Raw genomic sequence first — 64,996 nt, 5'->3', positions numbered from 1 at the left:
AAAATATTAAAAAATATCGAAATGCAGTATACAAAACTAAGTAAAGTTGAAAAAAAACAACAACCTTAAATAGAATAACAGTTTTATAATAATAATTTAGCGTACTTTAAAAAACAAATTAAATAATTTAAAATCACCGTGGTCATTCCTATACTTAAAATTTGCATTATAATTCAGTTCATCAGACAGGTTAACATAAAAAACGAACTAACAAATTGCTATAATTACTACTATATTAATCCTTTTTACTCGAAAAACGACCTTACTAAAAATAAAAGAAAATAGATTAAAACCCTTTTCAAAAAATAAAAAAATAATAAAAAATGCTAATAAGTTTGTCTTAGTAAAACAAAACTTAAGAATCACCTTATAAAACTAAAACTTATTTCTAGAGCTGAAACTAATTTTGTGTTTTAAATTAAATTATTTTCTGAAAAAATGCTAAATAAAATTTTAATTTTATTATCACTTTTTATATATTTAAATATTAATTTTTATTGATATTTGAAAAAATATTATAACAAAACTTAAACTATCTAAAAAAAATAAAAGTTAGATGGGCGTAAATTTTTGAACATTTTGAATTATATAAATACAAACCTTTTTTATTGAATTAACAATGATACCTATAATCTTTTCTTTTACAGTTGTAATAGTTATTCTTATTTTTTTCAATGGACAAAGTTTGCAGAATTAAAGTATAATACTTCTAATTTATAGTTGTTTTTTTTTAAACTCATTCTGTTTACTTATTTTTGGATATATTTTACTAAACTAAAGTGGATTTAAAAACTTTGTTTTGAAATAGATATATTTTACTTACTGTTTAGTTATAATAAAATTTTAGTCCTATTTTTTTATGTTCACTCGAAATTAATGAAATTAAATAATCTTTTTGAACAACAGCCTAGTCAAATACAACAAAGTTTAATTTAAGTTTTTTTTTTAAATTTTTTTTAACAGTTTATGTTTATTTAGATTATTAAGTTAAGTACAAGTATAGTATAGCTTATTACTAAAATATTGAGTTTTAAATAATTTTAAGTATATTTTAAAAAGTATTAGTAGGTATTATTTTATGGTCACGGTTTTTTTTCATCAAAAGTTTAATCAAGAGGTTTACAAAATAAATACAATGTTTTTATTTGAAAACAAATTTCTTTTAGTTTAATATTTGTACAAAAAATAAAACATTGTTTTATCTAAGTCTTTTTGTATTAGTTGAAAAAAACGTTTATTGTATACACCAATATTTTAACTCTTTATCTTCTCACAAAAATAAGTAAAAAAGCTGTAAGTAGATAATATTAGTTAATAAATATATATTAAATTAAAATAGTTTGTTTAAAAAGTTTAGGTTTAAAATACTTATGTTTTAGACAAATAATAAACAATTAGATAACAATTTTGATACTTAAAGTCTTGAACAAAAAACTGTATTTTCTGCAACAGTTTTAAATTTTACATAATTCGTTTCTACTTGAGTTTTATAGTGTCTGCGTTAAACAAAACAAAGCTCGGTTTGATTTGCTAAATAAATATCACTATGTAGCCTAACGCTAAAGTTTGGTCACCGAACAGCAATTTAGCCAGGGGCGTTTTACTACTTGCAAAGCTGTTTACGCCAAGTTGTTAATTTTGGACCATAATTTTTCTCCACTCGTGCTACCCATAGGCGAGGCATTTAGTTATGTTTCTGTTGTAGTAACTTTTTTTTTTGCAAACTTAGCGTTCTCTTCCCTATACCCCCTTTTAGTTGTATTTTTCTTTTGAAAAGTATTATTTCTTCTTCGAAAGTTTCGCGAGCTTTTTTACTTTGTTAATATGTAAGTACAGTAGGTACATAAACAACGTAAGAACTTTGAGTCCAAGCAAATACGATTACCTTACATGAAAAGCTTATTTTACAGTTTTGAGACAAATTTAACCACTTTACGATGAAGAACAGCGATAATTTTGGTAAAAACCCGGTATAATCTAGTTTTCTTTAGAGTAACTATTGTTTTTCAAAACTAAAAGTTGTACAACACTTGCATTTTGATCATGCTTAGGCTCTCCTAACTTTGCTTCTTTTAAAAGTTATCTTTTTTTTTCTTAAAAACATTTAAACGCATTAACATTCGAGGTTCAGTTCGTAACTAACCGATGTAGCATCTCGACTCTCTTGTTTTACATTTACATGTCATAAACAGTTAATATGTTTATCATTTACCTTAAACTAAACGAGAGATATAGTACTAAAAACCGTTTTTGTGCTTTCTTTCTTTTTAATGAAATAATTTGCCTAAGTATGAAACACGAAAAAATTAGAGTTTAATGTTAAGTGTTTAAAATTAAGACTTGGGAAAACATCACTTCATATAATCTCGCTACTAACTTGAGTTGGTGAATTAAGAACTATTAAAGCATTAAAAAAACATTTATGTTTTTAGGTGTATACGCAACTAGAAAAAAAAAAGTTTTAGTAAACTGGGTTTTAAGTTTAGTAAAAAGTATTTTTTAACAGCATTTAAAGTTTTTAACCCTTATAATGTTTGAAGTCTTTGGTAATTAACGGACATGAATTGTTAGACAAAGCTTTTTCGCATGTGGTATTATTTTTACAACAAGTTTAAAATTAAAAGTAGCTTGTAATGCAACAATTAGTTTATCAGCACAGTAGGATATTAACAAAATATTTGTAAACTGTGTTAATTTTTTTTGGCAAAATTTATTTTAAAAGTAGTTAAATTGCGGGCCTGATATAACTTTCTTGTTTTGGATGTGCAAGCTGTAGTTGCTTTGTTATTCGACCCATGGTATAAAACATTAATCTATAGATTTCCGCATACTACTTTATGAAAAGGCCGCAAAGTTATGTATTTTGTACAGAAAATAAAGTTATTTCAAAAAGTATGTAAAAGAAGTACAATATAAATGACATCTAAAACGATTATAATTTTTTTTTACTTACTGTTAATATTCTTTATTAAAACACAAAAAAAAGCGTTTAAAAAATTATGGTCTACGGACCTGGTGTACGAAAAAACCTTTTGGTTATTGAGCCATACACCATTGATACAGTATAGAGCCTTGTCCAGGACTTTGTTAGGTTGAGTTAAAAATTAGGTTGACTTGCTTACTCTTAATATTATACAGTAACTGATAAACTGAAACCATATAAACAATAAGATTGTATTAGCTAAAGTAAAGGAAAACTTTATTTACCACATAACTTATTGGTATACACTAAACTAAACAGTACATTATTTTATGTAAAACTTAAATATAATATGTTAAAATTTAACTAGAAAATTTTACTAATGTTAAGTATATTTGACAGCTTCATCAATTTTAGAATGAGTTAGTTAACAGTATAAAACTATAAGTGTTGCAGAAACATAAATAACATTAATATACGAAAAGGCAAGTATTGACTTAACTATATAAAAACCGCAAGATGTTGAAAATAAAGTATTCCTTGATTTTAAGCGTTTATTTTACTATTTCGCTTAACTTAACTTAACTATTTCACTTAGGCAATTACCCTTGAAATCTTCATATCATTTATAACAAAATACAAATTTAACAAAAATTTTTTTTTAAATTAACTTAACAACAAAATACTTTTACGTAAAACAAGTTGTAACAGTAAAATAAATAATTTAGTCTTCAATTTTTAAGTTTTTTATTAAGAAGAAAAATAGTAAAGTATGCTTTTAAAATGAGCTCAAATGATGCTATTAAAAAATATCAGTAAGTATAGAAAGAAACAAAATTGTTTTAAATATCGCAGAAATTAAATAAAACAGTATCCTATCACTTTTGTTGGATTAAAAAGATACACTAACACTTTATTAGGACAAAGTTTAAAAAGTTACTTCAAGATGTTTATAGGTATGTTTTAGGCATGCATGTAAAATTTTTTGTTTTAAGCGTGGAATGTATTCAAACGTATCTAGTATAAATAATAGTTTTTGTGTACTAAAAAAAAAAGCAGACTAAAAATAATTTATATAAATTAATTTAAGCAAACTAAACCAGTCTTTGACAATAAATGAGTAGAAAGATATTGACGTTGAATAGAAATAGAACTAGTATTGTAAGCTAAATAAAAAAATTATCACCATTACTTAATAATCATAACTGTATAAAAAGGAAAAATCATTATAAACTTAATATCTCTACGGATATTTTAAATACATATTTTAAATATGCTACGTGCTTATTGGTAATGGATGTGCTTCTGTATTGAAAACCCATTCATTCAAATTTAGTAGGTCATCTTCAGAGAATAGCAAGTACAAGTACCTACAAAAAATATTGTTTAATGTTTAGTAAATATTTTTGTTCTAAAATATTTATATTTAAGACAAAATCAAATGAGATTTAAAATAAAATAATAATATTCAAACTTTTAAATAACAATTTATATACTAAAAAAAATTACAGTTTCTTTTATAAATTTTTAATCGCTCCTTAAAAAAAATATTCAAATTTCCAATTACTGTTTACCTGTTAATAATTGTACAGTAAAATTATATTAAAAAGTTTGTTAAAAAGCTTTTGTTGCAAAATAATTTTAGCTAAAACTTTATTGTAGATAGTTATAAACAAACAAGTAATTACTAAGCTGTTGTTTCTAAGAGTTTTATATAAGATTAAGAAAAAAACTTTATCAACCTACATTTTTCTGTTTCATCAAATAACAATATTAAAGTTTCAATGTTAAACAAAGTTTATTCTGGATTTTTTTTCAATAGGTTAAATTTTACTGTCTCCTTATCAAAGTTTAACATGCATTTATTCATAAATCAAATCTAATATATATTTAGAATGCATACTATAATTTACAAAAGTTGAGACAACAACTAATATGAGTTTAAATGTTGTTGCTTGATTAATAAGCTGTTATGCGATTATTAAACGGTAAGTATGATATATACATAACTAAGTTTGCAAAATAATAAATAATTGAAATACTTTTAAGTTTTGATAAAGCATTTAATTTAATCTTTTTATACAAGTTAAGTATATGTATGGTGAGATGTTATGCAAAGTATTAAAAGTAGTACGCTAGTTTAGTTTTAATTTAAGCTTTAAAAATTCTAAAATTAGAAACAATCGTCTTCAAAAGTAATACAAGAAATAGCTGTAGCCAAGTTAAAAAAATATTTATTTTTTACGAAACGTATCATAAAAATATTGTACATGTGCTTATGAGTACTTTTTATGAACCGACAGAAATGGTTTCATAAAAGTTGTGGTGTAGGTAGCTACTAACATAAAATATAAAATACTTTTTTTACTAAAATAAAACTGTTTTTCAGTATTTTTATAAACTTTTAATTGCTTCTTGAACAAAACATTATAACTAGCTTTCTTTATCACCATTTTGTCGGAAATGATTGTACAGCACGTATATAGAAAAAAACGTTTGTGAATTAAATATTTCTTAAAAAGCAGTCTATAAAGACAGTTTACTATAAAGCGATAACTGTCTTAACATATTTTATTCTAGTTTGCCAACTTTTACAAGCACCTTAGCTGAATTTTAAAATGTAAATATCTGTAACTAATAAATTTGTTTGTACAGAAGATTTTTCTGTACAATGATTTCTTTAAAACTAAGTATAATAAAAATTAACTTACAAACGATGAAAACTGAATAAGTTACAAGCAATGAGAGAAATTATTTACCAAGCTTAATTGTTTCTAAAAGTTTTACATTAGTTTGAGAAAAAAGTTCATCAACCTATACTTACCTGTTTCTTATATCATACAAAATTAAATATCAAATTTTTAAGCAAAATTTATTCCGGGTTTTTATTTTCAGTAGCTTAAAATTACTTTCTCTTTACCAAATTCTAACGTACATCATTTAATAGATAAAATTTAATAAATATTTAGAATACATATTACAATTAAAAAATAATTGAACCAATAGACTATAGTAATCTAAACTGTGAAGTTTGATTAATAAGCTGTTCTGCGATTATTTAACGTTAAGTATGATATATACATAATTTAGCTAGCTTATTAAGAACATGGTAAAAATACTTTAATGTTTCAGCAAAGAAGAAGCTTTCTTGTTTATCATCTTTTTTTCCAGTGCTCACATCTTTCAATCCACTAAATCCTGCATCTGATTTACAATGCTTCAATAGTGCCTGTTATGAAAATATTCTAGACAAAGCTGTACTAATGAAAAAAACTTAATAACCGATTCTAGAAACAAATTAGTTTGTGTGACAAGGTGCGTAAAATAAGTATTAAACATAAAGTTTACACTATTTGTTATTATATATTTTACAAAAGCAAAAAATATATCTTTTATATAATATATTTTTATACTTAAAATTGTTAATAACTCCCAGTAATGAAGAAACAAGTCAGTAACTTAAAAACAACAGTTGCTCTAAACACCTGAGTAGCTTCCCATCCCCAATCTCTATATTTTTGTTCTTTAGTCAGTCTCCACATGTAGAAGTAGCTCTCTATAACTTCAGGTCGCAGTATGTATGGTTTGGTTTTTTGATACTTATAAGATGCTTCCTCACCAAATTCAAATCCAAAAAACTCCGGTCCCAACTTAGTTGCTGTTTGTTTTTAATTTTGATTAACGTTTTATTTAAACAGATAAACTCTCATAAAATTATACTTATTTTTATGCAAAATCTATACTGATTCAAATTTTTAACATCAAAAAACAAGTGAAATATACAACTAAACTCTATTTTATAAATAAAATAAATATAATACAAACTAACGTGATCTATCATATGATTCGTGGCAAGTTTTGGTGATATCAGCTCCTAATTTAATATAATGTTCAGGATCTGAACTACCCTCGGATCCCAATGCAAACATTCCTCCACTGAAGCAGGCCAAATGCTGCATACTTTGAGATAACACTTCGTATTTCAAATCTCCCGCGTAAACCAGTCCTCCGAGTGAAGTGGTTATTATGTTCTTTTCTATCGCCTTTTAGTAATAATCTTTTAAAACTAAATACAGATCTATCAAAGCAAATTATTAACTTAATTAAATTTACTTATATTGATATTGTTAAAAAACATACATCTATACATATAACATGTATACATGAAAAAAAAAATTATCACCACTTTTAGATAAAAAAGAATTACATACTTTTGATTTAACTGTTTTTAGGTCATTTTATACTATGTTTGTTATAATTTTTTAGAATAACAATATAAACTTATAGAGAAAGTTCTATTGATTTATGAGTTTTTAAAAAAATAATATAATTTTTTTTTATAGCCGAGTGGTTTTACTTAGTTTTAAAATCTTACTTTTTAAACTTTACAAGCTAATTGATACATAATGTAACCTAGGTTTTACGTGCTAAAATATTTAAATAAATGAAAAAATTATAAATGTTAAACATATTTGTTTTTAAATTAGATATACTAAGTACAAAATATAAATGTAAAGACATGCAGTTTCAAAAAAATTCTTAAAAGAAACAAAAATAATAACAGAAAAACTATATTATCAAAATTTATGTTTAATATTTATTTGTATTATACTGTCAAGATTCGATCATTTTACATTTAGTTAAAAAAAGCAAAGTAGCTAGCAAGGTTAAACTTTTGAAAATTCTAATTTTTCGAGAGTTAATTTTTAATGAAAACAATACACAAATTGATAATAGCTGCTAAACAACTAAGGTTTTATAAAAGCTAAATTTTTAAACTGACTTTTACAGCTTCATCATACATAAGACGGGCAGTTGTGTCTTTTTTACCAGATAATATCCAGGCTTTCAGCAAATATTCATAAAAACTGTCGCCAAAAGCTCCTAACGACACTTGTTCTGTTATGAAGCATACAATAAAGTATAAACTAAGTAGTTAAAGGTAGAAAAATTTTTGTTAAGATATTTCTACTTAAAATATCTAAAAAAAATTAGTCTCGATTAAAAAAAAATAAATTTGATAGCTTTATTTGTAGAAAACCTTAACAGCTGAAGTAAAACTATCTTTATCAAAAAAATATTTATTAGAGAATGTTTTTAAAATAAAATAAACTTATGTTTTTATTTTCAAAACGTAAAGTAATCAAATACTCAAATACAGATTTTATTTTTGTAACTCAATAAAAAGAAATTTATAAAATTTTGACACATTATGGTTTTTCATTATTTCAAAAAACGTTAAAAATAAAAAAATAGTCTGAAAATTAGTTGAGGTGGTATAAAGACAACTAAAAATGTACTCACGGTTTACCCAGGCACCAGTTTTTATGTTGATTACATTCGAGTAGAGTCCTTTTGGTTTGTCTTTTTTCTGAACAAAGTCTCTGGTTTTCATAACTTTTTCAAGGTATTTTGAATCTCCTGTTAATTTTTTTTAAACATATTACATTAGAATATCATTCATTAATTAAAACTACATTCATTAAAATAAAAGTGATGGTCATTGGTAAAACGATAAGAGAAAAATTCAATTTAAAAATTATGAAAATTTTTATAGATGTAAAAGATCGTGCTACGTGGTTATTCAGCTCTAGTGATTTTCTATCAATTTAAATGTTTTATCTTTTATAACTGCTTATTTTTAGATTTATTTTATTATTATTATTAGCATTATATTTTAAAATTATTATTTTTTGTAATATAACAGGTTTAAATATTTAAGCATACTTATAAATACTGCAGACTTTTCTTTTTCACTAATATTAAATAGTAGTACCATTTTATGTTTGTAATGTTTTTTTAAACTTTAACATTTATACTTTTAAAGTTTCTTTACTAAATGTAGTTCAAGTACTTTAAATACACAAGAGGTGTGTAGGTCGATGACCAAAGGGTCTTTTTTTACACCAGGTGTATTGCTTGAGCATCTTTTTATTTAATCTTTATGTTTGTTAGGATATACGAAACTGTATAATTTGATTGAAGTTACAATATGTACTTAAAAAGCTGTTTTACTTATGATTATTCGTTTCACATAAAGGAAATTTCTAACTAAGAAATCAGTAATTTGGTAATCTTTATAATTTTATTCTTAATAAAGAGTTTTATTCAACATAACTATTAAAATCTTTAAATAACCTGTATACTTAGTCAACATGGCAAACTCCAAATGAAGCGTTCCTAATTCAGCCAAAGTAGTAGTTTTAGAGGATGCTGGTTTTTTACTGTTAATTGTTTAAGGTGCTGATTGATTTTTTGATACTTATTACAAAAACTCAAAAAAATAAACTAATGTAATGTGTATTCTTGTTGCCATTATTTTTAAAGAAAAGTATTAATCTAAGCACGGTAAAACCTTATCTTAAACATAGTTTTTGTTCTTTTGTTTTAAAAAACAAGTTTTCAAAATTTTATTTAAAATATTTCTAGCAGATACTTAAAAAGATTTTAATATTACTATATAAATTTTATGTACCTTTGATATTAATTTTATATAAACAAATAATTAATTAACCTAAACTGAGTTAAAAGTTAAACTTCATAATATTTGTAACTTAATGTGAAGCTTAAGCTTTCTTATTTGTAATTCAAACTTCTTTAAATTTTAAAACATTTAAAAATCAATTAACAAAAAAAAGAATAGAACAAATAGTTAAAAAACTTATTTGATAAATAAAACAAAATAAAAATATTAAAGACAAATGTTAAACCTCAAAAGTATACCAACCTTTAAAAAAAAAGATAAAATTCGTAGTTTTTTCTTAGTTAAAAAATAAAAATAAATATTTTAATTAAAACAACAACACTTCAGTTTAACATCACAAATCTTACGTGAAAGGATTGAAACTTGGATAAGGTATTCCAGTCGGTGTGTCAAAAACCGGAATTATTAGATCAGCAATTTCTCTTGCTTTATTTAGCATCGTGACGTCATTAGAAAGGGCGTAAGCGGCCAAAAGTCCACCGATAAATCTGATGTTGGTTTCGAACACTGACAAGAAATGATTCTGCAAAAAAATTCTTAACTGATAAATACTTTAGAATAGGGGTGGGCAACGTAAATGGTTGACGGGCCGGATCCAGAAAAACATAGTCCTCAGCGGGCCGGATCATTTCAAGTTAGTTATCTTTTGGATTCAGCTGGATCCTTTTTTAGATCCGGATCCCATTTTAAACATATTATCCGGATCTGGCTAAACTCAAATTTTAGACAAAGATCTGGATCCGAAAGGACGCTAATTTCAAAAAGATTTGGATCCGGTTAGATGCTTATTGATCGGGTATTTCAGAATTTTGAATCAATACATTAATTACCAAGGTTCTCAAGTACGAAATTTTATGTTAAATTAAGTTAAGTATTCATAATTCTATATATGTTATAACTCTGGACCGAATTATTACTAGTTAGTCCTAAAAAAATTATAATTCGGTTACTAAAAGTTACTCGAGCCTAACATTTCAAGCAAAAACATAAAAAATTGCTAACTGTTCGAAATTAGTTAATTTGGAAATCCTTCTCTGGAGTTTATAGTGATAATATTTTTTCAAAAATTAACAAACAATACAATATTAAACTACTGTTATTTAATTTAATTAAGCTAAAGAAGATTCATTGCATTTTTTTGCATGTATAAAAGAAACAAACAAAAAATAATTCTGATATAATAAACAGTTTTACCATAAAAAGCAAAAAAAAATAAATAAAAGATCTCGATGAAACACTTAAGGGTGATCATGTATTAGAGTTGTTTAAATCTAGTTGCATAAAAGTTTTGGAAAATCTGCAAGTGCACTGAAATACCGATTAGGTTTTAAGATAGCTTATCCTTGTTAATGTTTATGATCAGAAATGTTTGTTTTTAAATGTATGAAGTATTGAACAACACAACTAGTTCCATGGTCATCTTTAGAAGTTGACAAACTTTGGCTCGATAAATGATACATAAAATATATCTAAAAATCTTATAAAAGCAACAAAAATTATGTTTGATTTCAAATTTTCTTATTAACTTATTTAAAAAACAGTTAAGCCTAGAAAACAAATTACTTTGGCTTGAAGTTTTAACACTTTTACTTTCAAAATATCAAATAGTTATAACTAACTTACGAAATTTAACTAAATTCTGTAATTTAAAAATATTAATCAAACAGTGCACCTGAAATACTTTAATAAGAGTACTAACATAAAATAATGAAATATTGAAACAAAAAAGAAATTAATATATATTTTTAGCATAACAAACATTTCAGTTTAGTAGACTTTTAGATTAAGATCAATTTCACTAGTGAAAATATTACTAAACGAAAAACTAAAACATAAAACTGTCACATTATACTTTAAATGTTAAGTTTAAAGAATTTAGCAAGAATAATTACACTAAAAAGAAATCAATGAGACATTTTTGGATCATAAAAGTTTTTAAAAAGTTGTTTAAAATCTGGAAGTTTATTTGAAGTAGATATTCACAGTAATGACTGCAAATTGGTATCAGTAAGATTTGAACGCAGCTTACTTTTGTTTATATACATGGTTAAGATTGTTTGTTTGCAAAAATATGTAGACTCAAACAGAACAAATAACTTCATTGTCATTTTTTTTAAATTAACAAACTTTTACTTGTTAAGTAAGTCATAAAATCTGTCAATTTTTTAGTTTTGAACTTTTTCTTTTTGTGTACTGCCACATTGAAGTTCAACAGTTCTAACAATATTACTAAGTAAATTTTTGGTGTCAAACGTTGACGGTGATGAAATAGTGTCGAATTCTTCACTTAATTGTTAAAAGTCTGCAAAACGACGACCAAACTTATTATCAAGTGAAACTATTGTCATCAATTGGTCATCACTCACAAATCAAAAAGTCCTTAATGAAAAAACAATATGAGAAAAAGTGCAAATGGTAGTCTAAACTTTAAACATTTGACAAAAATTTAAATTTGAGCAGTTTGATTTAAAAATTTGTTGATGTTTAAAAAGATTTTTTTTTTTACTTTTTTAAACATTTAAAAAACAACTCAATACTTATCTTGAAAAGACAGCAATTTTTGACACGTCTATTTTTTATGAAAACATTATGGTAGGTAAGATCATCAAAGTTAGTTCAGCAAAAAATTGCTTTTGGATAATTTTAGAAAGGATTACTTCAACTGACTTGAAACAGAACAAGATACTATAACAAAATAGTGTTTTATACAAAATAATAAGCCATTTTAACAAACGTTTTCAGGGTCAAAGTATTACAGTTTTGTTTAATGAAATAGTTAAAAAAAGATTTTGTACAAGTTTTGTAATAATTAAATTGGCTAGCCGGATTTTGTATAAATTTTGAAAATGCTTAGCGGGCCGGATCATCCACTTGCGGGCCGGATCAATGTTATCCGCGGGCCGGATTCCATTTAAAATTAAAAAAGGTTTGGGGGCCGGTCATTTTCACTCTGCGGGCCGGATCCGGCCCGCGGGCCGTACGTTGCCCACCCCTACTTTAGAACAAAAATTTTGTTAGTCAAAACTAAAAATTTCCAAAGTTTTAATAACAAATCACGAAGCTTAACATTAAGTTACAAATATCGTGAAGTTTTACTAAATTTTGTGTTAGTGGTTCTCAAATTTTCAAACTGTGCCCAGCTGAGCACCGTTTGAACCACTGGTCTAAAGTATGCACGTAGCTGCTTTCTTTTTTGTGAACAAGTAATTTTGTTTAAACTTTTTTAGCTTAAGCCAGTATTTATTTCAGCCATCATCAAAAAAGCTGAAATATTTCGCATCATCAATAATAAGTAATAAATTTCACCTCATAACCAACATCAACATCGTCCAAGACAACCTACGAACAGTATTGTCTTTATTAAGACTCTTCAAACAGGTGTAGCGGTTTTGACAGCCAGTTTCCTTAATAAGGAACCGGTCGTAGGATGTCTCGGATGCTGTTTTTATTGGTCGTGTGGTGAGTTCATTATAATTCTTTTCTAGCTTGAAAGAATTTTCTATATAACTTTAGTTTGGGCTTACAATTAGTTTAGTAGGGCTTAAAAATAAATCTAGAACGTACAAGTATTTACTATGTTTTTAGTATTTTAAGTTTTAGCGGATTTTAGCAAACAATTTTAGTTCTAAATAGTTTCAAAAATGTAAGTTGTTCAAAATATACGAAAAGTTGAATACTCTAAAACGTTTTTTGTTTTGTAAAAAAAAACTTACATTTATCGACTTAAACAAAACTAAACATATCTAAACAAAAAAATTTTACTTAAAATGAGTTCATAAGTATGTTATTTATAAATTAAAAAACAAAAGTAAAAGTAAACTGAGATTTCAACGTAATATTTAAAGTAAACTTTGTTGGTCTTTAAAAAATGGTTTCAAAAAAAGTACAATAAAATTACTAACATCATTAAATTTGAGGGTCCTTGCCCAAGTTCTACCTTCATCAAATTCTTTTATCATTCCCATCAAATACAATGTGTCAAGTGAATCTATTATAGTTGCACCTACGTCGGACCTGTATATTAAAAAAGATATAAGTTTTTAAAGTTCTATTGATTATATATATATATATATAATCAATAGAACTTTAAAAACTGGTTGATATTATTTGTGAACACAGCTTTATTTATTTTACTACGTTCAAACTGGCAAAAAATATATATTTATGTAAGTAACACAATAAAGAGATAAGAAAATGAAAAACCAAATTTACTTTCCAAAGAAACCAGGGTTGCGTCTCTGTTTTGAAACAGGTCTGACCTCACTTGCTCCCCAAGCGTATTTTTTGTAACCATCCCATGCAAATTGCATCATCTTTATAAAAAAATAAGTCAAGTGAAAAACTAGTGAAGATGTTCAAAGTGTAAACGCTAATCTAATAAAACGTTATCACACCTGGTGTAAAGTATATACATAGTTTATTCTTTCAAGACTTTAATTTAATTAGTAAACTAAGTTTCGGTCAAAGGTCTCGTCAGTAGTTGTACAAAATCTTATTCACGGGTCTTTGACTACAACTTAATTTACTAACTATAGTCTTGATAGAATAAACTAATTAATTCTCCTCTAGAAGTTGTGATCTTTGTACTATTGTTTATTGAACGACAAAAAAAAATGCTCAAAAAATTTAGTTTCAGCACCCGGTGAACGAAGAACCTTTCATTATAAACAAAACCATTACTAAATTTTATAAATAAGTGTGAAAAAATGTGTTGTATAGTTTTATAAACTGGAAAAGAAACACAAATTTTATTTTTAGTCGTTGTACTAAAAATTTTTAGTGATTCCTGTTTTATTTTTGTAAACAACGTCCTTTCTGCTAATTGTATTTAAATTTCCATTAAAAATAGTTTGTTATTATTTTATAACTTATCAAAGAGTATTTTGAATAGTAGTAATTTATTTTTAAGCGAAAAACGAAATAGTACTTGCACAAATGATTTGTATAAAACTTTACTTCTTTTATCGTGTTTCTCTTCTCTAAAATATCCGGATCAGTAGGAGTTCCTCTGTTAAAGTCATAAGATTTAGCTGTTAAAGACTCTTTAGACTGGATATCAACATAATCATCTACTTTAAAGTTTTCAGTTTGAGCCTAAATTTTTCATTATTATAGTTTATTGGACGACAAAAAAAAAGACGCTCAAAATATTTAGTTCTTCGACCTTATGCCCAAAGTTTGCTTGAAACAGTTATCTCTATTTACTATTCAAATACTAAATTTTCAATTAAAGTATATACATCTATAGCTTTCCTTTTTACATCGTCATGCTAAAAGATTCAAAAAAAAGTTTGTAAGTTTTCTGAATTTAATTCAAAATAGTAATCTTTAAAAATAATCTAAAGAATATCAGAAGGAAAATGTTGCAATCTAGACTAAACCACTGTTATTGTAACCAAACAAATAAACTTTTGAAAAAAAAAAAATTAAAAAAAATGGGTATTAAATGAAAAATACAATTAACTCCTTAAACAAAAGTAAGCAGACGAGTAGGATTGATCATTTAACCATACTATTTAAACGAACTTGTATCTACCTCAAGGTCGTTTAACTCCTTCAAAACAAGCTCAGTTTGAGGGTTATCATCAGTTAACTGAGAGGCTTGAGAAGCTGATTGTTTTATAAACCCGAAATAGTCTGTTTTTGAAAAATTAATGTTACAAAATCAGACATTTACTAAGTTTCACCGCTGAACGGATTATCAAACTGCGATTCTGCAATAAAAAAATTATTTAAATCACAGTTGTGCAAATATTTATAAGAAATTGGTAAAAGTATAAATAACATTTTAGTAAAACATGCTGTATTAATTTTAATTTATACATAATGGTGAGATAGGTTATTGTACAAATCTCTTTTAAACAATAAGTTAAATAATCTGTTTATACATAAAAAATAAAGTTAAATAAAGTTTATTTCAACAAAAACTTTAAACAAATTAAGCAAAACTATCATAATTTTAAACAGTTTACAACTATAAATGAAAGAATGCTTTCACAATAAATATTTAAACTTGTTGTTTAAAATACTTACCGTGATCGTATTTAGAACGTGCGATATGATTCTGTTCACAAGACACCATTAAGTACACTACAAATAAGCAAGCTACTATTAATGGTAGCAATCTTCTTGGCGTGTAAAACGATGTCATTAAAAAACAATATGAATTTATTTAAGAATAAAAACCGAGCTGAAAATAACAAAACTAATAAAGTATTTAAAAAAAACATTAAAATAAAATGAAAAAGCAAAACCTATTTGAGATATAGCTGAAATTATATTGTTTGTTTAGTTTGGAAAATCAAAAATGTTTATGACAAGTACGTCAAAGTTTATATTATTGACTTCAAAAATTTAAAAAAATACTATATATACTGAAGTACTGTAAAAGTAAATTTAAATTATACGTTATAGTATTTTAGTAAGATAACAATAATTTAGGTAGTACTTTTATTACTGAAGTATATATATTTTAACTATAAAACTTAAAACTTATTAACTAAGATGTTTATAAGTATAACAATGATATTATGTATATGTTGTTGTATTATATTAATCATTTCTGCTTATCAAACAAAAAAGCTTAATTTCACTGAATAACAGTTATTTATATATTTATAATTTCCAGTTGTTAATGTCAATAAGGGTCCAATTTTTTTTTAATTTTAAAAACCTTAGTTTTTGGGTACAAATACTTTTACAAACCTAAACGAAACGTCGAAAAACATCTAGTTTTTCTTTTACTTTCAGTATTTCGATATATTTGTAATTCACTTTTTCAGCAGATTTACTCGATAAACATTAACTTACTATTTTTATACTAAATAGATTAAACTTTACTTAAAAGTTTATATAACTTATCAGTTTTTTATTGTTATTTTGTTTAACTTATTATGTCAATTACTAGTATCCCATAACTTAACTTAGAAAAAATTATACATATTAAAACTTATTTTATGAACATTACAATAATTTGTTTTATAACCCAGCTTTTCCTTATCAAAAATTTAATAAAATTATAAAAAAACAATACTTTTTTATAAAATAAAAACTTTCAAATATTTTCATTATAGTTCTTTAAGTTTATTCTAAGTTTCAGATAGATAAGTTCGTAGATTTTTAGTTAACACTGTATAAATAAAACAATAAATACCTATTTATCTACTGACAAAAATACTAAGTAATTGAGTCTAATTAAGTCCTTGAATAAATTAAACGTTTTAATACTTTAAAAGTATATTTCAATTATACGTTTAATTTAGAAGATAACAATAAATTAGGTTGTATTTTTATTACATGATCCTTAAACGAAAATATAAAAGTATTTACCGTCAAGCTTACAAACACTCATCATTTTAGCTTAAAAGTACTAAACTACAAAAAAAGAGTCAGTTTTTTTTTACACTTAAACCAATTCACTAAAATTAGCATCAAATATTATCCGATGTTCTATTGCTTTGAATGAATTTGTCAACTTAAAACTTTCTTCCACAAGAATTAAGTTAAACAAAGGCTTTCGGTGATTTATATACTTCCTTTGTTAATACTGTTTTACTGTGTTAAAAAATTTTGGTCAAGTGTTGATAGTATTAAGCAAAATGTATTACTTACTATAAAATTATATAAATAATTTCAGTTTCAAAGCAAACAGTTAGAACTCTTAACTTAGATTAATCTAATAAAGTCGCAAAAATATTTTTTTTAGTATTTAAAACAACGCCGGATTTAACCAAATGGCTCATAATGAAAAAAAATACTTAGTTAAATCTTAAAAATTTAAAATTACTATAAGGTTAAACTTGTAATTAATTATCATCTTAGAAAAAAAACAAAAGTATGCAAGTTTACATCTAAGAAATAGACTTGTGCTTTACAAATTACACTTAAACAATTTAACGCACTATCACCATAAACCGAAAGAACTAATGTAATCTAATAACCAGAATAAGATTCATTTAAAAACATGCTTTATTAAAAATAACTCTATTTGGTTGGAACAAATTGTTTCCAGGCTTAAAAACACGTCGCGGGCCGCACGTTGCTTACCACTAGCCTAGATTAATTAAAGATTATAAATGATATTGCACTTAAAAGATGAAATAATACTATAAATTAGCTTTTAGAGTTATGGCATAACTAGATGGCTGATAAAATTTAAAGCTAACTAAAGCTTTTTCTGATTCTAATAAGTTTAACGAGTCATTTTGTAAATTTTAAAGTATTATGTGGGTTTTCTGTTTGTTGCAATACAACAACACTTATATAATTTTATTTTTGCAATAAATTTTTAAAATACATTTAGTACACTATAATTACAAGTATATTTTACATAAACTCATCTCTTAAGTTTGAAAATAAACTGATATCTTTTATTTAAAAAGAAGTTAATGTACTAAATTAGTCAAGTTAACACACTTGTAAAACTATTATGCAATGATAAAAAACCTAGGTTACATTTAACTTCACATGTATATGGATTCATTTTTTCGACGCTTAACCTTGTAAGCATGAATTTGACCCATATTTTGTACCATTAAAATCCGTCTATAGCGCAAAGATGGTACTACCATCATATGACAGTTAAGTAATCAAGATTTTGAAAACACGACAAATAAAACAAACTTTTGAATAAATTCCACAAGGTTCAGTAGTGAGCCTTTATTGTTTTCAATACATTTAATGATTCGCAGAATAATACCAGTTTAAGGATTTATAAGATTATAGGGAGTGCAAGTTAAATTTTGATCATAAGCAACATATGGACTTATTTTCAGCAAATTTAATGACCTATCAGATACTGTTTTTAGATTATAATATGTTATATGCTTTTTTTTATAAGAGGCTGTTTGAAGTGGTGTCGGAGACTGGTGTTCAGAAGCAAACAAAGTAGAACGTATCTTATAAAATAAAAACATATAACTATGCATATAACTTCAAATATATAACTGAAATAAAAGTACAGTGCTTATTCACTTATCCGGACGCTCACTTATCCGGACAGCTTCAGTCAGAAGAATATTCAAAAAATATTCAATATTAAACTCTAACATTTTTGTATGTTACAAATATTTTAGCTCTTATGCTGTAAATTTATTTTAAAATGTTTTATAAATTCTACAACTTTGTTCATTATTATGACGTAATAATACTACTAAAGATAATATTCTATCTTTGTTCGAAACTACCTTAGTTATAATTAATCTGTTAGCATGTAAAGTAATTCAGTTTAGAAATTTTTAATTTAATCAATTAATTTTTTTACTTATATTTTCTCTTAAACAAAAATTAATCTTTTTTCAAAATTAATAGTTAAGGCAGTTGGGATTACAATTGATAAATTTTACTTGCTTGACCCTCAATAAACGTAATCGTTTCAGAGGGTTAGTAAGTCTGATGTTTTTCTACTTTAAATAAATGAATTAATTTATTTGAAATTTAGCTTTTATTATTTATCATTTTATTATATATTACTCACAATTACTATGTATTTGTTTTTGTTATAACACTTTTATTATGCGTTGCATTATATGCAGCAGTTATATTATAAAATCAAAAAAAAAATTGTACTTATCCGGAAATTTGGTTATCCGGACATGTTTACAGAAAAATCTTGCCCAACGTGTCTGGATAAGTGAATAAGCACTGTACTAACTAATAAACTAAATATACACTTAAACTTACTTAAATCTAAAAAAATCTAGAAAATCTGATTAAAAAAAGTCAAGAATTGTATAATGAACTTGAAGCTAAATACAAAACTTACTTCCAACAATGTAATTGAAGAAAACAAACTTCAGTTAGAACAAACTTAGTCCTGCAATGCAATCTATTAACGAATGGGTAAACGTTCAAAATCCACCCGCGTTCAAAATTCACCCCATCAAAATCCACCAAGCCAAATTCGAGAGCCGCTTACCGATCGAGGGTAAGGGTTAGGGATAACAGTGATAGTGAAAAATAAATAAGAAAAATAAATAAAGTATATGAAATAAGTTAATAAATATAGAAAAACATAGAAAAAAAATCGAGTGGATTTTGATCGGGTGGATTTTGATAGTATACCAAACGAATGAGCTACAGCTAGAATTATTATCAAATATAAATTGCAAAATGTTATGACGTAATATTATATAAAGAGAATTGCACGACAATGTTAGCTGAAACTTTTTGTTTGATTAGGTACAAAATACAAAGTATTATTTAAAACTTTTTCCATGGTGAATGGAATTGTTTTCATTTAAGTATTTACACACTTATTGTATTTATAATGTTGAAACACAACTTAAATATTTTTCGTACACTAGGATTTTGAATAGTAGTAAAGGCCTTTTAAAACTTTTCTGTTTTCATTCAAACAAAGAGTTCATTTACTTTCTTTAAAAAAGTTTCTGTTGATTTTAATATAACTACAATAAATACTAATAATTTAAAATTATTTTAATATTAGTAACAAATAATTCTATCGATTGCATTTTTATCTCAAAGTAAATATCAAAACTAATTAAGCTTATGTTTTTCACAAAAACGATTGCGTAAATACAAGTTATAAGTTAAGATCATCAAAACACTAACACTAACTTGAGAAAGTTCAGTACAAGAGATAAAAACTAAACTCAAGCACAATAAATGCGCGATGATAAACAGAAAAGCTATGCTGCATACCTCTGTAATCCTATAAAAAAAAACTTATTTGATCACATAACAGTTGTTAGATATATATTTCTTTGAAAAACTTATTGACTGATAAATATTATTAAGAGTAAAAAGTACAAAGTAATTGAAGTTCTACAGTTGCAAATGTTCAGAGTTGTATAATTTATTATTAAATGGTTAAAATATGCATTCAATCTTTTTGTGTAATCTACAAATTTTATGGTCAAAGTTAGAATAGTATAAAATTCGATTATTTGATCAGCAGCATACTGAACAAACTCACTTATTTAAATAATCGCGTTAAACTACGCTGGTTTAGAAAAACTGAAGTGAAAGTAACATGGAATAAAAACCAAACTTCTCTTAATAAATACAATAAGTGTGTAAATACTTTAATGAAAACAATTCCATTCACCATGGAAAAAGTTTTGAATAATATTTTGTATTTTGTACCTTATTGTAAACTTTTAGATTATAGGTTTTAGGTCAACTGACGCTATTAAACTGCAAAATTGTTAAGTAAAAAAAAAATTTTAAGAATAATTTTATTCTGACAAATTTGAGTTCTAAAAAAGAATATACTTCAGTCAAAATAATAAAGTTTTAAATTTTTGCAACGTAAGGATAAATAAGTGCCAAAATTATATGCTTTCGTTAAATAACTTTTTACTAACTTTTAAAGATACTTGTAAATGTTGTTTAATGCTTGATTTTTTTTAGTTGTTAAAATAAACCGTCACATCTTGACGGTTTATTTAATCCTAAAATTATAGGCTGAGAAGTGTAAAACTTAGACTAATTTTCATAGATTTATTCTACATTGTTTTTCGTAAAATTAACCAAAACAAATATATAAACAACATTTTTAAGAAGTTTTATTTTTATTAAACGAGAAAATTTATAAGTAACAACATAAACGAAGAAGTTAAAGAAAATTTAAACAATTATTTCTAACAAAAAGAAGTAGTACAACTAAAGAATTTTAGCAATAATTTAATTGCTGTACAAATAAGTAAAAACAAAGAAAAAGATCAGAAAAACAACGATCAGTAGAAGCAGAAGCAAAAAACAGCAAAATGAGTAATTTGACAAAACCTCTTCAGGTTGCGGGGCCGGGGGAGGGGAAGAATCCACTTGAGCAATTGGAATAACCCCTCTTTTTCTATAATGATCTTCACGATCCTTGTCATACTTCCTCTTCTTTTCGTCCATTTTCTTTGCTTCTTTCTTCCAGTTGTTGCTTCGAGTCGTCTTTTTTTTACATTTTGGCTTTTTCGGGTAGCCCTGACTACTCGAAGCATAAATTAGGGCCCCGTTTTTTAGTCCTAGGGTCATAGGACTATCCGCTGAATGGACAAATTTGGAGCCGAACCGGAAACACAAGCAATTCTTTCCAATATTTTCTTTCTTGCAGTATTTGGTTATCAACCTACATATATTATTATTCAGAAAAAAATCTTTTTAAATCGAATTGTACTTCACTTACGAAAGCTTTTACTTAAGAGTTAAACTTTTATCTACCCTTAAAGTATGGTAAGAACTAAGGTAGTGGGCCAGTTTACGATTACAAAGCTGATAAATATTATTAAAACAAAGCCTTCTTAGAATATTTCATGTAATTTATAATTTTGATTTTTATGAGTTTGACAAACTAACTTTTCCATTTTCTGTCTAATGTTGACTCTGAACTTTCTTTTTCTTCCTTTCTGGTTAATGATTTTCAAAGAAACCTCTGAAGGTTTGATTTCACATGATAAATTTAAACCACTAGATTCATTTTCGTCACAGGTTTGAAAAAGTCTTTGGCTCTTAACAAAATCCCTAAACGTTAAATTATTTATAGTATATTGTTTTAGTATATTTAGATCAAACATAAAGATTGGATATTCTAAAAAGTTACTAATCGTTATTCATTTGAGATTTATAACATTTTTAGAATAAAAACTTAATTTATATTATAAAATAACTGTCCAAATTAGCTGCTGCTACGAAATACATCATATTAAAATTAGATTACCTGTCAAAACAATCAATATTGTCTCTTTCTTTTAGTCCAATAGACTTAGCTGTGGCTGTTTCGAATCTGAAAATAATTTTTTTAGTAGAATTAAATTATAAAAAATAATTTTGTTATACAGACGATAAGCTTTAGTATGGTTTTACTACTAAAATTTTCCTAGTTATAAACATTGTTTTTTAACTAAATTGAAATAACAGTTCACTATATGTTCAAGCATCATGTTTCTAAACATTTAATAGTTTTAGTTATTATTTCAAGTAATACCTTTCTAAGTCATTGTTTTTATTAACTTTGTGGTACAGTGTTTTACTACTTTTCAAAGTTTTGCTTTCATTTACACTATTAAAATCATATTCAATAGTTGCATTTGTACTAAAATTTGTTGAAGAGTCGACACAATTACCATTAGCTGAATCATGTTCATTTTCTGATTTTGATTTTAGGCCCTTATTTTTAGAAGTCCTATAAAAATAGAGTATTTAAAAGTAAGATTAAGTCATTAAATAGTCACAAATTTTATATCTAGGGGCATTTATTTCTTAGATGAGCATTGTACTCTAAATTATGAAATTTAAATACTCATAGAACTATATTTACTTTTTATAGACACATATTTTATCTCCGCCCTTAAAGCCTATTGAAATTGGTGTGTCAGTGTCAATAACAGCCTTTCCATTGTAATTTAATCCAACTTTGTTTTCTCCAACATTAAATTTCTCAGAATATTTGGACTTTAATCTAAAAAAAGAATTGATACCTCAGTAAAAATTGCTTACAAAACTAATAAAGCTATCAGCTTAATGTCAGCAGATATTTAAGTAAAACTGTTTTATTTAAATATAAATGCTTATAAAAACAACAAGAATTATAAACTTTAACATTTGTTGATTTGAATCCATTAGAAACTTGCACTTGTTGCCCATTGCATCTTGAAACATTCAGAACTACCTTTCGGGTCACTTTTTTGCAAGGATCAAAACAGTTCCGCTCAATAAGTTTATTCTCAAACATTTTCAAAACTTTTTAACCTGTAGTATATGATTAGTTCTAAGTTGTAGTAAACTCAACAATTTTTTTTTAAGTTTTAAGGTTATATTTCTAATAAATTTTGATTAAATGCAGTTAGTTTCAGAATCAATAAATACTGAAAACTAATAAAGTCTATTGATATTATAACCAAAAAACTGAAATAAATAATATTACAATACAATATTATTATTTATTTAAGTGTTTAACACTTTTAATGTAACATTTTTACTTATATTAAAACAAAATCTATTTAAAAAGATCTTAAGTGTGACTGATAGAAAATAATGATTTCACAAAGAACTAATGACATATAAGCTAACATATCTTATAAACAAGTCTACAACATAAATCTGAATATCATTTATCTTATAATAGCATTAATTCATGATCAAGATTATAAATATTAGCAACAATCTGCATCTAATTAGTAATCTATTTACTAAACTTTGTTACTATTAATATCATTTTTAATTTCTAATCAATCAAAGTTATGCAACTAATTTGGAAGTTATACATATTGTCATTCTAATCAATTAAACTTTAAACAATTATATTAGTACGAACAAGTCAAAAGTAAAAAAAAATAGTTTTTGAGCAAAACTCCTTAAGTGATGAACAGTCGATTTTTTATAACAAAATAAAAATATAAAAATATATTCTATTTTTGTAAATTTTTGTTTTTTGTAAACAATATCCAAAAAGATTAGTGAAAATCATTCACAAAACTTATAAATTCAAATACATTGTTTAATAAAACTTATGTTCAAACTCTACACTTGTAAAGACCATGTATTAAAAAGATTTCAAAATAGATAATAAAAGTTTTGTGTGGTAAAAACATTAAAAAATAATCTCTACTAAAAATAAGGTTATAGTATACAGTAACCTGCCAACTATGTACAAACTTCTTAGGTACGCACCGCTGGTATGGTACACAACTTTTAGCCAAAAAAGCGCTGTGTTTAAAAATGAAATAAAAACAATCCGAAATTTTAAAACTATTTAAAGCTAGCCTGAATTTATCCTTTTGGCCTTATCAACCTAAAATTGTGGTAACTCTGACAAAAAATATAAACAAAATGATTAATAATTAAACTTATAAAACTGTTAAGCACTCTTTTTATAATCCATTACTGCCAAAGTTGACTATGGAAACCACATCATACTAAAAGCGCTAAATCATTTTATCCTTTGTTGATGTGTTTTCTACCAGGACAACTAGTTAAAACACAAATATTGCTAGATAATAAGCGAGAGTAATATATATTAACTCTAAACTACCTTTTTTGAGTAAACACAGTTTAGTTAAACTTGAAAAAAAAAGTATAAATGTTTTTTTAAATTGCCAAAACTTTTTGGGTTAAGTAAAATTATGCATACATATAAATATATACATTAAATAAATACTCAAGACTTCTAACACCGATAAATATATTTTGTTTTAATGGTGAAAGTTATGAGTTTTTGTAAGTTTTGGTATAATAATTATTTGTACAATTTAGTGTCTTATAAAATGTTTGTATTACACTTAAAGTTGGTAATTAAAGACCAAAAATTACTAGGTACGCACTGCCAGTTGGGTACGCATTTTTGCGCTGTGTTCAAAGTCCGTACCTAGTTGGCAGGTTACTATATCATAGTCAAAATTTAGTTCACAATTTAAAGTTTAAAAAAAATTTAAATATTTTTTTATCTTAAGTTAAAAGGTGTTTTTTTCAAGAAATAACTACAAGTTCAATTAAAACAAAAAAAAAATTAAAATAATATTAATATCTTAAAGATCTACTTTCATTTCATTTCTTTTAAAGTAAATACTTCTATACAAATCAGGGACAATTTGTGAATGTCATTACATTAATTTACGGTTACTGATTAACTGTTCCAAAACAACTTAAACCTAGAATTAATCGGTATTTTTGACCTTATTTTACTTCAAAACAAAATTTAAGCAAATAGTTTATCGACTCACGGCGTTACACTGCTCATAAAGTTCAAGCAGTACTACAGCTTCTTTAAAAATATCTGTTTTAAATTCTTTAAATATTTTAATGTTGTTTCATTAAAATCTATGTTTTTTTCACTTTTTAAAGAAGATATTGTAATGAAGATTACTGTTTGGTACAGTAAACATACCAGAGTATTATCGTTATAAAGGAGATAAAAGTAAATCGGTTGAAAGCAGCTATGCAAAAGCTATAGACGATAACGATGATGAAATTAAATGTTGTTTAAATTTATCATGTGAAATCGAACTTTCAGAAGTTTCTTTTGAAATCATTAGCCAGCAAGGAATAGAAAGTTCAAAGTCAACGTAAGACAGAAAATGGAAAAGTTAGTCAATTAAACTAGTAATAATTTAAACAATTAATTAATTAGAATATTCTAAGAAGGTTTTGTTTTATTGATGTTTAACAACCGTAAACTGGCCAACTGCCTTAGTTTCTTAGCAAAAGTTCAAACATCAAAAGTAGAAGAAAATTTTACTCGTCAGTAAAAAATTTTATGTGTACAGTACTGTTTGACACATAAAGCATTTTCTGAACAAAAATATTTGTAGGTTGATAAGAAAATAGTAAAATAAAGAAAATAGTGATAGTAATTGCTTCTGTTTCCACTTCGGTTCCGATTTTGTTCAGCCTGCGGATAGCCCTGTGTCACTTGGAATTAAGGATAGAAATGTAATTTTTGCTCAAAAATATTAGTTCTACTTTTTTTTTTTTTTAAATAAATGTTTAAGTTTTCTACCAGTTCTTCGTCTGTAATGTTACTAAAGTGTTTTCTAATTTTTGTTTATTTAGTTTTTGTTTTTTTTTCTTGTGTCCTAACTTAATTCAGATGAAAACATCTTAATTTTAAAAGTAAAATTTGCTAAACAAATTTTGTTTATAGGTACATGTAAATGTTTACTTTTAGAAAATTTTATGTAGAATAAACCTAAAAAAGTTAGTCTAACACTTCTAAACCTAAAATTTAAAGATTAAGTAAACCGTAAAGATTTGACAATTTTATAATCAAATTCATATCAAATTATATCCAAGAAAAAATTTTGCTTTCTATTATTACAGTTTTAGACTTGGATAAGTATTCAAAAAATGGGGAAAAAAGTATATTTTAAAATAGAAGGAAATTTGATAATAATATCATTATTGTTAAAATTATTATTGTGTATTTTATTAAAAGCATAAATTGTACAGTACTTATCTTCATACTTTATTTTATAATAGTTATGTTTATTTATTGTAAAAATCACTTCTTTAAATTTAAAAGAAAAATTACAATAGTTTATTTAACTATTCAAATTTAAAATATTTTAACTGCTCAAGTTAAATTACTATACAAAATAAAAATTACCTTTTTAGCACAAAATACTTATAAAATTTATTCGTAAAAATATTTCAGCGTATTACATTTTACTTTCTAAAAAGAGGTTGTAATGTAACCTATAACTCAAGTATTCACACGTTTGTTATTAGTCTTGTTTATCTCCTTTTAAAAGTTAATTTAAAGCTGTATACGTTTTTAGTTATTATGTTACTAAACAAGATTCATAGTACATTATTAAACACAAAATTCAGTTGTTTTTCGTTTGGTTTTATTTCATTTTTTTTTCATTTCGTTTAACTGAATGTTTTATTACTAAAGATTTAAACATTTAAATGACAAAAAAACTATGTGTAATAGCTCGTAAGAAACTTTATAAGCATGTCGTGTACGACTCGATAACCGAACGGTTCCTTTGTACACCAGGTCCTTAGACCAAACTTTTGAGCGTTTTTTTATCGTACAATAAAAAATATATATTATTAAAAAAGTAAAAAAAACTAAGAATTTAACAAATTTATAAGTATTTCAAAAAGTTAATAAAATTTTTTTAATGAAAGCATATATTGTGGCACTGAATTATCCTTACGTCGCAAAGTGTTTAAAAATTTACTATTTCGACTGAAGTATATTCAATTTTGTAGCTTAAATTTTTTAGTACAGAATTAATCATAAACAGTTTTTTTACTTAACCATTTTGCAGTTGAATAGAGTCAGTTGACCTAAAACTTATGATCTTTAATTAACAATAAGGTACAAAATACAAAATATATTTTATATTTTTTTTCCGTGGTGAACGTAATCGTTTTCATTTATGAAATTTACACAGTTATTTTATTTATAATGTGGTAACACAATTCAAGTATTTATCCTATTTTGTAAAGATTAGTTTATGAAAAGTTTAAGTTTAGTTTATAGTTTTAGAAAAAATTTAAGTTTAGTTAAACTTTTGACTAGCAGTAAAAACTTTTTTAGTTTTTCTGTTCATCAACGAATGGTTCATTTACTTTTATCAAGAAATTTTGTGTTGATTTTAATATGACTAAAAAAATACTAAAAATTTTAAACTTTTTCAATATTTGTAGAAGATAATTCTATCGATTGCGTTTTTCATCTCAAAGTGAATATCAAAAAAAAAAAACTAAGCTTATGTTTCTCACAACAACGACTACGTAAATACAAAAATTTATAAGTTACATCAAAACACTAACACAAACTTATAACAGTTCAATATGAATTTTTCCAGGCTACTTGGGTCTCTAGCTTTATGTGACACTGCCTCCGTAACGAGTTTGGCAGTTTCGACAGGAGCCAGATTCGCAATAGCTTTTGGGCTATCTTTACCTTTAGTTGCTACCTTGGTCTGCGACCGAGTGCAAGAGGGTTTAATAGCTAATACCCTAACCATTTTACTTATAAGATTAGTTTAAATATAGACTAACAAGTGTCTGTATTCTTTATAATACAATAAAATAAAAGACACAATAAGAAAGGTATACTACTTGAGAAGGCTTCTTGCAATTCACGATTCTAGTTGTGCTGAAAAAATGGTTGCTAGTACGATTTACTTGTTCAGGACAACTTTATACTTCCTCCTTGACACCGAATGTAGAGCGCGCGAAATAATAAATTACGATGTTGAAATAAAGGAGTGAAAAATACAAGTAAGTTTATGCCACCGTATGCGTGGGCTTACGGGTGGAGTTAAATTTTCAAATTCACTCAAACAGGAATGTTTTACTGGAGGTACAATTGAATGACACTGTAGGTGTGGGATCGTGAATATGGAAAGCTAAAAACTCAAATCGAGTTATGCGCCCCGAAGCTTGTAAATTAGAAGCTTTATGGCACGTTAACAACTTAAATATAGTTGAACGCCCCGAAAAATAAAGTATTAGATAGTTTACTGTCGCGTAAATTATGTACTTCATGGCACGTTAACAATTCAAATCGAGTTGTACGCCCCGTCGACGTTGTTAAAGTAGGTATGCAAAAACGTATATAGAACAAGATGTTAAAATTGCGAAGTTATGAAGTAAAGTACAAAGTAAATGTTTTAGACAAAACAAACAAATAGTTGATTAAGAAGTTTTTGCTAAAGATTCAGCTCGCTTTCCAAGATGGCGGCTTACGCTCAAAGCGCAAAGTGACGTAGAGCTGCTTTCTTCTTTACATGAAATCAGAGAAAGACTTGCTCTCTCGTTCTTTCCACTGCTTATATATATCTAGTTTGCATAACTTTTTCCGCCTGATCAAAGCAAGATGCATGATAATTGCATGATGAATGAAGCATGATACATGGAGTGATTGATAAATGATTCTACATGGATTTAAGCAAAATTCGTCAAGTAGCGGTTATTATTATTTATTCGAAACAATAATTTTAAACAAGCAAAATCTTTATCATTTAAATAAACATTTGTATTTGATACAAGAACTATGTATTAATTCGAAATTTAGACAATCAAACCAAAAATTTAAAAAATCACATCTATGTCCAACAAGTGAAACATTGTTTTGATAACAAAAATTGAAAGATAAAAGTGATATTATTCTTCTTATTTATAATGTGAGAACTTTTGTTGTAATATTATAAAATAAAACTAAACAAATCTTTAAATTGTCAGATTAAAAAGAGATTTCTTCTATTAATGATTAATGCAAAATAGGCCTTATATTATTTTGCCACTTTAGATATTTTAGTAAGACACGTTTAGAATTGCATTTCAAAAACTAATATGTTAGTTTGAGTTTCTTTAAATTACACTTACCCTTTTTCTTTACATTGTTAATTAGTATGATATTATTTATTTATACATAGTTTATTAGTATTTAGAAAATTTAAAAACTTTTGTTTTAATTTTTAAAACTAATCTTCTAGTTTAAGCCTTTAAATGTTATAGAAATAATACTTTTCATCTGTCTTTATAACTTTTTGTTGCAATTATAAAGTCTTAAACTTCAATGTCATTTTTAGAATTAAACTGAAAAGACCTGCTTTAATCGGGTTCAAAAAGTCTTTCATAATCAATTCGATGGTGTTGGTTTCAACATTTTCTTTTCTTCAAACTCAAAACTAAATTTTGAGTCTTTGGAAAACCACTCCCCAGTTGGATCAACATCTGCAAGAATCATGTTGGAGAAATTTTTTCAGCATCCAGCAGCCTGCTTGCTTTCTCTAGCCTCTTTTCATCATCCTTATTTTTTCTTCCTTTTACGATCTTGACTTTTCTTTCATCTTCATCTGAATTGATTTCTTTACAACACTCGGTTATTGAAGCTAAGCTGCAAGACGATCCAACACTGCAACAAATATAGGAGATTTTACTTTCAGCAACAATTTCTTGCCATTTGATGTTGTGATTATTAAGAGTTTCTCTTACATTTCGAGCTTTAAATTTTGTCATTCTCTAAATATATTCTGATTTAGAACTTTCTTCAGTCAGTTGACTCTTTTCCTACGCAATCACATCACTAAAAAGATTTTTTATTTAATGTAATATAAAATCTAACATAGATGTTTTATATGTTTTCATCAACATTTTCGCATGTTTCTAAATATTTAAATTAGTCGTCAATAAATTAGTCATTATGTTAAAATGTATGATGTGATTAAGAAAGATATTGAAAAATATTAGGCTTACAATACCCAGCTTAAAAGTTATTTATTTTCTAGAGACTTCAATGAAGCCCGAACTTGCAATATATTGTCTTGGACAAGACATTAAACTGCATTCCCGGTGTATGATGCGATAACCAAAAAGTTTTTTTGTACACCAGGTCCTTGGACCAAAACTAATTGCGCTTTTTTTGTTGTGCAATAAACAATATACGTATAACATAAATTATATACGAAAATATTTCTAAGCAAAAAATTATAATTCATAAAGTTAAGTCACTTATGCTTTTTACTATGTATTTATACCTAAACTTATTTGAGTAATATTTTAGTTTTGTAATATATTTTTTTTTAGGTCACTTACTGACTTTTGTTGTCATCTAAGTTACAAAAATATACAAAAATTCCAAGTTTTAATAGCTTTCTTATGCTAAGAAAACATATAAAACTATTAACATAAGAAAACTTGCTCTTACCTGCTATTGTAACAACATATATATTCTGTTGTCTTTTAAATGACCACCTGGGGGCGTTAGATGATTGTTTGTCAAATCCCATAATAATATTTTTTAAATGTTTGTTATTTTGTTCAATTAGCCATAAGACCGTGCAGAAGGCACACCAATTTTAAGACACTAATTGAATTTAAGAACTTTTTTATGATTTTCATTTTATAAGATGTTTATCTTTATTTGTATTATTGTATTGTGCTTAATTTAGCCACCGTTGTTTATGAAGCACATCATATATTAAGACTCTGTATTATCATTAAGACCTGTTTTTGTAATTAAGATTGTGACATTCAGACACTTTAGAGCATTATGAAGAACATTTTTATTTGTAGTACTTTGTGTTTACTTGTTGTGTTTATTTTCGCAGTTTTATTCTACTGATATATTAGCTGCTTTATTACTTACACTTTCTAGTTATCACATTAACATCACTTTCTCAATTAACTCACTTCATTAAAGAAATTATATATTTCAAGTTTATTGCATATTTATTAATTACTAAGTTAAACCTGACGTAAGGTAATTTTAGTAAGAGCCTTAAGAGCTAAACGCTCAAAGCGTTTAGAACAAAAAAAGGAACTTCCCCCAACTAAAGGTAGTTCCTACTACAGGCCTAGGACTACACTATAAGCTTTATTGAATACTTCTTCGTATGATCACATAATTTGTACTTCCGTAATGCAAGTAAAATATAATTTAATGCACATTTAATTGGATTATGAAAACAAATTTTTGTTTTTGTACAAAATGACACATTCCTAGCTGTTGTGAGTAAAATTATTCAAATAACTATACAAAAATTTGATAAAAGTTTTTGTTTACTTTGCTTTTAGATATACTGTTATTTAAGCTACCAATTAAAAACAGCAATAGTTTAATATTTTTAGAGCATTTTTAGGTAAAAATCTGCTGTCCAGATCCATCCCGCAAAGCAGAAATTTCCGCGACGGTTTTTTAGCTTAGAAGCAACTAATTAATTACACTAAAAATAATAAAATTATTAAAATCAGGTATTTAGAATTAATTTTAAAGTATGGTTTTTAATTGAAACAAAAAAAAATTGTATGTACAAGAATATTTACAACCGTTCTATATGCTCCCTATTTAAATCACCAGTTATGCATAAACTTATGTTTGAACTAAAACTAGTAACTTAGACAGTTACTGTCTTTTGAAAATCTAAGTGTTTTGAGACACAACACAATGACAAAATGTATACTTACATACAAATATAGTTGAAATTTCGTGTTTTTTACTAAATTACTATCGCTTTAAAATATAATACAACTATATGCATTAAAATAGTTTTTTAATGTAAGCTTTATGAAGCGAGTAATTTTTAACAAAAGCTAAAAATATTTAAAGTTGTTTTAGCATTATTTGTGTTAGAGAGAAAGCTAATTGCAGCAAAGTAGACTAAAGCAGTGGTTCTTAAGATTTTAAAAATAGATAAATAAAAGCATTCATGTACACTAGTGTGCACTAGTTTTATGTTTGGGTGCACAAAACATTAAAAATTAACACTATACTTTCTAGAGTTAATGGATAGTTGCAAAAAAAAGTCTGGCATACTTGTGAATGTTTCAAACTTGGGTGCACAGAACTTTTACATTCCAATTTAGTGTGGACAGATTGTTATTACTGTTAGGGTCTACGGTTTAACTCACTTAAACATTAGAAAATTTAAACTCGCTGGATTTGGGCCCGACTGGGTCCTAATTTAATGTATACGGTAGACTAAAAATCAAAATGTAATTTCGTTAATTTTTGAAATTTATTTACAAACTTCGAAGTTAAACAAACAAATCAGCACTTAATACCGAAAACAACTAAATGCTGTCACATTTGTCTTTAAACCTGTGTCTTTAACAGACAAACTAAGTGACGTCATCCGAGTTGAGCAAAGTCAGCAGGTTCCGAGGTGGAACCGATTTTTATGAGAATGTCTTCTTCAACAGCTTTTTTTTTGCTCGCCAAGCACAATACTCTGAACGAAAATTTGTAGTCGTTGGGCGGCAGCTCGTACTTCCACGAGCGGAACGATTTCACTTGCGTCGCGAGCTTTTTGCCGCAACCGTAAAAGGTGCGGTCGTCGTCGACAAACTGCCTACGACGTCCCCGCAAGGTGCACACAATCAGCGTCACGACCCTGACGCGACTGGAGTAGGAAAAAAAGTTTACCGCGACCGTCGACGCCTTCTTGACCGACACCTTGCAACCCGCGCGTATTTCGTTAGCCCATTTTATTTTTCTGCGTATTTTAAAACCCGACTTGTACACTTATTTAGCCGCTTTTATTTTTCTGCCTATTTCAAAACCCGACTTGTACAAGCCTTTCGGTTGCAAGGCGCAGACCTGCACAAAATATTCCTCGAGGCTTCTCGCGGCCACCCAAACTTCCCCTTTGTCGGGGTCGGCGCTTTCCGTCAGCGACGGCGGCAAGCTTTCGCTTGAAAAAGTTTCCAGATAACATTTTGCGCAGCGCGGTTCGTACAGCTTGAGGGCGTTGTGTTCGATGTTGCAACCGATTAAAGTGTAACAGTGGCCTATATTCGACGGCTTCCTAAAGAGAGACAAGATCACTGAGCTTTTATTATTAAGCTCAAGATTTAAGTAATCTATCAAACTTGGCTCGTAAACTTTCTCATTCCATTCACTGTTGACAATCATGCAGTCGCTGAAAGTAGAAAAAACACAAAAAGGATCCACTGAATCGACGCACCTGTAAGAGCTAGCACAAGCTTGTTTGACGAATGCTTTTTCAAAAAACGACGCCAGGTATAGCCTGCTACTGTTGTTAGAACTTGCATAAACTAAAGACTCATCAGGTTGAAAAATCCTTCCTACCGTGTTTTCTAGCACACACGCTAAAGCCGAGCCGCAATATTCAGAAAACAAAAACGATTGCAGAAAGTTGCTTGGTCGGCGAAGCGGCAGGGCATCGTCTACTGTCACTTGTTCCGCTTTTCCTCGGCAATACATTTTAAAACGGATTAGTTGCACACCGTCTTTTTCGACCACCTCAGGCGCAATTTCGGTGGCAAACTCGGGCCTTTGCGTGAGGCTGGCCAACGCGGCTATCAGGCCGCAGTCGCCTATGTATCCGATCTTGAAATCGCTCCATGTTAAACTTTGCGCGAAATAATTAGTTCGAATGTTGAACAGTGACGTCATTGACAGTGACATCATAATGACACCATTCTCTTCATCGCGTTTCAAAATTTGGAACTTCTCAATTTGATCGTTCATACTTTTAAATTAGGCTGTGGAAATTTTTTTTTATGAGTTTGACTAAAAATAAAACACAGTTGATTGCGTTGTTAACTTGTAAATGTTTTAAGCAAACAAAAATACTTTTATTTAAAAAAAAAAAACTACTTACTACTAAAGTACTAACGTTTATTGTTTTGTTTTAATTTAGGTCGCTTAAAAGAAACGAAAGTTTTTCATGCACAACTGTTTTCCGATTCAAAATAAATGGTTTTAAAGGGACGGACTTACCGAACTATATAGGTATAACAAATGTTGGTTATATGGCAGTTTAAATTCTAATTTTTTTTAAGGGCCATAACTAGAAAAATAATTTTAAAAGAATAAAAGAAGGGTATGTCGGTATAACTAGTACCTATTTACTTTTATTAGTTTTTTTTGAAAAAAAAAAGTTTATTAAAAAAAGATTTTGAAAACTACCAAGTTTTACTGTATTTAGAACATATTTTACCCGAATCTCAAAAAAATATAAAATTTCAAAAGAAAAAAATTTTGTTTTAGGTATTAATCAAACCTAAATATGTACTTTTTATTTTTTGAATATACAGTACTTTTTGAGTTTTGGCCCTTAAAAACCTAATAAAATAAAACTCTAATTAAAATAAAAAGAAAACATCATCTTGTTTTATTGCGTGCATTTAAGTCAATATTTAATTGTTAACACCAAAATGATTAAAAAGCCAACTTAAGTAAGTTTTTGAAGATAAAAGCTCTAATTAACCGAAATGTTGCTTCGTACATCAGGTCCTCAGAAAAAAATTTTTGAGCGATTTCAAAAAACAATTGTAAAATTTATTAATTACAAACAGGGTAAATAAATACTACTTTAGATTTAAGTTTAACTTCAAGTTGGCTCAAGTTACCTTTTGAGCCTGAATAAATATAGTCAGAAAAAAAAAAAACTTTAGAGTTAGTAAGACCTATTTAAAGCTTGAACAATTTTTTAATTCTATAGATAATAAACCAATGGCTTATTTAACGGATTTCATTATTTTCTCACCAATAAAAATTTTTATTACATTTTTTGTTTTCTTAAAAGCTTAAACTATAAGAAGCACGTAATCAATAAACTTAAATAAACCAAAAGATTGCATTTTAAATTATTTCAGATATTCATAAAATTATAGGTTTACTTTTATAAAACCTAATTAACCTAATAACTCTATACCTAGTAAGTGATAGTCAATATTAGTTATTTAAATTTTTCTTTTTATAGTAACGTTTTCTGTAATCAATATATTGAAATACCGTCAATTGAAATTTACTTGTTCAAAATTCACGACTTGTTTAGAAATTCATGTAATTTAGATTACATAGATACTATAAAGTTATACATTTATGCTACCTATTCATGTCAAATATCCAAAAAATAATAATACTTGAATTCATTACAAATGTTCTTTTACAGACATTTACTAAAGTTTGAATTTATGCAGGACTACTTTTATCTTATTTAAGTCATTGATTCTCAGATGTAACTTATGTCTCTTTTTACAGGTGATAAGAGTATTTAAAGTATTTAATAACCTTAAAAAAACTTAATTATCCCAGATTAATGTAAGTAATTTTTTATCTTTACAGTAACCTCTCGCATCTTTACGCACTCATGACGTTACGCACTCTCATTTAGTTACGCATTTTAGACTTCTAAAAAATTCAAAAAAAAGATTATTTTTTAAATTTGCACAACTTAGGTTTATTGTATATTTTTATTTTAAGATATGTTTTTAAATGCTAACTCACCTCTCTATATCTTTTGACTATGTAAATTTATGTTCCTTGACTAATTCAAAAACATTTAGTTATATCTCAGTATATCAGCAATTTTGTTAACAATAAGAGATTAAATAAAAATTGTGAGATACAAATGACAGTGTTAAACATAGAAAGTATAATGAAATAATAAGAGTTTAAAACACAAATAAATAATACAGCACTCTTGCCCTAAATATTAATGAAAATCTAAAAAAGAAATTTAATGAAACTTCCTAGCAAAAAGTAGAAGTAATACTTAATAAATATAGAGCTCAGCTCACACTTAACACAAATCTCAACTGTTTTTTTTAGTAAACATATCACTAACATTTATTTGACGTTTCCTTTTATTAGTTATGTCACTAAAACGAGTATATGTTTGATACATTTTTTTTCTTTAGTATATCTATAGTTTTATATTTTGTTTTAATATTTATAAATAAATTTTTAAAATTGGAAAAGTCCTCAGTCTGCTTTTAGCTAGAAGCAATATAAAAAAAACAGCCATTATAGTAAGTATATTTGGTACCTCTCATATCTTTACGATCTCTCATATCTTTACGCATTTTTTCTGTGGACACAATGTGCGTAAATAAGCGAGAGGTTACTGTATTTGACTTTCTTTAAAATAATAACTTCGTTAAGAAAATGTTGATATGTCCACATCAAATTATAAAAATGTTTTACTTGTACAAAGTTATACATGACATTTCAAATTAAGACAACTCAAGATTTAAACATTCTCAAATATTTATATACAAAAATTGTTGGGTCATATTCAAAAATGTATTTTGAAATTTAATAAAAAATAAGCATTTTTTTCAAGTTATCGTTAATAAAGTTTTTGTTGTAAAAATAAAATTTTGAAAAGATATAGAAAATACACCTAGCTAAAGCTCATTATGATTTGCAAATTTGATGAGTCAGCAAATTTAAAAAAATCTTTTTTAAATGTTGTTTTATTTTACCGTTATCCTTAACCCACCTTACCCAAACATATTAAAAAATTATCAAAAAATAAATTTTGACAACTAGAAATAAAATAAAGAAATTATGATTTTTTTGCTGACTTAGCAAATATGAGTGACTATTATGGTCACGACTGAGCTTTAAGTTTATGGGCAAAAGATAATAAATATAAGAGACAGTTCATAATTGCTTCATATAGTCATACTTTAGTAAGTTAAAAAAATAAATAAATAGATATATTAAACTATTTAACTTTTTCAAAATTTTCTTGCACAACCATTATTTAGCTTAGTTAGCTTATTAGTGCTTAAAGTAAAATTCTGAAAAAAAAAGTATTAAAAAACTATGGAAAATGGTTATTAATTAAGAGATTACTTAAATTACTGGTATAAGCAAAAATAAAACCTTGAAAAACAAAACGAAATACAATAATTAATTTAAGGTTAAAGTTAAATGACTAATTCAGTTAAACTAATCAGTTGAAACTTTATTTTTATTTACATACTAGTACTTTAACCAACATCTTAAGCAACAACTAGTTTCCACGAATTTTAAATATATTTTGTTAAAATTTTAGTTTATGCACTAATTAGCTTTTTGAGCAATACATTGTTTGAGTAATAAAATTTAGAAAGAAACACATATTTTTCTTTGTAAAAGTAGAGATCTCTGATCCTTGTTTTTTTTTAAACAACCAAGTGTATAAAAAATGACAAATTACATAAACTTAAAACTTGAACTTTAAGAATTTGTAATTATTTAAACTCTGGTGCATCCCTTTTAAATTTATTTAATTTTTTTCAATTTCCTAGATATTTTTTATCAATAATCTAGATATTTTTTGTGAGATACAACTCCTCATACTAATAAAGTAAAGTTTTACCTTTTAAAACTTTAAACTTATTTAACAGGGGTACACTAGTTTCAATTAATCTTTGAAGCAGTTTTTTCAAAAAAGTTTGAAGCTAATCACAGTAGACCAGGGCATCTCAAAGTGGGCCATGACAGATATTCAGGGGGCCATGAGGTCATAATTTGAAACTTACACTAGATAATCTTGAGTTGCAGATGAATAACAAAAGGTTTAGGTGTTTTTAATGGTAGTTTAGAAACTTACGTTAGATATTCTCGAGTTACAGATGAAGAACAAAAAAAAAGGTCTTAGATGTTTTTTATGGCAGTTTTTGAGTAATCTTGTTGAAAAGGGCCATGGTTTTTTTTATTTGTTTTTAGGAAGCCATTTTCAAAAAAGTTTGGGAAACCCTGCAGTAGACTATTTAAAAAAATATTAAAATTAAAAAATTTAGTTTTGTTCTAATAAACAACTACTTTTATGTAATGTGAGAAAGAGTTAGAGTTTTTTAAAATCTCTGATGGCTTACTTAAACACTAAACTTATTCTCTTAGTTTAACAAACTACTCTGTTTTTTTTTCCATGTTTTATCTTTTTTAAAACTACAACTAATCAAAAAACTAAAATTTAAAATACTTCACTTTTCAAAAAGTACACTTTTTTGTAACTTATAAATATAAGTTGATTTTTTTTTCTATTTCAAACAGTTTTTTCTACTTGAACTCTGCATTTCATATTACCTTACCTATGTAAAGTACAACTTAAATCACGACAATCATTATAAAATAAGAGGTAATCTGACTCATTTTTCTTGACTTCAAAATTTCAAAACACAACAAGTTCTTTGTTCTAAAAGAATATTCTTTTACAGAATTTAATAGCTTAATGATACAGCTAATATAAATTATGTCTTTTTTTTTTAATTCGGGTATATTGGTTTGGTTCTAGAGCCAATTGAAAAAGTGGGACATTTTGGCTTTTTTTTAGTTCTCGCAGCATTTCTCGAAAATTACATTAAATTTTTACTATTGTTTTAACATTCTTTAGTGAATTAACTTTTTTTATGAATGAATTTTTTTTTTTTTTTATAAGCTTTATATTTTTAAGATATAGGCAATTTTAAGTTTTTTAAGTTTTAGTCTTTAATTGCAAACATTATAAAAAATGATGATGATGTTAGAAAATTAAAAACTTAAATAAAGTTGAAAGTCTGTATCTTAATTAGGTATTTTTATTTTTAAATTTATTAACAACTTGTAGCCAGCTTAATTTAATAACTAATTTGTAAGTGTAAAAACTATCCGTGATTATATTATAAGGTAATAAGAATCAAGTTTTTCCCACCTAGATTGAACAACAAGAGTGGTCACAAATCGCTTGTCTACCAAGGTAATAACTTTTGGACTGAATTAGCATTATGTTTAAATATCTAAGTTATTTTGAAAAATTTCAGGATACACTGAATAACTATTTATCAAATAGTAATTATCAAGGTTAGGGGTGGGAACAAACAGCCATATTTCGATGTAATACTCCAGTCCAGGGTTGCCAAAAGAAGATGATTTCAAATACTTAATAAAAAGTTTGTATGTTTTAGATTAAATTGTTACGCTCGAGTAATTGTTAGTAAACAGATTGTTGTATTTATAAAATTAGTATTAATCGAGCCTAGGGTTATAATAGATACAGAGTTCTGAATACTTAATAAACACTCAAATGTCATACTTGAGAAATTTTTGTGAGTTAAATGAACTGGAAATAGTGATTATTCAGATCCATAAAACTAGTATCCAGCAGGATCAGAATAATTTTTTCAAACTAGGATCAGACCGGATCTTGATCTAAAAATGCATTATCCGGTCGGGTTCAGATACTGCATTCAGTAGATCACTAATTCGAAATGCTCCGGGGCGCCAAAGACCAAATTTTTCCGGATTCGGCCCGCCGATCAAAAACATTTCCTGCCCCTAATCTAGGTCCATAAGTGCTCATAGCTACTCGTTTTTTTAACTTTTGTTTAGGGAGTTTATTATAATTGTTATTTTATATTCAAAAAATTTGGTTCAAAAGTTCATCTCTTTGGTTGCAATAAAAATTTCTTAGTCTAAACTGCATCCTGCAGCATTTCTATCTGGCTATCTTTAGATTATTTATTGATTTTGAACTAATTTCCGAATATTTAGATACTTACTTTATTTTTTTCTAGCCTGCCATTTAGACGTATTTATTTTAACACATAGTTAAGTATATAAATAGTAAGCTGAGATTACTGTTTCAAGTAAACTTATAAAAACTTAATCTACTTTTTTGTGTAAACTACTTTTAATTTTAATTTTTTAATATAATCTACTTTTTTATGTGTTTGCAAATATTGTTTGCTCAACTAAAGTTTCATTTTTAGGCTTATAAAAGTATTCAAAATATGAAAAAGTTTATTTGAAAAGAGGAGGTATTTGTTGTTCTAACTACAAGAAAATTATAAAGGTTAATATTCCTTTAAAGTATTCTAAACATTTATATTTTCGACAAATCAACTACAAAACTTTCAGTAATTCATATTTATCTTACTTTTTATACTGCAGCAGTAAAAGTCTATAAGCTTGTGCTAGTTGTAAAAGAATTTAAAAGTAGTATAAAAAACTTTACAAAGACGAAAGTGTTAACAAGAAATGTGTTCAAGCACAGAGCAAGATAAGTAGGATTTTTATAAAGAGTTACTTGGCTTTTAAAAAACCAGTGAATTTGATTACTTCAATTTATAAAGAACTGATAAAATATGTATGCTGAAAAAAGAAAATATTTTGTATATTTAAATTTTTAACATACATCCGAAGTTTTGAAAACTTGTTTCACGAATATTCCTTTATTGTCTACGCACCAGCAGCGCCTTTTTCTACACTGTAAATATTAATTTATTTTTAAAAGTAACATTTGCAATATAAATTATAAAAAATATCTTAAATCAGCCACAAAGGCCTTAAACTAATATGATATTTTTTGTAAAAACACAAATTTGTATATATTTTTTTTAATTTATAATTCAATTTATAACTTTATTATTAAGACCAATTATACCTTTTGAAGACAATGATACTTTAGAAAAAAAATATTGTTCTTAAAACTTTTTATTTGTAAACATCAAAAGAAAAAAAAACTAGTCTTCAGATAAAATATAAACTCCGTTCATTTAAGAGTTTTGATAAGGTTGGTTTATAAAACTACTATGAGTTACATTTAACTTTAGAGCACAATTTAATTAACTTTGAAATTGAAAATAAAATTAGCAATTTAGAAAAAAATAAATCGTAACTTTATCAAAAAACTACAACGAATATCCTTTCTTAAAAGTAAAGTATTTTTTATACAAGCACACATTTAAAACTATATTTTCGTATTTTAGAATTTGTTACTTAAAGTAAACAGTTTACAGTCACTAGGTGTATAAAATTTCATCACTGAACTAACTATTTTCTCAGTAGTTTTGTACGAACCGTCCGGATTACAAAACGGTTTCCAATACTTGTAACTTTCTTTGTTTTTTTTCATTGCTTTTTTTAGGTGTGCATTGCAAGGTTGCTGTACAAAAAGTAGTTATAGAAGGCTCGAGTTTAAATGAATAAAAATTATAAAAAATTAGGATCGTTACTACTAAGAAATGTTTTGCTTATTGAAAATGCAAGAAAGTAATATTTTATAGATTAATTAAGTTATTAAGCACTTTTTATATGTTCAACGTTTGTAAGAAAGTTAAATAACAATATAAAATATTGCTTTAGTTTTAGTATGTAAAACTAACTTCTTTTTTAGAAAATTTTGTCGGTAAAATTTTAGTTCTCTCAATTTGATTTTTGCTCATTTTGAGCTTTCTTTTTTTATCTCTATTATTACGGTGTGGTTTCGGCCTTTTGGTTGTGTGATCTGCTTAAAAAAAGCTTTTATTAATTACATTTATCGGACAAATAACCAACTTCCTTATACAATTTTGTACAAAACATGTAAGCAGTTTTGCAACAATATTTTTTGCTTCAATTAACAAATTGAACACAACTTACTAAAAGTACCTTAAAATTTTAAAGGTTACAAAAATAAGTTTACAATTAATTTATCAATTAACTGATTCATTTTCTACGTCTAGTTTTAAACAGTTTAGAATCAATATGGGGAGTTACCCTTCATTGAAACTACAGACGTCACATCAGCTTCTCCATTTTCATCATTCATTTCAGTTGCTTTTTCCACAGCTGCTGCTTCTCCGTCGACCAGCTCCTTCTCACCGCTTTCGTACAACTTTTTCGCTTCCATCATTTCAACAAGCTCTTTCATGAAATCTTTTTTACTAAATTCTTCTCGTTCGCCATTCGTATAGTACGCGTAAATATCGAAATGCTCGAGATGTTTTTCAAATACGCTGGCGAGCGAAACGTTTCCAAGGTCCTTGTGAACTACATGCTTGTCTCCGTCCACTCCGAAACACAGTTCGTCTCCGTCGTGCTGAAAATCGTCGAACATGTACTTCAGGTTGGCAACCTGCTGTATCAGATCGGTCCCCAAGTTGTATTCATCCCAGAACTCTTCTTCTAGTTCCGACATTCCGGTTTCTTTTGTCACTTCTCCCAGTTGGTATTTTGTCTTGATCAACGCCAGCAACTTTCTTCTGTTATAATGGTCCGTTGGAAAACCAACTGATTTGGAGCCTCCTTTTTCTGGAGCGTTTGGACCGAAAGCGAACAAAAACTCCACCAAATCCATCACATTGTGACCGTTAACCTTATTGTATGCAATTTCGTTTCCTTCAACTTTTCTAATTTTCCACGCGCCGTCTACTTTGATCAGGTAGCCGTTAAAATATGACGTCAAATTATCTTTGGAAGAAAAACCCTCTTCAGTTATTTTGGTTCGACAGTAACTTTCTTCGATGCTATTACCTTCGTCGTTTGTTGAATAACCCGGGAAGACATTTTTCAGAAGGCCCTCATTCAACTTACCCCAGTTACTCATTGCAACTTCGGCAGCTGTGTGCTTTTCGATGAAAATCAGTTTGTGAAAGTACATGTCGAGAACAAACAAACTATCGTACGAACATTCTTCCAGCACTGCAGAAAGAACTTCGATTTCATCAGAAACTATTCCTTTCGCTGCAACTGAACTGTTTGAAAGTAGGCAAAAAAGCGCTAAAATTACTAATAAAAATGTTTTCATTTTCTTTTCAACTTAATCTACGAGAAATTTTAAGATGTTTATAAAAAAGTTCATTTTTGTGATCACTGCCTTTCGTAAAACAAAATGAAGAAACAAATTATTGCTTGCTATTATTTGGTTACAAAACTGCTTATTATCTGAATACAGAGTGTAGAAACAGAGTTTTATTATGCTATTAATGGTCATAATATTAGCCTTAATTTAATTAAACAAAAAACTAATAACTTAAAGCAAATATGTGTTAACACCATTTTAACAATTGTGTTACTAAACTAGAGCATCTGCTTTTATAAAAAGTAATACGTAAATAGAATCTTTTGTATGTGCAAACTCGTTTCTGAACTAGTCTTTTCAAAGCGTTTAATACAAAAGTTTTTATTTTTAACTCAATATTTGCAAAATAATATTAGTGACATAATTTTTGTTTGTTTTTAACTAAGTTTAATTCAACAAGCGTTTAATTAGTAGTTTGCATTAATTTGATTTTTAGCCATTAACTTAAATTCATTAAATAACTAAACGAGTTCAATAACTTAATCTAGCCATGTTTATAATAACCTTTTTTCTGTTTTAGAAAAAATTATAGCTAATGATTAATTTATAAAGCTATTTTAAATGTGCTTCTACAATAGAACTTAAAAAAGATATTACTTTTTTAGTAAGTATTCTTTTAGAAAACAATTAGTCAATTCTGTTTATTTAAAAAAAATAACTAAACTACTTCTTTGTCCTTACAAACTTTAGTTTTTAGTGTAAGCATAACAACTACAAACATACTAAAATGTTATGTTTATGTACGAGATATCAGCCTGTATTTATATAATTTGGTTTCAGGAAGTATATTTTTCATATTTCCGTGTTTGACATAATTTTTTTAAATTTACTCCACAAACAAAGTGTTTGTTGTGTTAACAAAACCATAACTTAATTAAGTTAAAATTTCTGCTACGATTAACAAACTTGTTTAAACTTTAAAAAAACTTACAACAATCTTTATAAAAAACACCTGGCTAAAATCATAAAAAAAACTTATTGAAAAAACAATAAAACTTTTAAAATAGTTTTCAACTATAGTGCACAATTTAGCAATAAGTAATATTGAAACTTAAACAAGAAAACTGTCTTTAAACTTGTACAAACTATTAAATCTTAATATGAGTACATTCACTTTTTTTCATTAACATTAATTGTTACTTTAAACTTAAAAAAATATATGTAAAACTTGACTTAAAAAAAAGAAACTATACAACAAACAAAATGTTTTTAAAAATTTTTACTTTATTACTTGTAGTATACAAAAGTTAGTAATTTTCAAAGAAAGTTTTGATATTCAAGTAAAAAGTCTTTACATATTATTATACAAAGATTTTAGGTTGAACTTTAGCAAAAATTGTTAACAAATTTTTTTTAACTTATCAAAGGAAGAGATCTATTAAATATTATGTGGAACATGTATCCGCGATTCAAAAAAAAAAGTTTTCTTTTGTCAGAAAACCAAAATATATTTTTCTTTTTATGCTTTAAGTTGTATTGCGTAAGAAACTTGCATTTGAAAAAAAAAAAATTCTCAATAGTTTTGAGATGCAGCAGCTGTTGATAAAAGTTCATATTTAGTCGATTAAATATTACACAAGCTTAGTCTTCTACTACTAATTTTCTTATAACCATTGTTGAAATAGAGAACTTCTAAATACAATGTCATCTTAGTTTGTTTACACCGTCAGTACTTTTCTTTAAAACATTGAGCCAATTTAAAAAAAATTCGTTAGACTGAACGAACTATACAAGCTTTACCTTAAAGTTTTAACAATCAGCAAGTTTGTTTTAAAAAGCAAATAGTATGATATTTTATTTACATACTTAAATATTTCTGTATCATATGTATAGTTTATTGCGAAAGTTCGAATTTACAAAGAAACGAACACATTTTTTTTAAACAACAACATATTCTTTAATCGTATGCTGTAGGTTCGAATTAAATTGCACTTTGATGAACATTAATACAAAAGTTTTAACTTTTTCGGAATGATGCCAAAAAGAAAAAGAAAAGTGTTACTGCTGTTGTAATTTACGCAGCGTATAAGCAAAAATAAAGTCAAATAATTAGCTGTCTTAGGAAATTGTTTATAAAACTACTTTTTTTTGAACGAAAAAAATAAAGTCGCTTAAAATATTTGGTCCTGGGACCTAGTGCACAAAAAAACCTTTCGGTTATCTTGGGTACCTTGGGTTATCTTGGGTACACTTGGGTACCTTTTAACGTCTTGTTCAGGACAGTGTGCCAGTAAACAACAATAATACGATCAAAAAACTTGGGTAAAACCTTTCGCATATCAAGTCATACACCAAAAAAATTTAATGTCATGTCAAAGACAAGTTTTCTGGAGCCTGAGTCACCCCTAAAATAAAGAAAAATAAGCAAAGTTATTATTTTTATTGTTTATGTTGTTTAATATTCAGTTTATTTATTTTTTTACATACTTTTTCATATTTCAATAAGTTTGTTGTGCTTTCTTACAAAGTTTTTAGGTGTTATAAATAATCTACAGTTGAAATGTACTTAGAAAGAGACTTAAACAGTTTAAAATTAAAATATTGTTATAATTTTATTACCAGTTTATAATTGCTAAAAGTATGATTGTAAAATAAGAATTTATTTATTTCCATAATAATTTTAATTTAAAATGCTAGTGGACGGCAAACTGCAACCCAAAGGCCGAATGCGGCTATCAAAAGAAAATTAGTAGCTCGTGAAGTACTTCTCAGCTAAATACATACTTTTTTTTTATAAAGTGAGGTTCACTAAAAAGATTTTTAAGAAAATTGAGCTGTGAATAATAAAACGGCTGCCGGCTGACCCCTGATCTTAAGTAAAATAAAACAATTATAAAAATAATCCTTTATAAAGTATGAAACTGTATAATAACCGACACCGAGTATTTAAATAGAATTTATTTTAACAAAGGACTAAAAAAAAAATACTTTTTACTGTTACTAACTATTAGTTTTAACTGAGTCCTTTTGTTGATGTGACGGAAATCTCCCAATATTTGCTGAGTCAGCATAAAAAACTATAAAAAATTTTATGTTTCAATTAGTTTTCAATATGTTTGGGTAAGGTGGTTAACGGTATAAATAAAGTAATTTTGGGTAAGGTGGGTTAAGGGTATAAATGTTAAAATAAATTAAAAAAAAAAGATGATTCAGCAAATATAAGGGGAATTCCGTCACATCAACATTAGGACCCGTTTTAACTTATACTTAAAAGAATTAATGATAAAAACTTAAAATTATAAAACTAATATTTAAAACTAGCTTAGAAAATGGTTATTGTAAAACTACTTGATATAAAAATTTTAACAGTCTAGTCTTATAAACGCGCTTTAAGAATATGTAGTTTAAAAGGGTTTTCAGCTTGCATAAAAGTTTAAAAATTATACTCCTTGTAGTTACTGGCACACTCATGAGATTGTTATCAAAATGTTGGTTAGTCGTAGGATTTTTTTAGTTTATCTGCTAAAACAAGCATAATACTTTGGACGAAGATAAGTTTTGATTAAAATATTTTTATAAAGATCTATAGAATTATCGGTAAAAAGTTTTTTTTTGTAATAAATACTAACATAAAAAAAAAATATAAATGCTTAATCTTAACATAAAGATAAACTTGTTTGTTCATTTGAAAAATAGTTCTTAAATAGACAGAGATGTTATGTAGGGGAATTTATAAATTTTAAAATAAAAAATAATTTCAATATGGTCTGGAAATTCTTTAAGCCTTAAATTTTAGATACCATCTGATTCAATGTAGCCATTAATATGTATTAGACTGTATTAACAACAACTCTCTAAAGAATTGACCTTTTTTTATTCCATTGAAAATTTAAGTATACTGCATTACTTTTACTGAAAACACTTTTTTTATAGTTTGATCTTTTTTATATAGTTTTTACTAAGTTACAATATGCTTTTTACAGATTTAAAAAATTCAATATAGTTTTTGAGATATAGCCGGTCAAAGTTGGAGGCATTAATAGGTTTCTTATGGGTGGCGCAAACTAAAACAACAAAAATAGACTATTTCACTAAAAATGTATGTTCTCCTACCTTTTTTTGAGATAACTTACTAAAATTTTCAGGAAATGTACATTGCAGAATTAAGAAAATTCTGTTGGAACAAAATTTAAAAAAGTTAAAATGTTATAACAAAAAAACAAAAAGAAATTCTTAGTTAATTTTTATATAAAACTATCATTATGTTACTGCTAAATTATTTTTTACACTTTGTTTAAAAAGTACTTTTTGTCCTGCTTTTTTGATGAATTTTTAACACTTTTTAGAATTTTTTGATAAACTTTGATATTGTTTACAGACTTAAACTTTAATAAACTATAATGAAAATAGTTGTCTGTGGAGGAGGAATTTCTGGATTGGCATCAGCTTATTATGCTAGCAGATTGATTCCTAGTGTTACTAAAAAAAACTATGAAATTATTTTACTTGAAAAAGAGGATAATGTAGGAGGCTGGATGAAGACAAGTGAAAACCAAGGTTTGTCCTGTTAACTATCTTCAGGGTTCCCACTTCCCTATAAATCTCTATAAATTTGCAGTATTCTCAAGAATCCCTATAAATCCCTAGAAAAATTGTAAAAATCTCTAGAAATCACTATTTATGCCTTGGTAATTGAATTTTGAATGCCAAAACAGTAACACTGTATGGTGAAAAAACACATAATTGTTTTTTTTTAAATCAAAATCTTTGCGATCTCAGCACAAAACTGTCACTTTATTGCGCCACATAGCAGATTATTTTTTTCCTTTTTTATTTCAAAAACAATTTATCTAAAATTTGTTGATTTAACTAAAATTAGAGCTGAAAAACCCTCAAACTTTTGTAAATTTCTTATTAATACTGTGTTTATAAACAGTTAATGAAATATTTTGTTTTATGTACCTTAAATATATGTTGGCAATATTTAAAATTAAATGTTTTTTTTAATATTTCCATATAAGTTTGCTATATTTTATGGATTTCCCTATAGATTTTTTAAATTTTAGTCGGAACCTTGTATCTTCTACCAGTTAAAGAAAGGTAACCTTTTGTAAGCATAAATTGTGAAGTTATATATTTACAGTACTGTTTATTTAGTGATATAAAAATAAAGCTTAAGTATACACCAAAATAATAGTTCAAACTTTGAAATTTTTGTTTTGTGTAGTAGATAATCTGTTTTACCTGTTCTAATAATAAAAATTATTCTTAAGGTTTGGTAGTATCTGCAGTAGCATGGAATAGTAAAACTTGAAATACTTTGAGAAAAGTAGAGTGATTTTGAACATATTGACATTTTGTTTACCTCAAATATTTAATGTACACACTTCTTTTAACTATACTATACTTATAGTTTCAACAATGCCAGAAGTAAATAATTCTGAGTACTAAATAAGTGTTTATTTTTAATTTTTTAAAGTGGTGAGATAAAGCTCTACAAATTAAGATTAACTTGAAAAAAACAGTAAACCCTTTTAGTTTAGTAACTACATATTTAAAATTTTGAAATTGTAATTTCAAGAAGCACTTGACACTAAGCACAAAGTAGATAAGTAGTAAAAAATGTAAATGATAATGCTATCCGGTAAGTTATTTTGTAAATGGTCAGTAGAATTTCTTATTATTTAAAGGAGATAGTTAAAGTTGAGTATTTTTAACTAAATTTCCATTTTTTATTTATTTATTGTTTGTATCTGTATTTTAAATATTCCTAAAACTAAATGATCTACATACTAGTTTTAAAACCACTTGGTGATTAATTAATTCAATTTTTCCTGTTTTGCAAAAGAACAAACTTTTTTACATGTAAAGTATTGTAAGTGTTACAGTTTTTTACATTTAGTTTAAAAACTTGAATTTTTTTATTATCCACATGACATTTACCACTAACAAATAGTAAATAATAATTTAAGGCCATAGACTATGTAAAGTCTTAGTTTTCATTTTACAAAAAATTATCTTGATTTTACTTTAAAGCTTGGTATATAAAATACAAAAAACTTTTTATAGAGTATTAATTTTTAACTAGCTTTTAGGATACAGTCAGTTTTGTGAAATTTTTTTGTATACAAATGTGTATAAAGAAAAACACTGTAACTATTTTTAAATTTTCTAACTTGATTTTTAAATATATTATAAGTTATAAAATTTTACTCAACAAATATCCAACAAGTATTGTAAACTACAAATTTTACAGATTTGACTGAGAAAATTTTGAAAAAAATTGCTTTAAAACTGTAAATAAAGATAAATTTAAACTAAAATAATCTTATATAAATGTTCAAGTGCTTTTGGTTAGGTGCAAAGTTTGTACAGAGCATTACTTTTCATGGATAATACAAAAGTGACCAATTACTGTTTTAATTTGTTTCTGCTGTGAAATGCTTTTTTTTAATATGCAGTATATCAATTATTCTTTGAATTTAAAAACAGTCAAAAGCAACTGCAAGCTTGTTGATAATTTCAAACCAAGCTTAACTTGTAAAAGTAATATTTTTACACTCTACGGTCAATAAAACTTTTAATAATTAAAATATTTGATTTTTAACAAAAATATATATTATTTTTAATAAAAATGTCATTTTATGTTATGTAAGAAGTAAAAGTTATCTTAAAGCTGTAAGTTTTTATATAAAAAAGATATTTAACAGGCTTCAATACAGTTTTATTTTGTTTTACTTTTCAGTACTATAATGTGCTAGTTTGTATACATGTAATTTTAGTTTTATATATGAGTTGCTTTGATAAATTAACTATTCTGAAAGGTTCAATTAATGAATGGGGGCCACATAGTGTCCGATTTTCAGGAAAATCTGCAACATTGCAAGAAAGAAACACTCTTCAGTTAATTAATGAACTTGGACTGGATGATGTTGTTCTACCTGTAGGTTAATTTATTAAAAATTAGTTTTTTACTTTTTTAATTACAATCAAATAAGTTATGCACTAAAGTACTTAAAAAATACTCAGTTTAATTTGCATGTTTTAAGAACAGTAATTAAAGCCTTAAAAAAGAAAATATGTTTTCTCATAAATATACGTTACATATGTAATTAATAAAGTGAATGAATTATACTAATTAAGTAGCTAATATAGTATGTAATTTGCAGTTTTTTAAAACAGGTTTACCAAAAAACTTAAAAATCTTGAAAAACCTGGAAAATCCTGAAATTTTAAACAAATTTTACAAATTTAATAGTGAAGTTTCAATTTGACACAAAAAATTATATTGTATAGATAACATTTTTTGTAGTCATCAAGGTTTGAAAAAAACAATTAAAGAATTTTTAAGATCTCTTTTCAATGTTGTTATACTGTTTAACACAGTTTTTTACCTTTAAACTTAATTTAAAGCTAAAAATAGACCCTAGAGCGTGTAATTTTAAAAAACCTGGAAGAAGTTTTGAAAGCCTGGAGAAAATTTGCCTAAAACATGTTAAAAGTATAAGTTTTATTTACAGACTAGTTTAGGTTTGCAACAAGTTTGTCTCTGTAAATTAAATTTCAATATATGATTAAGGTAGATGATAATTTTTTTTTTGAAGTTTTACACTTTAAACCTGTATTGTTGGTAGTTTCTAAATTGATACAATGTTTTTATTTTCATAACTACTCAATCGCACTAGATTTGAAGTCACTTAAAGCGGTTGGTTTAATATAAGAATGCTGTGATTAACGAGTTAGATGCTTTGTACCAGTGTTTCAATCACGTTAATTTCAGGGACGTGAATAATTAAAGTTATGAATTACAGGTCACGGGAGATAGTGTGGCAGCTAAAAATCGGTTGATCTACGCGAATGAAGAGCTTCACAAGCTCCCCGCTTCAATTGTTTCAGCCAGCCTTCCACATTCTCTTCACAGGACTCCTCTGCTCATGTCATTTTTAGCATCAAAATTGAAAAAGGTTATTTGCTGTCTAGAATGATTGTTTTATCGTAGTTGTTATTTAAAGTTTTAGTGTAAGAAACTGTGCTTTTCAATAGAATTTTTCTTCTGATTTAGTAGTTTTAAAACGTTTTTATAAAACAGACCATTTTTTGATGTGAAATAATAATAAATACATTTAATGAGTAATTTTATTTACTCTTAGAATAAAACAAAGAAATAAGTTTTCTTTGAAGGTTTTTATTGCAACTTTGTTTTACTAAAACACTTTAAGAAGTACTAATTTTTACATTAGATGTTTTAAATTCACAAGTAACGTTTTTTTGTTATTGTATAAAGATAAGACTGAAAGTTTAAAGAAGATTGCTTGAAAAATGTAGGAGGAGATATATTTTAAACAAAATAGTCTTCTTTCGCTGTTTTAGTTTTTCCTTCCCATAGAGAACCTATTATGCGGCTTAACTTTGACTGGTCATATCTCAAAAAATAATTCGAACTTTTTAAAACCATAAAAAGCATCTTGAAGCTTAGAAAAAATATTATAAAATAAGATCAACTTGTAAAAAGCAAGGCTTACCCCCCTATGGCCTTAACTGACACAAAGTAACTGAAAAATTTATTATTTATTAAGATTATTTTATATTTTTAAGATTTCAAAATACTTACATACCTTTTAACTCAGATTTTTTATCAAATTGCTGTTTAAACTGCAATTAATAAATTATTTTTTTTTACAATAAAATTTGCAACTAACAACGCTTCTCTATAATTAACTAACACAGTTCTAAAGAGTTTTAAAAAATATATGTACTTCCCAAAAACAGTAAAGGATAAATTGTTGTTTTTATTAAATATAAATTTACAGATTAGAAAACACTAGTATTGGTAAAAAAATACAATGATATGAATATTAATAATTCATAGTATCAATTTACAAACATTAATTTTTAAATGTTAACTTTTGTAATAGAAAATATTTTGCAATAGTTATATCATATAACTGATGGTTTTTAAAACGATTATCTAAATTTTAGATATAATCTATATAAAATTCAAATTTAAAATTATGCTAAATTAGATTATCGATAAAATAGTTGTAAGTAAACGAAACATTTTTTCAATAATGCTAGTTGTATTTTATTTTAATTACATAAAATTAGGGCCAAAGTAAGACAAAATTGAATACTTGTACACTAAAATTGGAGAATATTTATTAAATATATTTTTACTACTTTTTTGACACTAACTGTTCTATGTTTGTTTAGATAACTATCATTTGTATATAACCAGGTCCAAATTTCTACAGTTAAATTCAGTCAATTAGTTATTAGCTGTAAAAAACAAAGTCTTTTTTAAAAGGGACTATTAGGACATTTCATTTAAAAGAATGTATTGCTTATACAATATTTATATATAAACTTGCAATTTTTTATAAATACATTGATTATAATTAAAATATTTTAAATCATACTTTAATATATATATATATTATTTACCAATTGAAAGATAATTATTTCCTGAATTACTGAAAATAAGAATGAAAAAAAAAACTTTTCCATAAACTACTTTAAGTAACTACTTGTTTCATTAATTTTTGTTTTTTCAAACTATTGAGAGATGACTCTGACTTATTATTTCAACAAAAATAGAAAATAAAGTGCATAAATGCACTAAAACACAAAATATCTTCTTGTAAAAGTGTTTTAACTTACTTTTGTTATATGTAGTAGGGTGCTTAGTTTTACAGCTACTTCTGATTTTCCAACAGATTTTTTTTTACGTTTCGGAAATATTAAAAAAACAACCAGTGTAAAATTTTAGATGATTTGAAGAAACTTTCACCTTGGCTCCAAGTCCTTCCATTTTTCTTAAAATAACCCTACTGCAAAATGTATGGGATCGAAAAAGTGCGACCTTGGAGTTTTAAACTGATTTTTTTTTACATATGGTTAATTAAATTATCACAAAAGCACATTGTGAACAATTTAAAACGATTCAAAAAAAGTTTTATTGTGAAATTTCTTGATTTTATGCAATTTGTATAATTTTTGTAAGTTTTCTTGAATTTACAATTTAATTTATTTTAAAATTAAGCACTTTAAATTCTAACCAATGTTTTTTAAGTTTTTTAATGACGAATATGTAAATAACTTCATTACTGAATTATGATGCTTTATTATAATTTTTATTATTTGCTACGTACGCATGTAAGCATCCTGATTTATTTAATAAATTCTTTACTTTTTGCAGCCACCATCAGACAGTGAAACGGTTCACGATGTAATAGCGTCTAAATTTTCAACGAGGCTGGCCGACTTGTACGCGAGCAGCTTTTGCAGGGGCGTGTTTGCTGCCGATTCCAGTGAACTGAGCATGAAAGCGGCGTTTCCAGCTCTTTGGAAGTATTTCTACCGCAAACCCAAGGTTGGTTTTTTAATTACGAAAATAAATAAAGAATTATAGTAAATTTTTATAAACAGTTTAAGCAACAAAATATAGCTAGATACTTTTTTGTTAAAAAACAATCTCCTTTAAAACTTTTCTTTAAGTAATTTTTGTTGCTAAAGTTTCTAAAGATTACACGTGCACGGTTATCTGCAATTTGAGTTTGCATTTTCTGAGTTAGCAATTTTGTGTTCAAAATGTTTTTTTATACTTCAGAATGTTAAAAGACTTTTACCGGAACTGACAAAAATAATATTTTAAACAAAGTATATGATACTTAATAAAGAAAAAAATCCGTAAAAGATAATGAACACACAATGTTTAAATTTAAAATATGTTTTTTATTCTTTGTTTGAATATCAATATGTCCAAATTTAGTACTCCATGGTTATAAAATAAACTATAAAAAAACAACAACAAAAAATAATTACTTAGAATTAGGTGTTATTCAAAACATGTCTGTAAGTTTAGCTTGTTTTTTCGTCTTGTAAAGGTTCTAGTGTTCTTATTTAACGGTTTTTTCATAAATAAAGAATTTTTACTTTGTTAAAGCACTAATGAGAGTATTTAAAATTATAAGTAATATTGAAAAAGTAATATCACCAAATAAGCAAACCAATTATACGAAGTCTAATTTATAATGGCTGTATTCTAATATGTATAAAGGACCCAAAATTTTGCTATATTTGCAATGCTGGTTGAGTTTAAACTTTTGGGCTTTGATCAAAATGTTAACTGAAACGGCAGATTACTGTAGTTGGCATGAATTATTTTTGCTTCGTTGAAAATTTGTTAAATAAAACCTAAAGAATATTATTATATATGTTCCAATATTTGTTTTTATGCCCTTTAGTAAAACTGTTTTTACCTAAATAATTAAATAGTCTACAACACGGTTTCCCAATGTGGGCCATAAGCTGCAAAGGGGGGGGGGGGGAGGATGTAAGTAGTGAAGGGGCTTGGAAACTAAACTAAAAGTTGGATAATCTGGAATTGATGAGGAAAAAGATAAAACAGTTTTTAGGTATTTTTTGAGAAATCATGCCCGAGTTGGCCATATGTTTTATTTTAGCTTTTTTTTAAATTTTTTAAAGGGGGGCTTATGTAAAAAGTTCGTGCAAACTGTGGGCTACAACTTTATATCAACTTAAATTTAGAGGATAACATTATTATTTATCGAGTCTTCACAGAACTATATTTTTAGTGATTATCTGTGCACACTTGTTTTCAAAGCTTGAGATCTAATCGTCTAAAGTACTTTGTCATTTTATCTATTTATTAATTATTTTAAAATAAATAAATATAGTTATCTTATTTGAATGAGATTTGTTTGACAATTGTAAATCTCTCATAGATAACTATAAGAGTAAAACATTGTAAAGTTTATAATAATTTACCATTGTATAAAATTTGTAAACACTTTAAAGATAATACATTCAGGACACTCTGTTGGACTTTGAGTCGAGGCACGACTTCAGCGGAGTTTCGGAGTTGAAAAAGTCAACAATGGAGAACGAATTGGTGAAAAAGGCGATGAACGAGAACTGGAGAATGTGGTCTTGTAAAACAGGGTTGCAAGATTTCACGCGATTGCTGTCTGATAAAATTTGCGACAAAGTTGAAGTAGCCAAAAACACTTCTGTCGAGTCCATCGCGAGGGAAGATAACGGAAAAATGAGAGTTTCTTTAAAAGAAAGTTTGTTTTTATATATAGTATTGTTAATACATAATAATGTATTTAGACAACAGTGTTTTACATTAAAGTATTAGTTATTGATGATGTTTTTTAATTAAATATCCAACCGTAACAAGCTTTTTTAATTACAAAAGTTTTGTAAAGTTTTTTACTTTTGAAAACTAGCAACGTTTTTCTGTGCAATGTTTTAAATTGCAAAATCACTTTAAAAATAAATTCTGATCAAAAAAACGCGTTAAATAAAATAAAAAAATAACTGTACTAGGTTATTTTTGTACAGGAGCATTGTTTTTTCAATAGTCTACTTTATTTTAAAACGAATTAAGGCCATAAGGGAGAGGTAATATTTTAGAACTTTTTTTTATTTTGTAGAGTTTAAACTAAACTAAAAGTTGTTTTTAAAAAAACTTTAAATTCAAACTAAATTTTAAGATATAGACAGTTGAATTCGGAGAGTACAAAAGGTTTCTAAAAGGAGAAGAAACTAAAACTATTAATAAATTGAAATAATTTAAATGTACCTTTTTATACATTTTTTAAGATGATTACCTTAAATGTTAACTAAGATTTTATTTATTTATGTAGTGATATTATGTTATTTCTATTCATAACAAACAGTCTTGATCGTTGTAGATTTGTTTCTAAATTAGTCCAATACCTGAATATACTTTTTATTAATATAATTTTCTACTCCTACATTTATCTCTTTTTGTATTTATTAATATAAAAAACATATATTGATGAACTTAAAGTACTTAAAGTACTTTCCAAATTGTTTATCGTTGTCATGTATATACTTACTTGAAATAAATAGTATTATTTGCGGTTATTAGAGCTTGTATATAAAAAAAAGTTATAAGTTCAGTTTTGATCAGAGTTTTTGATGAGTGTTCGATGGTCTCAAGTATTTTTTGTTATTTTTAAAACAAAACTAATGTTACAGTCATTTTTTAGCTGTTTTTACTTTTTTTTTTGTAAACAAAAAATCATTACCTAGCCAAATAACTGGTTTTAAGGTAAACATATTTTTTTGTTACAATAAAGAGGTTGCACCTTTACTTGTGATACTTTTATTATCAAATATTTTAGAATAAAATAATGTCTTTTCATAAAAATAAACTTTTTTTATCAAAACAAATTCCCAACGTCTAAACAGGTGATACTGAAATCTCATTGGACAACGTGGACCACGTGATAAGCGCGCTGCCTTCCCACGACCTGACTCGAGTCTTGCAGGCCGGTGACGACACTGACTTGCGCAAACTGTCCAATTGGCTGTCCGAGATCCATTTTGTGGACGTCGCCGTCGTCCACGTTGAGTTCGACGGTCCCGCTGAAAAAAACCTGCCGTCTCTGGGCTTCGGACATCTGGTGCCCAAAACCGAAACGTCGAACCTGCTGGGAGTCATATACGACTCTTGCCTCTTCCCTGAGCAAAACAGGTACAAATATTGTTTTTGAAACATAATGCCAAAGCAAGTATTATACAACAGTTTTAGTTCAATTGAACACTAGATTAAGCAACAGACCTATGTTTAGTAAGTGATGGTTTTTAAAGTTAGTTTGTTAGTATATGACATTTAGTTGATGTTGTTTAGGAACTAATGATATATGGATTAAGTAAAATATTGATCCAAGTGGTAAACAAAGTGAGTAAAATATGAAGTATAAAAACAATTCCAAAAGTTTTAATATGGAAGTTAATGACCCCAAAATCATACAAGAAAAAATAAGGAACTTTTAACAGGGTTGCCAAAGCACTTGGAATCTTAGGAAAACCTGGTATTTGACATTATATGCAAAAAAAAACCTGGAAAAGCCTAGAATTTGAGAAATTTTGGTGAAAAAAAAAAGAAATTTTGAACAAAATCACTAAAATACCTGGAACTTTTAAGTATTTTTTGCGTAAAGTGATGAAATTTGGATTGGACACAACATCTATCATAAAAATTTTTTTTGTATCATTTGAAATTTTATTATAAACATAAAATTTAAAGTAGCTTAACAGTATTTTACTGATGTTATAATACTCTACAAGATAGTTATTTAGCTTAAACTTAAATTTAGTAATATAATACTAAAAGTAGACTAAAAAACTTGTTCCTAAAAAAACCTGGAAGAAATTCTGAACAACTTGAATTTTTTTTTAAACTTTGACATCATGTTTAAGTAAAAAATGTTCAAGAAATACAAACTTGACTAATTTATGTTTAAAAAAACGTTTAGGAACGAAGAAGAAGAATGAACTAAGTTGATTTTAATGAGAAAAAAATCCATCAGATTACCTTTAAATTAAAAAATGTAATTAATATTAAGTCTTTTTCTTACACATACTCTTGCAAAAAATAGTTAAGCTTTACTTTTTAAACTTCCTTTATATTTTAAAAGAATATTTAAGCATATCATAAAACTCTTAACAAACTGAAGCTGATTTTCTGTTATAGGATCAACAGAATTTAGTCTATAAGGTATTCACAGTTTCACATTGGTAGAAATTGATTTGCTGATCTTCTCACAACAAATTTAACGTGGTAAAAGTAAAAAATAATGATCCTAAGTGGTAGAATCAATTTGAAATTTATCAAGTGAAAAAGTACTCCAAAAGTTTATAATAGTAAGATTTCCGATCTTAAAATCGAACAAGTGAAAATAATTAGGTTTTAAAGTAAACCGTAAAAAATATTATTTTTAGTTTTATGTGAGTCTTAAACTTAAAAAATACTAAATTAAACTGTAGAGAATTGTTAAACTGAAATTAGAAAAATAATGAATAAAAATAAATCAAAGTCCTAATTAATTTTAAAAAGTTAAAGTTAGGTCCTTTTCTTACACAAGTACTAGCGAAAAAGAGTTCAGGTCTACTTTTCAAATCCCTTTAATTTTTACAAGAATATTTAAACATTTTATAAAACTCTATTTCTATGCTGAAGGTGAGTTTTAGTTGAAGGTTCAACAAAATGTAGTCTAGGGAGTGATCGCAGTTTTATGAAAATGAACAATTTACTTTTTAGTTGATACGCCGATTGAATAATCAAGTTGTACAAACTAAACAATTTCTTTGAATGATTGGTAGAAGTTAACTTGCTGATCTTATCTTAACAATTATAACGAAATTGCTTTCAGCATAAGTTTGAGCTCAACAACAGATCGAGTTTATTTGTTTGGTTGGGTGAAAAAATGGCCCGAAAGTTCGAACGAGTAAAAATAATGTTCCCGGGGTCATAATTTTCACTTGATCATGATAACTTATAAAAAAGATTTTAATATAAATAAAGTTAAGCTCATAACTTTTTGTAAAGTACTTTCTTTTATTGCTTGTAATATTGAAAAACATATACTTGAACATTAAAAACAGTTTAATCTATTTTTCTTTAACAAAGTAAGTATTAAATTAATTTAATTTTATAAACTTGTTGTATTATAGTTATCATTACAAATTGCTTCAATGTCTTTAGATACCATACTAAACTAGAACCATAGAAAATGAACTAAAAGATGTGCGTGAAAATTGTTTCAAGCATGGAAACTAAGTTAATAAGTTATTTTTCTTACTTTAAAAGCCACTTTCTAACATTTACTTTTTTTTTTGTTTAAAAAAAAATGGGTTAGGTATTATTTTTTAATAGAAAGGTTATAAACTAGTTACTAACATAACTTATTTCAAAACACACGCTTACAATAAAAATGATTTTTACCTTCACAGAACCAGCGGGGAAGAAACCACCCGCCTCACTTGCATGATGGGCGGCACTTGGTTCCCCCAAATACTCGGGAATCCCCACGATTTGTCACGTGACGCGGTGGAGCAGATGGCCGTGGAGGGCGTGAAGCAGCAGTTGGGGATAAGCAGCGACCCCGTGAGAGTTGACAGCATGATATGCCACAAGTGCATACCCACTTACAGGTTGGTTCTTCATTACAGTGTTGTGCTGTATTGTCAACTAGATTTATTTTAAAATTAAAAAAAAACTTATGTTTATTTTTTCATATCACGAACAAAATTGTCTACTTGGTAAATTTGAGACTGAAAAGGTTTGTGCTAATAGTTATTAATTTTGTTAGGGTCAGTAAGCTGTTTTGTAAGTACAATTAGTTCTTTTAGTTTTTTATGGAATTTTTTGTTGTGCTTCCTTTCTAAAGTAGAAGATTAAGTAATTTGTTACGCACACCGAATAAACTTATATTATGTTGAAATTTTCAGACATTTATAAATTTTAGAATTATTATTTTTCAAATACTATTAAAATAAATGTTGAGAATTTACTACACCATAGATTTGCTAAAGTTTATTAGAATAGTTCAATGTAAAATTAAATAAGATAACCAGTGTTATTATAACAATGACACTATAATAGTTTTGCTTATAGTAAATGTTGTCTCAAAAATGTTCACAACAGATCTCAGCACACGGACTTGGTGAATAAAATGGAATATTTTATCAAACGAAAAAATATACCGCTGAGTTTAATCGGAAACTCGTACTGGGGTGTTAGCATAACTGACTGCATTTACAATGCTAGGTCGGCTGTTACTAAATTACTATTACCTAAAAAGTAATAAAAAAAACAAGTGATTTGCTACATATTATTTTGATCTACTAGACTGCTGACGCGATCTTTTTTCATAGACAAAGAAAGATTAACGTAGATTTAATAAATAGTTTATTTTTATAGACAAATTATTTTTTTACTTTTAATCATTATTTGTGCTGTATTTCTCGCATAACTGAATTTTATTTGATTTAAAATTACCTTAGTAACTTTTGATTTTAAACTTCTTTTTTTTAATTTACTTTTTTGATATGCATATATTTATTTATTAAAACACATTGTTTACAAGTATTGTCTTAAATTGTTTAATCTCTAATTTTATCAGCACTTATAATCAATAATATTAACGTAAAACATGAAATGATGCTTGAAAAAAATCAGTCAATAGAAAAAAAAAGAAAAAAAATTAACTTAACAAGAGAAAAAACTAAGTGTTATAGCAAAAAGTATTTTTGACTTAAAATGAAATTGTATAGCTCAGGAGTTGGCAGGTATTTGGTGGTCGCGAGCAGACATGTTAAAAAGCTCTGCTTTGTTTACTCGAGCGTGAAATTACTAACTTAAAACAAACCAAAGTTTATACGCTTCATTGCTGAATTACCATAGTAATTGTTAGCATTTTAACAAGTCTGGTCGCGAGCTATATTTAAAAAACAAAAATCTACGCGGGCCGCAGTTGTAGTTTTAGCAACAAGACCTTTTTTCTACTCTTCATTACAGACCCCGGAATATCTAGAGTAATTTAGTTCATTTCTTTCTGGTATAGCAGACCGCATCTCATTTAAAATAAAAACATGCAAGTAGTTTGCCGACCCCTGATATAGATAATGTAAAATGAACTTATAAACGTGGAATTGTTAAACTCATCGACGAAATCGGCCACTTTTTAGGTTAGAAAAACTCAATGATTAAATTTATTTTTAGTTTAATATTTAACATGTAGCAATTTCGAATACAGTCATTCTTAACCAATTTTGTTAACTATACATAAACTAAGTAAACGATGGGTGGGTGTCAGAATGACACAGCGACAAAATGACACGGTGCGTCACTTTGGCACAGCGACAAAACGACACGGTGCGTCACTTTGGCACGGAGGGTCACTTTGGCACAGCGACAAAACGACACGGTGCGTCACTTTGGCACGGAGGGTCACTTTGGCACAGCGACAAAATGACACGGTGCGTCACTTTGGCACAGAGGGTCATTTTGGCACAGCGACAAAACGACACGGTGCGTCACTTTGGCACGAAGGGTCACTTTGGAATAGCGACAAAATGACACGTAGCGTCACTTTGGCATAGCGACAAAATGACACGGTGCGTCACTAAAGCATGGATTAACAAACTTATAAGCAAAACTAAACTTCTTCAGTAATATAACTTTTAATTGTAAAATTTTGATAGTGATTAGTTAAACAAAAGATTTATTATATTTTTTCCAAACTATAGTAGCTTGATACATTTGAAACTATATATGATACAATGCCTTAAAATTTAAGTCATAGTATAAAAACAAAAATGTTCTTAAGTTTTTTTTTTACGTTTCACGACTTTTATATTTATGTAATGAATAAAATTTAGTACTTTTTGTCAAACGTTTAATTAATTATTATCAGGAATTGTTATAAAAAATAACTAAGATTTTATTTAATACAGAGTTATTTCGTTATAAGAATAATTCATGCGTGTTTTAACTCTAGTTTTTAAAAATACAGAGTTAAGCTGCTTTTGTAGTAACTAGCCAGTTATATTAAATATGTTTAATTATTTAACCTAGTAGTTTGTTTAAACATAAAAGTTTTTTATTACTTTTTTTTAAACGACAAAAGGTTATCGCTCGAAAAGTTATACCAAAGAACATTTCAGTTATTGAGTCGTAAATCAGATGCTTTAACAATTTATTACGAGCAGTTGAAAATGATTTTTTTTAATGTTAAGTCCTAAATTTCCGAAAACATACAAAAAAGTATTCAACAAAATTTAATAAGTTAGGATGTTTACTTAAAACTCTGTATTGAAAATGTATAATAAACTTGTCTAAAAGCAAATAATTAAAATAAACGGTCCTGGAGCCTAAGTTTATAAAAAACTAAAAATAGTATTATTAACAGTTGAGAGAAAATTAAGAGTCTGATGCAACCATTCATGCGCAATTATATATTTATCACTTTTAAGAAAATTAAGCCTTAGAGGTTATACAACTTGAGTCCTAATAAATCAAAATTAGTTGTTCTTAAAAATAGTGTATTAAATGTTAAGTTTATCGTTAATTTAATTAATTCTATTAAAGTTAATACTCTAAGTCTTTTTTATTTTTATCAAACTTCGTAGCCTAAAATATAAAGAATTAAACTTAGAGTATGAAAGATATTATAGTATTTTATTGCATATAAGGAAATAAACAGCATTTATACTATTAGTTTTAGTATTATAATAGTAAGAAAAATTGTATTTTGTTAAAGCAAGTCTACAATTGTATTACAAGTGTGTAGTTGTGGTTTATTGAGATTTATTTAAAGAGATGCTTGATGTAGGGAATGTTTTGCTAAAAAAACTAATTTATTTGCGGTTATTTGTACTTATACTTTTATCTATGCATTTTTAGTGCTTAGGTGCACAATTTTATTTGCGAAAGAGCATTATATTTCTACTTCTAAGTGCACGATATATGTTGCAACTAACATAAGTCGCATAGAGGCGCAAAATTTCGATCTTTTAAGTCAAATGCACAATAATTTTTTGAAGATGTTGCTATTAACGTAAATCGTCAGGGAACGCAGTATCTTAGTTCAAAATTGCAACCTATTAAGTCGCCAAAAGAGCGCAAGTATTACTTTTTTTAAGCATAAAAAGGTAAAACAATAACCAATAGAATTTAGAATTACAACAGCAGAAAAGTTGTGTTCGATAACGTCTGAGTTTTAGTTTATAAAACTAATTTTCCTCTGTGTTTACATCTACTAGTTTATTGTTTTGATGTGCTGAATGATTGATCTAAAATGTAGATAGTATTTTTTAAATCAGAATGTTGCTGAAGTTTAAAAAAATATGTTTATATGAGTTTTTATTTTCTAGTCGTAAAATGGCAAGTCATTTTCTAATTTTTATGACTCGTTTCTAGTTCTAGTACAAAACTGTGTTTAAGTTTTTCCATTCGAAAGAAATCAAAAATAAATTCCTTTTAATTTTGGCAATCGTATTTTGTTAAAAAAGTTGCTGCTTTTGCATTCTTTGTGAACGTTGTTTGATACAAATAATTATTTGTCGTTTATTAAGCACACCTTACACCTTGCTACAGCTTAAAAATGAGTATGTTGTTTATAAGTACGACGATGGACAATAGAAGGTATAAACATTACGTGTTATTTATTTTATGAAGTCACAATCAAAAATTCCTGCGGTTTTTGTTTTTAAAGTTAATCAATGTGATTGTTGCTGATTCTACAAAACCGGTTAGAAGACTGGAAACCGAAAAGTTTCCTAGAAAAATAAGATCGTTGTGCATACCAATGAAGATTGAAGTTTCACAACAAATTGTTCCCTCCCTTATTAACCACCGTGTCATTTTGTCGCTGTGCTAAAGTGACCCCCCGTGCCAAAGTGACGCACCGTGTCGTTTTGTCGCTGTGTCAAAGTGACCCTCCGTGCCAAAGTGACGCACCGTGTCGTTTTGTCGTTGTGCCAAAATGACCCTCCGTGCCAAAGTGATGCACCGTGTCGTTTTGTCGCTGTGTCAAAGTGACCCTCCGTGCCAAAGTGACGCACCGTGTCGTTTTGTCGTTGTGCCAAAGTGACCCTCCGTGCCAAAGTGACGCACTGTGTCGTTTTGTCGTTGTGCCAAAGTGACCCTCCGTGCCAAAGTGACGCACCGTGCCAAGGTGACGCACCGTGCCATTTTGTCGCTGTGTCAAAGTGACGCACCGTGTCATTTTTTCGGCGTGCCAAAGTGACGCACCGTGTCATTTTGTCACTGTGCCAAAGTGACGCACCGTGTCATTTTGTCGCCGTGCCAAAGTGACCCTCCGTGTCAAAGTGACGCACTGTGCCAAAGTGACGGACCGAGTCATTTTGTAGCTGTGCCAAAGTGACGCACCGTGTCTACTTGACGACCGTGTCATTTTGTCGCTGTGTCATTCTGACCCGCTCCCGTAAACGATAGCCTTTTTAAAAATATCTTAATGGGCCAGCAAAATATAGTTTAAAATAATTTAGAATAGAGAACAAACTTTGATAATTCTGATATTATTATTTGTGTGCTTAAGTTACAAACAATGAACTTTACCGCGGAAACAACAGCATCTGAGACAACAAACGACCGGTTTCGTCCTTATTAGGACTCATCAGGTAGGCATACTTGTGAGAAACCGCTGTTGTGATCTAACCAAGCGGACTTTAGTGCGTATGATCTGAAGCGACCGTTTGATGTAAAGTCCGATGAATTGACGCAGCCAAAAATCGTTCACAGCCCAACGTCTAAGGCATTGTCAGCTTAATGTGTAATTTTCTACTTTAGTTTCTACTCTCGTTTTAATCAATTTTAGCCAGTATTTATTTCCGCCATCATCAACACAGTTGGAGATGTTTTCGCTATCGATAATAAATAATCAATTACACGAACCATAACAACAACATCCGAGACAACCTACGACCTATTGTTATTCTGTACATAAGAACATAGTTTTATACACATTAGTTTTCATGATTGGCATGGTCAGTAAGAATAAGTGACACCCTTGGTAACAAAAAAAGAATTATAAAAATAGCAGCATAGCTTAAAATTGATTTTTACTTTAGATAATGATATAAAACAGACTAATCTTATTAAAAAAATAAGTTTAATTATTTCTTATCTTGTAAAACATGGTTAGTTGTCTTTTTTTTACAATTCCTTTAACACTTTCGTTTGAATTTGTTTAATATATTGCCTTTTTTTACTTTTGAAAGTTTTATGCATCATTTTTGTGTCTTGAACTATTTGTTTGATAACCTATTTCATCAATCATAGAGAGCAATGCCAAATTTTTATTTACTCAATTGCAAGTTCAAATTTTACCAAACAACAAAAAAACGTGCATACATTTATTAACTATGAATATATAAAAGAAATAAACACGAAATAATTATATTATGTTTTTTAAGTAGAAATTAGTTTGTTCTTAAAGAATTAGTAAAACAAATGATCCAGAAAACACATACACAGCAATTTTTTTTTCTAAGAATATAGAAGTTAAGTTAATTGAACTAGATAAGGTATAGTTTAAAGCTTAAAAAAAAATTATAAATCAAGTACTTAGAAGTTTAGTTTTGTTAATAAAAAAAAATTGTTTTAAACCCTTTTTTTTCAATGATATTTAGTTCATGTTTTAACTTTTTGTTATTTTGTATTATACCCTTTATATAACTAAATTATCAGTAAAGAGCAACAACTGTTGTTAAAATTTTTTATTAAATTATAGTTTGTTTGTCAAAAAAAAATCTCTTAGACTATTTTAAATATTAATGCAGAAGTATAAGTACAATAATAATCTAAAGATTTTCCAATACAAAAGTTATTTTGACATAGTTTACTTTACATTAAACTATGTAAATAAGGTACTCATTAGTAGAAGCAGGGACAGTAAAGGAATTTTAATATTTTTTTAAGATAAAAGTTTTTATTCAGTAAAAACTTTTTAAAAATCTTTTTATTTTTATTTATACTAAATGAAATGATTTTACTCTAATTTTTTACTCATTAAAAATGCTGAATTTCTTTTTACA

The 64,996-nt window shown here is 26.9% G+C and overlaps 1 protein-coding gene and 1 pseudogene across 1 annotated transcript; one reads left to right on the top strand and one right to left on the bottom strand.

The window, feature by feature from the left end:
• Nucleotides 1-4,196: 4,196 nt before the first annotated feature.
• LOC145836679 (mannosyl-oligosaccharide 1,2-alpha-mannosidase IA-like) lies at nt 4,197-29,562 on the bottom strand (annotated as a pseudogene).
• Nucleotides 29,563-46,585: 17,023 nt separating this feature from the next.
• Nucleotides 46,586-59,435, top strand: LOC145835710 (protoporphyrinogen oxidase-like). Its single transcript, XM_082943413.1, has 9 exons — nt 46,586-46,697; nt 46,977-47,155; nt 49,423-49,541; nt 50,410-50,562; nt 52,794-52,967; nt 54,429-54,684; nt 55,841-56,126; nt 58,388-58,588; nt 59,082-59,435. Exons 2-9 carry the CDS (start codon nt 46,999-47,001, stop codon nt 59,239-59,241), a joined length of 1,506 nt encoding a protein of 501 aa, XP_082799539.1. The 5' UTR covers nt 46,586-46,697; nt 46,977-46,998; the 3' UTR covers nt 59,242-59,435.
• Nucleotides 59,436-64,996: the final 5,561 nt, after the last annotated feature.

Source organism: Thalia democratica, chromosome 5 (genome assembly GCF_965202585.1).
Source record: "Thalia democratica chromosome 5, ktThaDemo2.hap1.1, whole genome shotgun sequence".
Classification (NCBI taxonomy): domain Eukaryota; kingdom Metazoa; phylum Chordata; class Thaliacea; order Salpida; family Salpidae; genus Thalia; species Thalia democratica.
This window is presented reverse-complemented; position numbering and strand designations above follow the sequence as displayed.

Excerpts from the sequence above, each read along its gene's own strand:
- LOC145835710 (XM_082943413.1), top strand. The coding sequence starts at position 46,999 with ATGAAAATAGTTGTCTGTGGAGGAGGAATTTCTGGATTGGCATCAGCT. Across the intron at positions 49,542-50,409 it reads TGGATGATGTTGTTCTACCT|GTCACGGGAGATAGTGTGGC; the intron begins GTAGGTTAATTT and ends TATGAATTACAG. Across the intron at positions 52,968-54,428 it reads ATTTCTACCGCAAACCCAAG|GACACTCTGTTGGACTTTGA; the intron begins GTTGGTTTTTTA and ends TAATACATTCAG.